Here is a 72,089-nt window from a genome sequence, read left to right as displayed (position 1 = left end):
TTTTTAGCTTTTCCTAATGAGTCCTTTGACTTCTTTTTTCGTATTTCTTCCTTTTATGACACTTCTATTTGCACATTTTTTAAGATATATACATACGTACATTTGTGTATATTCAAAAGCACATGGTAATCTAATGTTTAGTTGAGGCACATGATTTTTTGTAGACGTATACTCTTTTAATACCCACTTCTCTCACAACGAATACATTTGTATATCTCTACCGAATAAATATATATGTAGCTTCGTATATTTAAAATTAGCGGCTGCAGCTATAGCCGAAAGTACCAGAAATTGTTACACGGGAATGATTTCATTAAAACAATCATACATTCAGGCTATAAATAACTTTATGTTAATGCCTGGGAGGTTTCGCACTTTATTAAATTGTTGCTTTCTATAAATAATTACATTCTTAAGAAAGTTGAAAACCAGATTTAACTTTAAAAATAATTTTCCAACAGCAATTGCATAAATATTGGTTAAGGATTTTATTCAAACTGATTTTCTCATCCTACCAGCACTGCACCACATAAAATTCAAATTCACCACTTGTCGGGTCGGTTATTCTCTTAAGACTGAATATGGGAGTGCGCTACTGCTGTCGTTTCAAAATATTTCGTATGAAAACGCCAAACAAATAGCTGTCAACGGCGTGCTTTAAAAAGGAACTAAAATCAAACAAATGACACGCACTCCGGAACCTGTAACTCTGAACATATCTTAGAGCATTTATTAAAGATAATATTCGGGATAAAAATTTTTTCTAGATGAGACAAAGACCGAGTTATTTGGAAAATCCTTTTCGAGCATTCCACTTGCGATTAAGTTTTTATTTCCTTTATATTAGGTCGGTTGAATGTTTGTACGCATTTTCAATACAAATCTTGCAATCGATTTTGAAGTAACTTCTCATTAAGCTACAAACGTGAAAATTCATATATAGGTTAAGGCACCGAGACAAAGCAACAAAATGGGGAAAAATTCGTTAAGTGGCGCACGGATCGAAATAATTACATAAAAATTTGCAAACTTAGAATTTTGAAATCGATTTTTAAATAACTTCTCATTGAGCTACAAACGTGAAACTTCACATATAGGTTCAGACACCGAGACAATGCAACAAGAGGAAAAAATTCCGTTAGGTGGCGCACGGTTCGAAATATTTAGATGGGAATTTGATAATTTTGAATTTTGATATAGATTTTTAAGTAAATTCTCATTGAGCTACAAACGTGGAACTTCACAGGTAGATTAACACCCCGAGACAATGCAACAAAAGGTAAAAAACTCCGTTAGGTTGCGCACGAATCGAAATAATTAGATAAAAATTTGGAATTTTAAGATTGATTTTTAAGTAACGTCTAATTGAACTACAAACTTGAAACTTCACATATAGGTTAAGACACCGAGACAATGCAAGAAAAGGAAAAAAGTCCATTAGGTGCCGCACGGATAGAAATAATTGGATAAGAGTTTGCAAGTTGGGAAATTTGAGATCCATTTTTAAGTAACTTCTAATTGAGCTACAAACGTGAAACTTCACATATAGGTTAAGACATCGTGATAAAGGAACAAAAGGGGAAAAAATTAAGTTAAGTGGCGCACGGATCGAAATAATTAGATATGAATTTGGAAATTTGAAACCGGCTTTTAAGTAACTTCTCGATAAGCTAGCTTGAAATTTCAAACATAATTCAGAGGCCGAGGACAGCATAAAACATAATGCAAAAACTTTCGATAGAGGACGCACGAATTGGGATATTAAGAAAAATCGTGCGGAACGGGACGAATCTTGCGATCAATTTTCAAGACACTTCCCATTGAGCTACGATCTTGGAACTTCATGCACATACTCACTTGTAACAATTCAAACTTGGCATATACGAACAATTTGCAAGTAGCTTAAAAACTAATGTAGCTTGACATACTTTTATGATATGTACTATATTGTATACATACAAGTATTGTATGCATTCTGAATTAATAAAAGTAAGTTTTTCACCTTGTGATAAATAAGGCACTACTCTTTTCCACCTAGAACTAAAAAGTAGAGAATAGAAAGAAAAGAAAAAATGCTTAAGGATGTCCTTTATATAAATGGAGAAAATAAGCGAAAAATGTATCCTTATATAAAGATATATGCTTGTGGAACTTCGATTTTAAAATTTTGACATAGAAATTGTAAAAATATTTATGAGAAATAAAAATTGACTCCTTTTCTGCCAACTTTCCAATCCAAGTTATGTCCGCTCCACTTTTATATTTTTATTTCTCATAAATATTTTTACAGATTCTATGTCAAAATTTTAAAATAAAGTTCAGCAAGAATATGTTATTATATAAGAATAAATTTTTCGCTGATTCTGTCCATTTATATAAAGTAAATGCTAAAAATTTTATTATTTTCTTTTTTTCAATTGAGTTAGAAATATGATACCTTAACATAGGTCAGGTCACCGAGACAATTGAACAAAAGAAGAAAAAATTTCCGCCCGGTTGAGATAATTGAAAAGTTCATATGATATTTGTTTTCGCCAGTTCAAGGTTATTAGTTATAATATTCAGGATAAAAAGTTCTTCTAGATGCGGCAGGTACCGAGATATTTAGAAAATCCATGTAGGTAGAGCATATGGAATCTTGCGTTTGATTTTTAAGTAACTTCTCATTGAGCTAGAAACGTGAAACCTTAAACAAAGTTCAGGTCACTGTGATAATGCTGCAAAAGGAGAACAAGCTCCCGCTAGGAGACGCATGGGTCGCGATAATTGAAAAATTCATTCGAGATTTGGAATCTTGAGATCGGTTTTTAGGTGACTTCCGATTACCTCGGAATCTGAAACTTTACACATAGCTTAAGGCCTTAATAATACGCTTATATTAGCTTCACTTGTATGTATGCCTATTTGTAAGTCTCTAGGTTAGGCGCGCACAGGAGAGTTAGACCCATCTAGCAGAATCCCCCCCCCTCCCCCAGCGGGTTAAGGGGTTAGAATATACCCGCGGTAGGTATGCCTGTTATAAGAGGCGAATAAAATACCAAATAGATTCAAGGTATTGTATAGCCCAACACTTTCAAGGGGTTGCCAGCGCAACATATAGCTTCTCCAAGCCAATTGTCAACCTCACCTATCCGTGGCGAATCCTGTTTCATTAACAGACGAGGCTATGGCGACCCCGAACTCCTCATGGATCTAGGGGTGGGAGGTCGGTATGGCCTAGAAGGTCGCATGTGATCATACCAAATTGTTCCCGAGATGTCGGGCTTGGTACCGGAACGTACCTGACCAGCGTCCGGCAAATGACCATCAACTTCGATAGCACTCTCCAAGGCCTTCCTTTTAAACGATTGTTTTGTAGAGCGCTTGAAAACACGTCTGTTCACTACTAGTTTATCTTACTAAATAAAGTAACTTCCCGGAGAGCTAGAGTCTTGAAACTTGGAACACACATCGGATCCCGGTGACAGTTAAACGTGGGGTTAAAACAACTTTCCTAGGGGGTCCAGGGATCGCTAAAATTCTAAAAAACGTCCGAACTTGGAACATTTTTTTTCGAGTTGAATGAAACTTTCCCATAGCTCAGAAATCTGAACGAAGATTTGGGCAATTTCGTTTTCGAGTTTTAAGAAACTTCCATATAACCCAGAGACCAGAAAATTTGACAGAAGCTTTGGTCTTATGGTAATACTTAGGATAAAGAATTTTCCAAATGGCACAGGAAATCGAGATAGTTCGAAAGTCCATTTAGAAATTCCCGTAGAGCTAAAAACTTGAAACTAGGAACATAATTCGATAACCCATAATCCTGATACTTTGAACTTTGAGCTCTATTAGGTAGAAATATTTAGGACAAACGAGTTTTCTAGAGGAGACAGGGATATTCAGAGATATTTCGAATGTCCATTTACAACATGTGGAATCTTGCGAGAGCTATTTGAATAACTTCAAGTAGACCCAGATTCTTGAAACATATAAGAACATATTTCAGAACCCCATGACAGTTCAACACAAGGTAAAAAAATTTCGCTAGGTGGTGCATGGATCGTAAGAATTCAAAATATTATCCGAGCTTGGAAATTTTGCTTAAGATTTTCAAGAAATTTTCCGATAAACCAGAGACCTGAAACTTTGACTTTTGCTTTGGCTATTTGAGTAACCGTGACAACGCAACATGACACCAAAAAATTTTCGCTTGTCGATCCAGGGATCGTGAAAATTACAATAGTTTTCCGAACATGGACATTTTTCTTTCGAGCTTTCAGGAACTTCAATCTAAGAACTTACTTCAGAACCGCATGAAAACGCAGCATAAAGGAAATAAGTTTTCGCTAGAAGGTCTAGGGGCCGTGAAAATTCAAAAAAATTGTCTGAATTCGGAAATTTCATTTTGAGTTTAAGGAGCTTCCCAATAACCCAGAGACCTAAAAATTTGAAGGAAGCTTTGGACTCTATTAGGTTGTAATATTTAGGATAAAGCCTTTTGCCATATGGGACAGGGATCGAGATATTAAGAAAGTCCATTTACAACATGGGGAATCTTGCGACTGCTATTCGAGTAACTTCCCGTGGAAATTTTTAAACATATTTGAGAACCCCATGAAAGTACAACATAAGATAAAAATTTTTCGCTGGGTGGTCCCTGAATCGTGAGAATTCAAAAAATTATACGAACTTTGATATTTTGGTTTCGAGTTTCAAGAAATTACCCGATAGATCAGGGACCTGAAACTTTGACGCAACTTTGGGTTCTATTACGTAATAATGTTTAAGGCAAAAGAGTTTTCTAGATGGGACAGGGATCCAGATATTCAAGGCTATTTTGAAAGTCCATTTACAACATGCGGGATCTTGGGGCAGCTATTTGAGTAAACTCCCGAAGAGCTAGTTTCTTGAAACTTAAAACATACTTCAGAAACCTCTGACACCGCAACATGACACACAAAATTTTCGCTAGGCTATCCCGGGATAGTGAATATTCAAAGAGTTTTCGGAACTTGGACATTTTTCTTTCGAGCTTTCAGGAACTTGAAACTAAGAACTTACCTCAGAATCGCAGGACATAAAGGATAGAAGTTTTCGCAAGGTGGTCCAAGGACCGTGAAAATTCAAAAAAAAATTTCTGAATTCGGAAATTTTGATTTTTTGTGTTAAGGAACTTCCCGATAACCCAGACACCTGAAACTTTAAACGAAGTTTTGGGGTCTATTAGGTTGTTATATTTAGGGTACAGACTTTTCCATATGGGACAGAGCTCGAAATATTTAGAAAGTCCATTTACAACATGTGGAATCTTGCGACCTCTGTTTGAGTAACTTACGTAGAGCTAGTTTCGTGAAACTAAGGACATACTTCAGGACCACATGACAATACAACATATAGGAAAGAAGTTTTCGCTAGGCGGTCCAGGGACCATGGAAATTCAAAGAAATGATCCGAATTCGGAAATTTCGTTTTCGAGTTTTAAAAAAATTTCCGATAACCCAGAGACCCCAGAGACCTGAGACTTTGAGCGAAGCTTTGGACTCTATTAGATTGTGATATTTAGGATTATGAGTTCTCTATATGAACAGGGTTCGAGACACCACATATACAACATGTGGTAGTTTTTTGAAACTTAGAACATAACTCAGAACCCCACAGCAATGTGACATGATGGAAAAAGATTTTTTGCTGGGAGGTCCACGGATCGTGAAATTCAAAAATAGTCCGAGCTTGGAAATTTTGCTTTCCAGTGTTATGGAACTTACCGATAACACAGAGACGTGATACTTTGAAGTAAACTTTGAACTCTATTATTTAATTTATTTATTTAATGCACATGAAAGACATGGTCTTTTACAGTGTCATATTTGAAATTTTTACTTAATACTATTACAAATTTTTTGCTTATATATATATTTAATATTAGTTACTGACAGAGCGAGATTAAAAAAGTGAGATCAATTCAAAAAGTGAGTTGCAGTAAGACAAAAGCATAGATATTTTTCATAAGTTCATTAACAAAGGATCTGGTGTACAACTAACTTGAAGCGCTTAGGATTTCGTTCTGACTTTACTTTATTAGGCAACGCATTCCACAATTGCACAGCTCTAACGAAAAACATTCTGTATGTCACCGAGTACTTAAAGTGCGGTATAATAAGGTTGCAAGTACGAGTTGACCTAGCAAACGAAAACAGATATTCTGGGGAACGCGAGTAAATAATTTTATGTATAAAACATAGTCGACGGCGATCAAAGAACGAAGATAAACTACATTCAAGAATTGTTCTTGAGAAGCTGGAAATATGATCGTATTTCCTTTTAAGAAAAATATATCTGGCACTAATTACAAGTTGATACTTCCTCATGGAACCTTTATCAAGGCAACCATATATCAGCTCATGGTATGATATTATTGGCAGTAATAGAGTTTTAACAAGTTTAAGTTTGGTATCTTCCCTAATAAAATTGGCCGTTTTCCATAAATGTCTCAATATATAATATAACCTACTAAGTAAGATGCTTATTTAGTATGAATCCAAGCGTTTTAACAGTCTTCTCAAATTTCACAACATTCCCATTAAGTATTATTGGAGAAACGTCATCCAAATTATAAGAATAATGAGAAATGGCAATCGCCTGTGGTTTAGATGCATTAAGGCAGAGCTTATTATTGTTAGACCATTGATTTATAGCTTTTAGGTCTTCATTTATTCGACAAACAAGATCCTCCACTAACCCAAGAGATGCCGAGAGGTATACTTGCGCATCATCAGCATAAAGATGAATAGATACATTTTGACAACATTTCTCTATGTCATTTGTATACAAGCTAATTAAAATTGGACCAAGAATAGAGCCCTGAGGTACACCAGATTTCACCGGCAATGAGCTGGATTTACTATCTCTACACACTACCTTCTGATACCTGTTTGTCAAGTAGCTATTTATGAGCCTTACAGCATCCCTACTGAAACCAAAGTATGTTTGAAGCTTATGAATAAGAATTTTGTGGCAGACAGTGTCATAAGCCTTGGAGAAATCCAACAGTGCAAGAATTTTCAGGTCGCCGTTATCAAAGGAATGCCGCATATCTTCCATTACCTTCAGCATAGCGGTTGAACAGCTATGACCCCTACGATAACCTGATTGGTTTTGTGAAAGCAGATTTTCTTTTGTCAGATAGTTCATAATTTGGTTCAATAAAAGTTTTTCCAAAATCTTTGATAGACACGGAAGAATACTGATAGGCCGAAAATCAGATGATTGGGAGGCATTAACTTTTTTCGAAACAGGTACAATATTAGCTACTTTCCAAGCATCTGGAAAATTTAAGGTTAGTGAAAAGTTTAGAATATGCGTAAAAGGCGCAATAATATAAACTAAAATTAATTTAATGAATTTTAAACTGATCTTATCCTCTCCCGTAGCGTTCGATTTTATTGAAAAATTGCTTGTATTGTTTCAGCCTCAGTTATATTTGAAAAATTAAATATTCGACCAGGATCATTAGAAGAATCTTCACTCGAGTATATATATGGATTATCCCCTTCTGGTAACTTCACAGCAAAGAAGTCATACATAACATCAGCATCAACCAAGCATTCGGAGTTAAGATTGGGCTTAACACCAAGTTGTTTTAAGTTACTCCAGAGAATCTTGGGTTCTAGGCTTACATCAAGTTTGCGATGGAAATAACACCTCTTGGCCTCCCTGGTGATATTAGTAGTTCGATTTCGCAATACTTTGTAAGCCTGCCAATGTTCGACTTTAGAAGTTTTCTTCCAAAGCGAATGGTTTTTATTTCTTGCTTTTATAGCCTGAAGTACTACGCTATTGAACCATGACTGTTTATTATTCTTAACTTTAATTTTTCTAAGTGGAACATATTTATCGAACAAGAAATTTACTAAGAACGAAAAATATTCAACTTTATCATTAATATCTGCAGAAAACCAACAGTCGTTCCAAGGAAGTGCAGATGCTTCAGTGGCTAAGTCTCTGATATTTATTTTCTTAAAGTCTCGAAAATTTATGTAGTTTTCTGAAACACTAAATTCTGAGTGCATAACTAATTTATAGCTTAGAAAAATTAAGTCGTGGTCGCTAACACCACCAAGGAAAAGTTGGTCAAATTGTAAGACATTACTCATATCAGAAACGCAAAAGACGTCTAGTAAACTTGGTATACAATGGGGACCAAAACGAGTAGGAAGCTGGTTCACAACTTTAAGCCCTAAGCCTGAAATATCTTCAAGCATGTTTGTAGCGATCATTTTCAACAAGCAAATCTATATTTAAGTCTCCACACAGTAGTATATGTTCGTAAGTGGCACTATATTTATGTATAAATTATTTAAGTCGTACGACTTATTTGGATTATACATGCATGAAACAAGCCAACGCTCGTAATTATTGTAAAATTCCACCATCAAAAACTCTACAGGATCGGAATTATCTGATTTATTTATTATTTTACACTGCAACGTCCTCTTGTTGTATATCGCAATACCTCCACCTCGCTTACCTTGCTATCTGTCATTTCTAATCAGACAATAGTCAAGAAACTGGTTATCATTATCATTCATATCATTTTGAAACCAAGTTTCAGTGACACACAGAACATCAACACTCACAGAGCTAAATATGTGGTTCAAGTAATCAAGCTTATATTGATTCAGACTTTTAGAGTTGAAGCTGAAATCCAGGGTTACAATCACTCAAAATATGCAGTACTAATTTAGTGTTGAGTTCGTTAGAGCCGGCAAATGAATTATTTGAGTTCATAAACATATCTATGCACTTCAAATTGCCAACATAATATAATACATGCTAGAGCAAGAGCATTAAAAAATGAGTATGATGGCGAAAGAAAAAGAAAAAATGAAAAGTATACATTAAAAAACCTAAGAAAATAATAGTAAATGGTGACACATCTTAGACTAACGTTAAGTTCTAAACCAATAAAATAATATATATATTTCATTTTAATTATCAGCTTCTTAGTTTCTGGTGCTTAAAAGAGAATTTACTTCCACTATGGTGGTCACCAGTTTAGGCTCTTCATTTGGCTTCATTCGTACAAGCACTTTTCCACGTATTGAAAGCAGTGATGCCAAGTGCTTCTTTCTCTTTAAACAACGTGACATTAAATTTTCCCCAAATTATTAAATAAATTATAAAATTAAAAAAATTGTTTCAAATAAAATTTTTTCATACATTTAAAAAAAGCAATACGGGCAATCCCCAATTAAATCATACAAACAGACAAAATTGGTTAATTCGTTGTAGTTCTATAAATAGCACAAAAACAGCAACAATACCAAAAGTTTCTTTGAAAACCGCCGTACCAACAAGCACAGCTTTAACACATAATTGCATACGAAGTATGCAATGTGTAAAAGATGAAAATATGCAAAAGAAGGCAATTGGGAAACACTTTACAACAACTAAGATCTCTTCTTTTGTTTGCAAAATGCAGCAATAGAGGTAAAAAATTGGCTGAATGCGTTTGTAACCATTTCAACTATCGTAGGAGTGCGGGTTCGACTCCCACTCCCGGGAGAAAAGGCTTTGAAGATATTTACAAGGTATAATCGAAACAGCTGTCGCCTTGTCCGTCCTGATGTCACGTTGTTTAAATTTTTCCCAAATTATTAAATAAATTATAAAATTAAAAAAATTGCTTCAAATAAATGTTTTCATACATTCAAAAAAAGCAATACGGACAATCCCCGATTAAATCATACAAACAGACAAAATTGGTTGATTCGTTGTAGTCCTATAAATAGAAAAAAAACAGCAACAATACCAAAAGTTTCTTTGAAAACCGCCGTACCAACAAGCATAGATTTAACACATAATTGCATACGAAGTATGCAATGTGTAAAAGATTAAAACATGCAAAAGAAGGAAATTTGGAAAAACTTTACAACAACTAAGATCTCTGCTTTTGTTTGCAAAATGCAGCAATAGAGGTAAAAAATTGGCTTCGTTCACGCACAGAGTGTAGTTTTACAACAATAGGAATGTTGCTGTTTATATTATCTTGCATTCTGTTTTGCTTTTTCCGTAACTTAATGGCATCGCGCAATGGTGGTGGACTTAGATTTATTGCTTTGCATATCTTGGAAAATAAATCAGGCAAACTCCCTTCGCCAGCATACGGAATACCATTAATTATCATATCAGTGGCAACTGCATTGCTCTCAAGCTCGTTAAGTTGACTACGTGCAGCCACAATTTCACCGCGCAATGTCATAACCTCACTATTCATATTTTCTAGTGCAGTCACCCTTCCTTGAATTATCGTTATGCTCCGCTGAAGGTTTGCAGTCTCCGCAGTCAACTCACCTATTTTCTTCATTACCCTCTCTTCGAAATCGTTTACAAGCCAACCTCATATAAACGCACGCAAGTCATTTTCTGTCAAAAATGTCTCATGTGCATACAACTTGTATGAGAGCAACTCAAATTGAATTTGCTGCGTGAAAACCTAACTCGATTTCCAATTTTTGTTCTGCGTGACAATTAGATTTGACGTTTGCACACATGCTTTAAATTGTCGCAACGCATGCTTATTTGGGTTAGGGCAAAAAACGCCGGTTGTTTGCGTGCGCTAAAAAAACGCAGTGCGGTTTTATTAGGTTGGCTTGTTATTGTTTTTTAATTATTACCGTCAGCTCTTCAATTATTGCGACTCTTTGCTCATCCATTATGCGCTCAAATCTGCCATCCGCGAGTGGCGTTTTTGGTGTTTTTACCGGAGATGTTAGCTTACGAGCTGGATTTTTGCGTGAGTTGGACATGATGAAACTTGCTTACTTTTAATTTCACTTATATACTAGAATCGCTCGAAAGAAATGGGTGAGTCAGATACTGGCAACTGTATACAGGTGTAGCACCAATTTTTGGAAATTATTTGGATGTTTTTTAGTGGAAAAGCGAAAAAACTTTAAGAGCACCACACAAGCACGTCTTACTCTATCATTCGATCAACAATTAGGTTGAAATATTTAGGATAAACGAGTTTTCTAGACGAGACAGGGATCGAGATATACAGAGAAATTTAGAAAGTCCATTAACAACATGGGGAATGTTTCGACTGCTATTTCGGTAACTTCCCGTAGAGCTAGATTCTTGAAACTAAGAACGTACTTCAGAGCCCCATGACTACGTAACATAAGGGAAACAAATTTTGTGCCAGGTGGTCCACGGATCGTGAAAATTAAAAATTGTCCGAACTTGGAAATTTTGCTTTCGAGTTTTATGAAATTTCCCAATAACCCACAAATCTTACTTACTCAATTGGCGCTTAACCGTCTAAACGGTTATGGCCGTCCAACAAGGCGCGCCAGTCGCTCCTTCGCTCCGCCAACCGGCGCCAATTGGTCACACCAAGGGAGTTTAAATGGTTTTCCACCTGGTCCTTCCAACAGAGTGGGGGCCGCCGTCTACCTCTGCTTCCATAGGCGGGTTCCGATAGAAACACTTTCTTGGCCGGAGCGTCATCTTTCATTCGCATAACATGGCCTAACCTTGGACTATGTTGATGTCTGCGTATAGCTCGTACAGCTTATCGTTAAATCTTCTTCGGTACTCACCATCGCCAACGCGTAGAGGTCCATACATCTTTTTCAGGTCACATTGAAAATGCAATAAAAGGTGAGAATACATAAATGGACCAAAAGGAACGAAAAATTTGTCTTTAAACGAAGACAAAATCTTGCGGAACTTTGATATTGAAATTTTAACATAAGCACTGTAAACATTTTTATGAGCAATAAAAATGTTAAAGTGGAGCGCACATTGCCGGACTTAGGTAAAGATTGTATCGAAAGCCTATTTATTGCACTCCACCTTTATATTTTTATTTCTCATGAAAATGTTTACAGTTTTTATGTAAAAATTTGTTTAAACATTTTTTATTTCGTAATTTTTCCATTTTGTTACGAATATTCTTTGAAATTTTAAAAATTAATAAATATTATTATTATTTATTAGGATAATATAAAATATTACAGTAGTTTAACAGCACACTAGCTACATTGGCCTTCAGTGCTTGGTTTCTTAGTAGATGATACATATATTTTTATAAGGTACGAAATATTTAGTTATAAAAATTTACAGTTTTTCAATTAAACCAATATTTTTTATATAGTTAAGTATTTATACTCAGTTGAGCAGAGCTCACAGAGTATATTAAGTTTGATTGGATAACGGTTGGTTGTACATATATAAAGGAATCGAGATAGATATAGACTTCCATATATCAAAATAATCAGGATCCAAAAAAAATTTGATTGAGCCATGTCCGTCCGTCCGTCCGTCCGTTAACACGATAACTTGAGTAAATTTTGAGGTATCTTGATGAAATTTGGTATGTAGGTTCCTGAGCACTCATCTCAGATCGCTGTTTAAAATGAACGATATCGGACTATAACCACGCCCACTTTTTCGATATCGAAAATTTCGAAAAACGGAAAAAATGCGATAATTCATTGCCAAATGCGGTTAAAGCGATGAAACTTGGTAGATGGGTTGACGTTATGACGCAGAATAGAAAATTAGTAAGATTTTGGACAATGGGCGTGGCACCGCCCACTTTTACAAGAAGGTAATTTAAAAGTTTTGCAAGCTGTAATTTGGCAGTCGTTGAAGATATCATGATGAAATTTAGCAGGAACGTTACTACTATTACTATATATGTGCTAAATAAAAATTAGCAAAGTTGGATGAAGAACACGCCCACTTTTTAAAAAAAAATTTTTTTTAATTCAAATTTTAACAAAAAATGTAATATCTTTACTGTATATAAGTAAATTAAGTCAAAATTCAACTCCAGTAATGATATGATGCAACCAAATACAAAAATAAAAGAAAATTTCAAAATGGGCGTGGCTCCGCCCATTTTCATTTAGTGTGTCTATAACACTTTTAATGCCATAAGTCGAACAAAAATTTACCAATCCTTTTGAAATTTGGTAGGAGCATAGAATCTATGACGTTAACTGTTCTCTGGGAAAATGGTCAAAATCGGTGGAAGCCACGCCCAGTTTTTATACACAGTCCACCGTCTGTCCTTCCGCTCGGCCGTTAACACAATAACTTCAGCAAAAACCGATATATCTTTACTAAACTTAGCCCACGTACTTATCTGAACTCACTTTACCTTGGTATAAAAAATGGCCGAAATCCGACCATAACCACGCCCACTTTATCGATATCGAAAATTACGAAAAATTAAAAAAATGCCATAATTCTATACCTAATACGAAAAAAGGGATGAAACATGGTAACTGGATTGGTTTATTGACGCAAAATATAACTTTGGAAAAAACTTTGTAAAATGGGTGTGACATCTACCATATTAAGTAGAAGAAAATGAAAAAGTTCTACAAGGCGAAATCAACAGCCCTTGGAATCTTGGCAGGAATACTGTTAGTGTTATTGAATATACAAATAAATTAGCAGTACCCGACAGATGATTTTCTGGATCACCTGATCCACATTTGGTCGATATCGCGAGAACGCCTTCACATATACATCTAAGGGCCACTCGCTTTTAAAACCCTCATTAATACCTTTAATTTGATATCCATATCGTACAAACACATTCTAGAGTCAACCCTGGCCCACCCTAATGGCGATATCTCGAAAAGGCGTGCACCTATAGACCTAATGACCACTCCCTCTTAAAATGCTCAGTAACACCTTTCGTTTGATACCCATATCGTAAAAACATTCTAGAGTCACCCCTGGCCCACCCTAATGGCGATATATCGAAAAGGCGTCCACCTATAGACCTAATGCCCATTCCCTCTTAAAATGCTCAGTAACACCTTTCGTTTGATACCCATATCGTACAAACATTCTAGAGTCACCCTTGGTCAACCTTTATGGCGATATCTCGAAAAGGCGTCCACCTATAGACCTAATGTCCACTCCCTCTTAAAATGATCAGTAACACCTTTCCTTTGATACCCATATCGTACAAACATTCTAGAGTCACCCCTGGCCCACCCTAATGGCGATATCTCGAAAAGGCGTCCACCTATATACCTAATGTCCACTCCCTCTTAAAATGCTCAGTAACACCTTTCCTTTGATACCCATATCGTACAAACATTCTAGGGTCACCCCTGGCCCACCCTAATGGCGATATCTCGAAAAGGCGTCCACCTATAGACCTAATGTCCACTCCCTCTTAAAATGCTCAGTAACACCTTTCCTTTGATACCCATATCGTACAAACATTCTAGGGTCACCCCTGGCCCACCCTAATGGCGATATATCGAAAAGGCGTCCACCTATAGACCTAATGCCCATTCCCTCTTAAAATGCTCAGTAACACCTTTCGTTTGATACCCATATCGTACAAACATTCTAGAGTCACCCTTGGTCAACCTTTATGGCGATATCTCGAAAAGGCGTCCACCTATAGAACTGAGGATTACTCCCTTTTAAAATACTCATTACCACCTTTCATTTGATACCCATATCGTACAAACACATTCTAGAGTCACCCTGGCCCACCCTAATGGCGATATCTCGAAAAGGCGCCCACCTATAGACCTAATGCCCACTTTCTCTTAAAATGCTCAGTAACACCTTTCGTTTGATACCCATATCGTACAAACATTCTAGAGTCACCCCTGGCCCACCCTAATGGCGATATCTCGAAAAGGCGTCCACCTATAGACCTAGTGCCCACTTCCTCTTAAAATGCTCAGTAACACCTTTCGTTTGATACCCATATCGTACAAACATTCTATAGTCACCCTTAGTCCACCTTTATGGCGATATCTCGAAAACGCGTCCACCTATAGAACTAAGGATTACTCCCTTTTAAAATACTCATTACCACCTTTCATTTGATACCCATATCGTACAAACACATTCCAGAGTCACCCCTGGCCCACCCTAATGGCGATATCTCGAAAAGGCGTCCACCTATGGACCTAATGCCCACTCCCTCTTAAAATGCTCAGTAAAACCTTTCGTTTGATACCCATATCGTACAAACACATTCTAGAGTCACCCCTGGCCCACCCTAATGGCGACATTTCGAAAAGGCGTCCACCTATAGACCTAATGCCCACTCCCTCTTAAAACGCTCAGTAACACCTTTCATTTGATTCCCATATCGTACAACTAGAGACACCCCTGGTCCACCTTTATGGCGATATCTCGAAACGGCGTCCACCTAGGGAACTAAGGATCACTCCTTTTCAAAATACTCATTAACAGCTTTCATTTGATACCCATATCGTACAAACATATTCTAGAGTCACCCCTGGTCCACCTTTATGGGGATTTCTCGAAAAGGCGTTCACCTATAGAACTAAAGCCCATTCCCTTTTAAAATACTCATTATCACCTTTCATTTGATACCCATATCGTACAAACACATTCTAGAGTCAGCCCTGGTCCACCTTTATGGCGATATCCCTAAATGGCGTCCATCCATAGAACTATGGCCTACTCTATCTTAAAATACTCTTTAATACCTTCCATTTGATACACATGTCATACAACCACATTCCAGGGTTACCCTAGGTTCATTTTCCTACATGGTGATTTTCCTTATTTTGTCTCCATAGCTCTCAACTGAGTATGTAATGTTCGGTTACACCCGAACTTAGCCTTCCTTACTTGTTTTATAATTTATTTAATAATTTGGGAAAAAATTTAAACAACGTGACATCAGGACGGACAAGGCGACAGCTGTTTCGATTATACCTTGTAAATCTCTTCAAAGCCTTTTCTCCCGGGAGTGGGAGTCGAACTCGCACTCCTACGATAGTTGAAATGGTTGTAAACGCATTCAGCTACGTCATGCCTGTTGTAAAGTTCTTCCCAATTGCCTTCTTCTATAAAATTAAAAAATTGCTTCAAATAAATGTTTTCATACATTTAGAAAAGCAATATGGGCAATCCCCGATTATTAAAATCATACAAACAGACAAAATTGGTTAATACGTTGTAGTTCTATAAATAGAACGAAAACAGCAACAAAAACCAAAGTTTCTTTGAAAACCGCCGTACCATGCATAGCTTTAACACATAATTGCATACGAAGTATGCAATGTGTAAAAGATTAAAATATGCAAAAAAGAAGGCAATTGGGAAGAACTTTACAACAGGCATGACGTAGCTGAATGCGTTTACAACCATTTCAACTATCGTAGGAGTGCGAGTTCGACTCCCACTCCCGGGAGAAAAGGCTTTGAAGAGATTTACAAGGTATAATCGAAACAGCTGTCGCCTTGTCCGTCCTGATGTCATGTTGTTTAAATTTTTCCCAAATTATTAAATAAATTATAAAATTAAAAAATTGCTTCAAATAAATGTTTTCATACATTTAGAAAAGCAATATGGGCAATCCCCGATTATTAAAATCATACGTTAAATATTTTTATTACATTGTCTTCTGTGACAGTTTTCAAAAGTGTTGAAGGTTTTTAGGAACCAAATAAGGTAGTACGCTTAGCTTGTAAGATTGCACAGGTATCAAGAATGTGTAGAAGATTGAGATGGTTGTTGCAGAAAGGGCATTGGGAGGGAGATGTAGAAAGGAGGAGGTGTTCATGAGTTAGTTTTGAGTGACCTATCCTTAGGCGGACGGATGTAGAAATTTGTTGTCTGGACAGTGAGGATGGGAAAATTGACTTTTTGTCTTCAGGGTTATAGGTTTTGTAAGGGTGAGTGAATTGCGACCACGACTCATCATGTAGTTTCAAAAGATAGTTTTTAATACAAGTTTGAAGGTCTTTAGAGAGAGGGGGAGCAACAAGAGTTGTGGGAGACTGGTGCATATTTTTTGCCGCTAGATCGGCAAACTCGTTTCCCTGGATACCTTTATGACTGGGTATCCAAATGATACGTATTTTGCTTTGGGTTCTTATCGAACAATCTCTTATTTGGCAAAGAAGTTGATTACTGTTGTGGATATTTTTTAATCCTTGTATCACTGAAAAGCTGTCTGTTAATATAGCGAACTTGCCTTTGGACTTAGAGGCATATTCCACTGCTTTATGGATAGCGGTTGCCTCAGATGAGAATATTGAGCTGTAGCTAGGTATCAAGCCTCCTGCTAACAGTGTTCCATTGCTTTGTACAATAGCAAAACTTGTGCTGAAATCTGTATTAGATCCGTCAGTAAATATTTGGGTTCTATTGGCGAGATCTTTAGTGTTGATTAGCTCACAGTAGAGGCGTTTGAAGAGATCGGAACTTGTGTGACTTTTGGGGTAAGCGTGAAGGTCGGAGTTTATTGAAATGGAGGGTAAGGTCCAAGGGGCCTCTTGATCAAGCTTGAGACATGTTTTTGGTATTTGGATTCCCAGATCATGCAATTCTGCAGCACAACGGCGTATGGCGGACTTAATCTTGTATGCGCGTTTATGCTTTGAAACAGTCTTCAAAGTATTGTAAAGGGGTCTGTTTGTAGTAGTCAGCAACCTTGGGATTAATCTTAAAGTGGTAGATTTGTACCTATCAGGGATAGATGGTAGACCAGCTTCTGCAAGTACACACTTAATAGGAGATGTTGGGAAGGCATTTAGGCTTCTACGGACTGCGACGTGATAAGGCATGTTGAGTAATTTTAGGTTTGAAATTGCACATCCTCCATAAATAGGTAGACCATAGTCTATTTTAGATAAAATCAATGCTCGTGTTATGTTAATGAGTGTGTTGGTGTGAATGCATAAGTATTTTGATGAAATATATTTTATGATGTTGAGTCTGGTGATGAGACTATTTCTAAGAGAAAGGCAGTGATCTTTAAATGTATATTTAGCATCAAATATGACGCCAAGTATCTTAAGCTTTTGAACATTCTCTATATTTATATTCATTGTGTTTATTTGTAGTTGCGGCCAGTTTTTCTTCCGGCAGATATGTAATACTTTACATTTGCTGTAAGATAAAATTGCTCCTGAATACTTGCCCCAGGAGTTAATATCTAGGAGTAGCTTTGCGAATATTGTTTGGACTGAACTGATGTCTCTGGCTTTTGTGTAAAAGAAGGCATCGTCAGCGTATACACGGAAGTCCAAGCTTTTTTCTTTAGAGGCGATTTTATTTATCTGCTCAAAAGCTATAATAAAAAGTACTACAGAGAGTGGTGAACCCTGGGGTATGCCATTTTCTAGGGAAAATATGGAAGAAAGCTCACCATTGACTTTAACTTGAATTCTACGATTTGTTAAGAATGACCTTATTATCTGATATATTTTTGGGCCAACGTTCCAAGAAGATAATTGCTCAAGGACCACATGGACTCCTATGCGGTCGAAAGCTTTTTCGAAATCTGTTATAGTTACATGGCTTTTCGATGAGAGAGCATCACTAATGTAATGTTGTAGGGGAAGAAGACCTTCCAGAGTCCCGTGGTGTTTTTTGAAAGCAACTTGGTTAGAGCTAACTAAGCCATTTTTGTTTACAAACCACATTAGTCTTTTCGCTACCATTTTTTCGAATGTTTTACCCAGACAAGAAGGGGGGAGATCGGTTTGTAGCTGTGGACGTTATTAATTGGTTTGTTTGGCTTGGGTATTGGGAGGACTGTGGCTGTCAGCCAAGTGTGAGGATAGTGCCCGATTTGGAAAACTCTATTATAGAGGGATAAGAGTGTGTTTTACATGATGTAGGAAAGTTGCGTAGCATAGGATAGGATATTCTGTCACTACCTGGAGTTTTCCCTTTGGCATGCTGTAGAGAAGTTTCAAGTTCAATATAAGTAAAGTCCATTTCCAAGCTGAGGGCATCTTTTCTTAGTTGTGGTGGGAGATACGGGCGTTGCAATATTTCTCTTTTTTTTATTAATATACTCCGAAGGAAAATTGATGTCTTTCGAATACTCTGACCAGGTTCTGCAGATGGTATTAAATTAGGCCAGATGGTAGCTGAATAGATGTGATAGGGGCTGGCGGAAGACCCGTGAGAGATTTAATGGAAGACCAAATTTTTTTTGGAGTTGAGGATGGGTTAATTTTTTCGGTGAACTTTGCTATGGATACTCTCTTGGCTTCTTTGACTCGTTTTTTGAATAATGCATTGGCTTTCTTGTAGGCAATGAGATTAGAAATGGAAGGAGCGGATTTGTAGATATGCCAAAGATTTTGTTTATTCGTTCTAAGGATGTTAAGGTCCTGACTCCACCAAGGTGAATAGTTTTTTAGCTGGGAGGTATTGCTTTGAGGTATAGTTGTATTGGCTGCTGATTTGATGGCTTTAGTAATTTTGGCTGCAAACTGGTGGACATTGGTAATATTCCAGTCATTAAAGTTTCTTTCGCAGAGAGATTAATATTGACTCCAGTCTGCGAGATCAGTTTTGAATTTGGGAGATTTATTAAGATTACAGGTGACTCCATTCGTTTGTATTACAGTAATTATAGGATAGTGATCACTGCCGTGTAAATCGGCAAGAGTTTGCCAGGTGCATCTAGGAATTAACTGTGCTTCTACTAGTGTAAGATCGATATGTGAAAATGAGTTATGGGTTGAGAAGTGCGTTGGAGACCCACCATTCAGAACTACGAAGTTGTTTGTTATGATGAAATTTTCTATTGTGGTACCACGGGGGTTTGGTTTTAGCGATCCCCACAGCGGGCTCCAAGCATTGAAGTCGCCGAGGAGAATGCGTGGGCTTTGGGAATTAGATAGAAGGGAGGATATGTCATTTTCAGAAAATGTTTGGCTGGGAGGTATGTATGTATTTATTATAGTAAACTGAGGAGACATGCTGATTTTTATGGCTATGGATTGGGGAAAGCTATTTTGAAATGCTAAGTTATGTGGAATATTTTTTTTAACCAGAATGGATACTCCCTGTTTGGATGTGGTATTCCCATTGGAATTATGGAAGTATCCAAAGTAGTTTTTGGGAGTTATAACCTGTTTAGCATTATGCGGGATATGTGTTTCTTGTAAACATATTACATCCGGATTTGTATCTTTAATTAATAGGCCTAGCTCATTATAATTATTAAAGAATCCTTTTATGTTCCACTGTGCAATCGTAAAAGACATAGGAGATTAAAGAGAAAACAATGTAATATATATACATATGTAAGCATACTTAAATAATAATGTTTATATGAGTTTATGAGTAATTATTGCAAAAATTATGAGTATATACGTGCGTATATACAGGTTTAGAGGTCTTAGTGTTTCTTTTTTATGTGTTTTTTTTTTTTAATTTATGAATTAGGGTGTTGTTCGTAGGAATGGGACAATTTTGTCTGTAGGTAATCTTCAATAGAGAATGATTCAGTGAGAGCAAAGTTTATGTTGTTGGTGGCTGACGTGAAGGCATCTGTGGCGTAATGAGCTGCATTTATTTGTTCTTGCGAAAGAGTTCCAATATCCAAAGTATTTACAGTGGTAATGTCGCTATATGGTTGTTGTTGTGGGAGCGTTTCAATTTCCATGGTGTTTTCGGATATTGTATTGTTGGCGGTGTAGGTAGTGGAGCGAGTACACAGGTTACCGTTTACAATTTCTGCTGCCGAGAACGAGTTGTCGTTGTCCGTCGACTGAACATTTTTGAATGTAGTTTCTTGAATGGATAAATTGTTGGTGTTTTCTGTTACATTTATTTTTTCTGGAGTGATGGAATTTGTGATATTATTTTGGTTTGAATTGTTTTTATTTAATGTTGCGGTATCTTTAGTGGATTTTGTTGTTGTAGATTTTTCATTTGGTTTTGTTGCGTTGGCGAAGGAAATTATATTGGGTTGTATAGGATTGCGTGACTTGTAAATTTTATGGGCCTCACGCATTGTGCACTTTTCTTGCGTTTTTATTTTTAACACTTCTTTTGTCTGCTGGTATTTCGGACATACGTTGGAGGATGCTAAGTGTTCTCCAGCGCAGTTAGCGCAGTATGTTCTTATGCAAACTTCCGGAGCGTGTGGGGGGTAATTACAGGTGACACATGCCGGTGGGTTCTTACAGTGCTTCTGAGTATGGCCCAGCTTTTGGCAACTTTTGCACCTCATGGGACTGGGGTAATAGGGTCGTACAATGGTATTAATTCATGCTATATTAATTTTGTCTGGTAAGTTATAGCTGTCGAAAGTTAAAAGGACAACGTCAGTTGGCTTAGGTTTTCCTTCCACTAAGCGTTGGAATTTGTATGCATTTGTTACATTGTACTCATTTAGATCTTCAACGATTTCGACTTCAGAAACGTTGTTTAAAAAGGGTGAATATACTGTTCCCTTCACACTGTTCAGGCTTTCATGGTAACAGGCCGTGATATCGCATATTCCTGGTAGAGTTTTAGCATTTAAGAATTTTGTCGCTATTGTCTGGTTTTAAGGAGCAGTGTTAGATTTCCATCCGCATTAGGTATAATTTTGTTTATCTCCTTGCATATAAGAAGTAAAGCGTTGTGAACAGAGAAGATGGAGTAGTTTGACAAGGTTTTGTTCGAATCGGTGGCTTTGATTACTACGAATTTCGGATCATCTTTTTTGGTGACTGGAGGTTCTGGAAACTCCTCCAAAAGGCTTTTGGGTGGAATCTTTTTCCGTTTTGCACGAGGAGGAGATAGCAGGGCAAACCTGTTAAACCCAAGATTGGGCCCCGGGGGGCCATTATGCACAGAACAAATTGTTTTTTTTTTCACAAAGTTGATTTGGTAAATAGGTAAATTGGAAATTGAAAGTACTTGCACAACAATAACAATGCACTGAGAGTTCGCGTTATTGCTTACGTAAATGAGTGTACGAATATGGCAGAGAAAAAAAGCAATCGAAGAGCGTTTATAACCGATCGCGGTGAATGCTTGACGATGACTGAAATTAATAAATAACTTTTGTTGACCATTACATATTCCACACAATGATAAAAAATAAGGTAAATTATTGTTCTGGCCTTGAGCTCGAATCGAACCTTGAAAAAAGAAGGTAGTTCCACTCAAATCTTTTGACGTATTTAGGGATTTTTGAAGTTTCATAATATTTGTTGTTTTGTTAGAAGCATTGCCACACGAAATTGTGTTTTTTTCGGGATGAGAATCTCCTAGGATGAAAACGCAATGGTCATCTGAGACAATATTAATATGCTTTAGCACGATTTATGTGCATACATATCTATTCAAAATACAGTAAAACATGCAATTTTATTGAAAAATAGTGGATAATGTCGTTGGTTAATGACTCATATCTTTATGGCAGCTTAACCACTAGACAGAAAAAAATATACGAGAAATCTTGTTTTTCTAGCAAGGCCCTATTATCATGCCTCTACAGTGGATATTTCTCAAGGCATGTTGAGGAAAAGTGTACCTCCAAGGTCTGCAGTGAGTGGTAGGTGTTTGTGGGACGCTACATCCATGTCATTGCTAAAAGAGCACAGAATGTGTATAGGCGGGGCTTGCCCCAAAGTGACCACTGGTACAACGCGCGAAATAACTCTCATAACTAGTGCCTAATCTACAGAGCTTCTCCCTAAAAAATGGTTTAACAATTCCCTCATAAGGCGCTACTCTTGAATTATACAATAAATAAAATGTGGACTTGTAGCCAATTTATCACCATTCAATTTCAGAAAAATTGTGTTTAAGTATGCTAAACTCTTTAGACATTGCGGTGTCGGTTTTTAAGGGCCTCCTTTGGGCAATCAATTCACAAATGTGTATATTTTGTCAATATGTTCTGAGCAAACGTACGTACACTTAAACAGATTATATTCACCTGCTTTGTATACCTCAAACCATGTTTCTTCCACCAAAGCAATTTTGGGAGCTCGTAAACTTATTAAAAACCTCCTTTTCAAAAATAACTACGAAAGTAATTTAGTCGTATCCGCTAATATGAAATCCATCAAAATTAGAAAAATTCGTAAAATGTTTCAATCTGGTAGCTTGTTTTTGGTGAAATTGTATTTGTTCCCGCAAAAGTCAAGTGGCTAACGTCACACTAAATGGAACTACCACCATTTTATGTACCATGACCCAAGTGGTATATAGGCTGCTGAATTGTTATTTTTTTACAAAAATTGTATATGACAAACAACAACAAGACTCACATGACCGGTTTAAAATCATAGCACGTGCGCCGTATAGGAAACCTTGCAAATTCTTTAATTATTTTATATACATACTAGAAGACCCGGCAGACGTTGTCCTGCCATAAGTTTGGCCAATCTGCATACATTTTAATAAGCTTTTTCCGTCTGACTCTGCCCTCCCCCCCTCTTCACTTTTTCCTAATCCTTTTATTCACTCCTACCTCCGTCTTTTTCGCTTCATCTATCTCCATCTTCGTCTCATTCTATCTCTTTCTCAATCTGCTTCTCTCTTTTCTCTTCTCTCAATTTCTTCTCATTCTTCTGCATCCCTTATTGCCTGTCCAAGAAGGTGGTATGTATTTTATTCCAGTCCCAGTCCGACTCCGAGTCTCAGTCCCAGTCCTAGTCCTAATCCCAGTCCCAGTCCGTCTCTGGTTAATATATTACTCTGTACTAAAGCACTCATCAACAGCTTTCATTTGATATCCATATTGTATAAACACTGTCTAGGCATTCACTGGCCCACGTTTTGGCCTATATCTCGAGATCCTAGTCACCCAGGGGTATGAAAATTGCCCTCTGCTTCCACAGCTTTCATTTGATATCCATATTCTATAAACACATTCTAGGGGTACCCGGGTCCACGTTTTGGCCTATATCTCGGGACCCTAGTCACCCAGGGGTATGAAAATTGCCCTCTACTAAAGCACTAATCAACAACTTTCATTCGGTTTCAATATTCTATAAACACATTCTAGGGATACGCAGGTCCACTTTTTGGCCTATAGCTCGAGACCCTAGTCACTCAGGGGTATGAAAATTACCCTCTACTGAAGCACTCATCAACAGCTTTCATTTGATATCCACATTCTATAAACACATTCTAGGGGTACCCGGGTCCACGTTTTGGCCTTTATCACGAGACCATAGTCACCCAGGGGTATGAAAATTACTCTCTACTAAAGCACTCATCAACAGCTTTCATTATATATTAATATTCTATAAACACATTCTAGGGGTACCCGGGTCCACTTTTTGGCCTATATCTCGAGACTCGAGTCACCTAGGGGTATGAAAATTACCCTCTACTAAAGCACTCATCATATCCATATTCTATAAACACACTCTAGGGGTACCCGGGTCCACGTTTTGGCCTATATCTCGAGACCCTAGTCACCCAGGAGTATGAAGATTACCCTCTACTAAACCACTCATCAACAGCTTTCATTTGATATCCATATTCAATAAACACACTCTAGGGGTACCCGGGTCCACGTTTTGGCCTATATCCCGAGACCCTAGTCACATATTTCAAGTTAGATCAAACTACACACGGGGTGCAAAACAAATTCAAAATCGGTTCAGTAGTTTAGGAGTCCATTGGTCTTAATAGTGTGACACGTGTTTTTTATATATTAAGATATGCATGATAAAATTTTCAAGTTAAATATTTTTTTCGTTTGTCTTTCGAATCTTAAAAATTTAGAATTCAACTAAAATGTAGCATACAATTTTTTTTACCAAAAACGTCAGCTATTTATAAATTCACTAGCAGACACGGCAGACGTTTTTCTTTCCGTGCTACGGTCTAGCTGCAGGGATGATAAACCCACTCCCGCAATCGATGATGATGGAATTAATGTACACCCCACTCGATTATGATGAAGTCAGAATAGAAATAACCAGATTAAACAAGTAAGGAAGGCTAAGTTCGGGTGTAACCGAACATTACATACTCAGCAGAGAGCTTTGGAGACAAAATAAGAGAAAATCACCATGTAGGAAAATGAACCTAGGGAAAACCTGGAATGTGTTTGTATGACATGGGTATCAAATGGAAGGTATTAAAGAGTATTTTAAAAGGGAGTGGGCCATAGTTCTATAGGTGGGCGCCGTTTCGGGATGTCGCCATAAAGGTGGACCAGGGGTGACTCTAGAATGTGTTTGTACGATATGGGTATCAAATGAAAGGGGATAATGAGTATTTTAAAAGAGAGTGTTCCTTAGTTCATAAATGGACGCCTTTTCGAGATATCGCCATAAAGGTGGAGCAGGAGTGACTCTAGAATGTGTTTGTACAATATGGGTATCAAATGAAACGGGATAATGAGCATTTTAAAAGGGAGTGGGCCTTAGTTCTACAGGTGGACGCCTTTTCGAGATATTGCCATAAAGGTGGACCAGGAGTGACTCTAGAATGTGCTTGTACGATATGGGTATCAAATGGAAGGTATTAAAGAGTATTTTAAAAGGGAGTGGGCCATAGTTCTATAGGTGGGCGCCGTTTCGGGATGTCGCCATAAAGGTGGACCAGGGGGACTCTAGAATGTGTTTGTACAATATGGGTATCAAATGAAACGGGGTAATGAGCATTTTAAAAGGGAGTGGGCCTTAGTTCTATAGGTGGACGCCTTTTCGAGATATTGCCATAAAGGTGGACCAGGAGTGACTCTAGAATGTGCTTGTACGATATGGGTATCAAATGAAAGGTGTTAATAAGTATTTTAAAAGGGAGTGGGCCTTAGTTCTATAGATGGACGCCTTTTCGACATATCGCCATTAAGGTGGACCAGGGGTGACTCTAGAATGTGTTTGTACGATATGGGTATCAAATGAAAGGTGTTAATAATTATTTTAAAAGGGAGTGGGCCTTATTTCTATAGGTAGACGCCTTTTCGAGATATCGCCATAAAAGTGGACCAGGGGTGACTATAGAATGTGTTTGTACGATATGGGTATCTAATGAAAGGTGTTAATTAGTATTTTAAAAAGGAGTGGGCCTTAGTTCTATAGGTGGACGCCTTTTCGAGATATCGCCATAAATGTGGACCAGACCTGGAAAGGTACAGAGCCGTCAAAAGATGGAGTTTTTACCTTCGGATTGCTCGCTGGAACACCTGGGCGATTTAGTGCTAACTGCTGCATAAGATTTTTCAACGCTTCTATCTCGGCATCAATTTTGTCTTCGAATTGTAAAATTTTTGCATCCTGCTCTTCCAGTTTCGCAAAGAGCTGCGATGATACCTATTCCGAAATTTGTGTCGACATTTCAGATATACGTGCCTCTTGTGCTTCCAGTTGAGATGACATATATGTTGTAACGAAGCTTTTTAACTACCCCGGTGCTTCTTCAATAAGTGTTTGGGGTATACTCGCCGTGTCCACGGTTCACTTACAATAAATTTGTAATTCGGGACACCTTGCAAATCGTTTTCATTTAAAATTGACTTTATTTCTTTAACTCTATATATTTTATAACTATAATGAAAATAATGTAATAAAAGAAATATGTATTTGTATTCTTCACTTCGCTTTGTGCTTGCTCTATGGTTAGTGGTGGGCTAACGGTCCTCGTGTCCCGTTAGGATCGTCCCGTTAGAACGCCTTGCTGGTCGTTGCCTTGGTGTGTGTAAATGTATTTTTGTGACGTCCTGCGTAGGCGTGTCGTACGGTTAGAGATTGCGCTCTCTCTGCTGCGGCTTATGTCGGTGCGTCTGCGTGCATGTGTGTAACTCTAGTATGGTTGACGTTGTGTATTTGCGTAACTCTGCTGCGGTCAACGTAGTATGCCTGCGTAGCGCTGTTGCGGCCAGCGTCGTAGGTTAGCATGACTCTGCTGTGGCCCACGTGGTATGTTTGCGTAGTGCCGTGGCAGCTAGCGTAGTGTGTTTGCGTAGCGTTGTTGCGGCCAGCGTCGTATGTTAGCGTAGTGCGGTTGCGTAGCGCTGTTGTGGCCAGCGTCGTAGGTTATCGTGACTCTTCTGTGGCCAACGTAGTACGTTTGCGTAGTGCTGTTGAGGCCAGCGTAGTGTGTTTACGTAGCGCTGTTGTGGCCCGCGTCGTATGTTGGCGTAGTGCTGAACCCAACGTAGTGTGTTCGCTATTGCGGCCAGCGTCGTCGCAGGCGGGCGGACGTCGCCTGTTCGCGGGTGCGCGTTACTGCGGTGGGGCCTTTGTTTACGAAGTCTCAAGCGGTGTTTGGTGGTATAATCGACACATTCACCACTTGAGGCCACGATTCACTCCTATGAAACGACCTCTCCTGGTGGTATAACCGACACATTCGAGGGACGCTCCACTGATAGCTCCGGTCACGACACAGCTCCGTGCTAACTAACTGCTGTAATGCTGTGTCGCTCCTTTTATAGCTGTTGTGTTTGGTGTTGCTAGCTCAAATAGTTGCGTTTCCATGGTTACCGTGTTGCTATTACATGTTGCGAACGCTCGTTGTGTTGCTGAGACTTGTTAGTTTGTTGTGTTGCTAGGGCCTTTTGTGACTGGCTGTTGTGTTAAAGCTGTGTTGAATATGTTGTGGGGTCGTTTTGTGTGGGCCAAATTAATGGAAATGTTACGTTTTGGTGTGGGCCGCCGCAAATCACCTGGCAACACTTAGGACAACTGTGTTTCCAGCTATGTCCTTGTAATCCAGAAATAAAAGCTCGTGCGTGTGAATCGCATATAAATAGATGAACATCAAACCGTTTCAAATCGGGGAATGAGCCTACTTTCAAGCAATTTACCCTTAATTGATTAACTTCCTCCGCAAAGTCTTTCAAAAAGCCGTTTGCGTTTGTGGGTTTTTGTTTTCCTGATAAACACGCAATCAAAAAAGGACGCTCAATTGGATCACCGACAATTGATCCTAGAATCGGTCATAGCACTCTCTTCGAACTTTGAAATGGTTTGAGAGCATCACCACCCACATCTATTAATAGTTGGCAAAATAAACGACATATACGATCAGAAGTCACTCGAAGACGATGCCTCAAAACTAACAACCAAACGCTATAATTATCATTTCACTGACACAAATTTTATAGTTTTTTCTTCCGGAGTTAGACACAATCTTTTCATAATATTACTTAACAATTTAAGATTAGAAATTTTTTCCAATTTGTATTTGGACTTACAAGCAACAACAGAATCATGTTTAATTGTACGCCGCACAATCATTATATCATCATGTAACGAAGCTGTTTTTTCCAAAAATTGTTGGGAACTGCCACGTAAAATCAATATACATGTTCTAGCATTTACGCAACCTTTAAATAATTATAAACTATGAAAATAAAATGAATGCCAAACCTACTATCAAACCTTGGAAACTGCGGAAACGTTCACCACCAACTTGACGTTCTTCAAAGTAATCACATTGACCCAAAACACTTGAATTAATATCATTAGCTGCAGTCATAACAGCACCACCACAAGCTTTCATTGTACGTTTCAAATCTTCTTCTGGTACACGAAAAATACTGTCTAGCAACATCACCAATTGGTAGTTTAGATAACACAACATTGGCGCCTTACTTAGCTAGTTTATTGTACAAAATACGCCATTATGCATCAACAATTTTCTGATACTCTTGGACATTATCATCACGTACTTCAGCATTATCACGCTCAGCCTTCATTTCCAATTCTATATTTAATAATGCGATTTATATTTTTTGTATGACGTTGGGTCCATCAAAGGAAAGTACAGCGTCCACAATCATTTTAGAAAAGAAATCTTTTTGTTGATGAATAAGTTTGGAGGACAAATTTTCCAATAAAGTACGTTTTTGTTCCTTTGATTGGCGCTTCGGCATGTACAGCCATATCGTATTTTGGTCATGCATAATTATAATGCTTTACGTATAGCTTTAATGACGATACGTGCATACACGCCTTCGTCAACATATGGCTTAACTTGTTTTAAGATTTCACCTGCCTAAAGTACTACTGAAGTGGTGCCATCGCGAACCTGATAAGAGAAAAGTTTTGATTCTACACGTTTTAATATAACAAAAAACTTACCTCAGCATCTTGATAGTTGGCGATGTCGACTAGAGTTTTACGGCTGGATGCACAATATCTAATAGTTTCATAATGGTTGCACTATTTGAAATTTTGGCCTTACTACTGGAATCAACAATATGCTTGTCCATACTGCGTGGACCTAATGTAGTGCGTACAGCGTCCACAATTGATTGCGAGGCATTGATGTTGGATATGAGTTGAGGTTTACCTTGAGAGCTATCGATACCCAAACATTTTTTAAGCAAAAACACATATGTACCCAATACAAGTTTAGGACGTTCATATTTACCGACACGTTGTCCGGTGTGGCCCAAATGTTGGAAATATTCAGTTGGCACTGTTGAGGGGGTGGCAGTAAAAATTACCTTACTCCTTTTGATGGGACTGCTGCGGTGATGGTGATGTATGGTGGCGATATGGTTGACTTACAGTGACGGTGGCGGCGGCAATAGACCCTGTGCTGATCAACACACATTTTAATGGATTCTGCAACGATTTCTGTGAAGCGGCGATGGACGATTGTGGTCTTTAATTGGCTAAGAAATGCAGCACACCAAGTGTGGAAAACAATGGTTCACTGATGAGATCGGCAAAGATGCATTAACACCGGGAATGTAAGGCGAAATATATATAATATATATATGCGAAAATCGCACGTCACTGCTGACCCTGGAAAACAAGATTCTTCCGAACCGAACTATGAACTTTCGAAATAAGAAAAGGGCACCTTTTAACTTTTATAAAGCTATTTTATATTATACAGAGAGCTTTTCCAATTTTGTGTGTCACAACCGAGAGGATAAAAATATTCGAATGGTAAAAAATGAAATGTCAAAACATTGTATATACATATGTGCATATGTTTTGTCAACCAATGGTTGGGGTTGCCATAGGGGCGAAATATGCTCAAGGTTTCATTTTACAATTTTATGAGTGATAATCCGAGTTTAACGTGAGTATAACGGTTAAGAATTATACGTATTCTAACTAATTCATAAATATACGTTTAAATTCAAAATATGTTTAAATTCAATAGAAGATATGCAATAATATATATTGAAGCGTATAATAATTCAAAATTGTTTATAAATCCAATGTTCTTAAAATAAAAGGGTTGGTTGTTGGCGACTACGACAGTCGCTCAAACATCGTCCCCGCCCTAGGCGCGTTCAGAGGCTAGAGCCTCATGCAGCTCTTGAAGAGTCCGTAAAGCATCGCGTACGAGGAGGTCTGAAACCTTTCTCCTAAAAGTGGCAACCTGCAGCCCTTGAGCAGTGCACCAAACGGTGCGTCGGGCGGCAGTGGACGCCGACGGTGGTGCGACGATAGCTGGACGAGACCGAGAGGGAACTGGGCAAGAGCGGGGTCGCACGATGGGCGCAAAGGGTACCTGAGGTGGTACTACTTGGCGACCAGGCCGGGGTGCCTAGGTATGATGTAGGATGCTCGGGGTTGCATCCCGTCGATGCAGCATAGAGTGATGTCGTAAGCCGCAAGTTCGGCAGCGATCATGCGAGCTGCATTCATCTGTGGCGTGCGATAGAGCTAAGCAATTTATACAGAATTTATGCGCCCTCCATCGTCCATCGTTGTGGCGGTTTCATTTTCCTGAAGACGCTGCATTTGCGAAGAGCGTGGTTGCGTGTGCATATTCGGCATCGTCGGTAGTCCATTTGCAGCGGCGGGCTGCGCGCGACAACTTCTGACCGCAGAGAAAGTCGGGGTGCCGGTTGCGGGGCGCGATCCATGACAATCTGAAATGACAGATATTTTAGGCGAGAGCTGCTAGGCTTCGCTTTGAGGGAGGAAATACAACTTTACAAGTGGGCGCTTGAGGGTGCCGGTTTGAGTGCGAACGTCGACAACGTGTATGTGACCGTCTGACCCGGGATATATTTTTTCAATGCGTCCTAGACCCCACTCTGTCGGGGAGGGGGGGGGGGGGGGGGGGGGGAGTGAGTCGTCGTGAATACAAACGCATTCACCGACTTTGGGTAGAGTTTGTGGATTTTTCCACTTTTGCCGTTTCTGCAGATTCTTTATGTAATATTCTTTCCATCTTTTGCTGAATTGGTGATGGATGCTTTTTACTTTTTCCCCACGGTTCATAAGGGACAAATCTGCTTGATCCACTTGGCTGGGAGTAAGAGCAATGAAGTCGGAGGGGTCTTGAGATGGAGGCGAAATCGGACGAGGGTTTAAAACGGCTTCTTTTCTTACCAAGAGGGTGGCAAATTCTTCAAATGTGAAGGTATGAGTTCCTGCGGTCCTTTTAAAATGGAATTTGAAGCTTTTTACTGCGGCCCACCCATATGGGGAGCATCGGGGGGAATAAACTGCCAATTAATACCTTGAGGGGAGTATTTCTGGATGACTTCTTGGGAGGCAGTTTTCAGGAAGTCGACAAATTCCCTTTTGGTTGCCCTTTTGGCTCTTATACACGTTTTGCCATTATCGCTCATCATTTTCGCTGGGTATCCGCGACGTCCGACGAAGCGAGCGAACGCTGCGAGAAAAGCGTTAGTTGTTAGATCGGAGCACAACTCAAAGTGGACAACCTTTGTAGAGAAACAGACAAAACGTAACTTTTTAGTAGGGTGTGAGACCTTAGCATAGAGGCTTTTACGTGAAAAGGCCCCGCAAAGTCAACACCGGTAATAGTAAAAGGCGGAGCATAAGTGCACCGTTCAGGGGGCAACGCTGCCATGATTTGCGAGCGCATCTGCTACTTATGGAGGGTACAGGTCTTACATTGGAGTATGCATTTCTTTATAAGGGGTTTGAGCCGCGGGATATAGACTTCCTGCCTTAGGCATTGTTGCAAGAGACGTGCCTCGGCGTGGAGAAAAAGCTCATGCAGGAATCCGGGATGATGATAGGGTGTCGTTCATTAAACTTCATGGTCGAATGGGCTAATCTCCCATTCACCCGAAGCAGGCCATCTTTGTCGAGATATGGACTAAGTGCCAATAGGGGGCTTCGTTTGTCTATCACCTTGGAGTTTTCTAAACATGCCTTTTCACGGGGAAAGAAGCGGGTTTGTGTCAAGGCTTTTGTTTTACATTTTTCTGTATGGAGATCATCGTAAGAGAGAGTGAAGGACGCGGAACATGTACCTCCTGTTCGATGACTCAGGTTGCGAATGAATACTAATACATATGCCATTACCCTAAGGGCTAGTGGAAAAGAGGAGAATCGGTCGAGAGAATCTGGTTCATCTTCCGTGGCGAGTAGAGCTTCAACTCGGCGTACCTCCGGTGGGTTGGTATTTCGTAGAATGCGTTTTGGCCAGGCTTCCGAGGGCAAAGTCAGCCACTCAGGGCCATACCACCATAACGGAGAACTAGCCATGTCGATGGATTTACATCCTCTCGTGCCCAGTTCCGCTGGGTTGTCGCGCGTGCCGAAATGTTTCCAAGACGCATTTCCGACGAAGTCCATTAATTCAGCGGTGCGGTTAGAGACAAAGATCTTCCAAGTATGGGGGAGTTTTTCCAGCCATGGTAGAACTATTTCCGAGTCAGACCACAGTGTTACTTTTGTAATGAAGATGTTGAGGTTTGACTGGACTACAGCAACGAGACGTGCCAAAGAAGAGCCGCGCATAGTTCTAGCCTTGGCAGGCTGGAAGTGCGAAGGGGTGCAACGTTACCCTTGGAAACCAAGAGATGGGGAGGTATTGGTATCGTGAGTGGTCCGAACATATATATTGGCGCAGTATGCCTTTTCCGATGCGTCACAGAATCAATGCAGTTCTACTTGCTGGTTGGGGTTATATTTGACCCATCGGGCGATCTTAATGTTCGAGATACCGTATACATTTTTTGTGAATTGAGACCACTTTATGAGACGGAGGGGTTTGACTTCTTCATCCCAATCGGTTCCGTCTATCCACAACTCTTGAAGGAGAATCTTTGCCTGAATCATTATCGGCGTAAGCCACCCTGCGGGTCAAAAAGTTCAGCGACAGAGGAGAGGATCTGACGCTTTGTCCTAGCAGACGACAGGGGTATAGAGTCGACTGTGTACGAAAAGGTGTCGGTGAGGGCGTTCCATTGCATGCCGAGAGTTTTGCCGTTACTTGTTTTCTCGAACTCTAAGAGATTTGTGTCAAGCAAGTCCTCTTTGTCGATATCCTTCAGAACACTAGGGTGGCTGGCCGTTATTTTCCGTAGTTGGAATCCTGCTGAACCGAGCGCTTGGATGACTTGAGAGAGAGACTCTTCAGCCGACATAATATCATGGCTACCAGAGAGAATGTCATCTACATACGTTTCTTTGGTCAAGTTAGGGACGGCTTTGGGGAAAGTTTCTTCTACATCTTTGGCGAGTTGGTGAAGAGTGCATATAGCGAGGTAGGGGGCACAGTTCACACCAAATGTGACTGTTTTCAGACGATAGTCTTTTATGGGGTCGCTCGGGGCCGAGCGAAAGACGATCCTCTGTTAGTCTCTGTCGCCTTCGTGCATTATAATTTGACGATACATTTTTTCTACTCTCCGTTGAAAACAAACTGGTATGTCCTCCATTTGAGAATAAGGAGCATCAGATCCGGTTGGAGGGTAGATACGGTATAGAGAACATCATTAAGAGAATATCCTGATGCCAATGTTTTCGAGGCGTTAAATAAGACCCTTACCTTTGTGGTTTTTTTCTCGGGCTTTATAACCGCAAGATGAGGGGAGATAAAACGAGGCGCATTTGCCTTCGTTGAATTTTTCATGGGAACCCGTTTCTTCCATAAGATCGAGGGTGATGTATTCTTCTAATACATTATCATATAGTTCCTTGAGATTTCCTCTTCTGGGGAGGGTTTTTTCCATCCCTAAAAACTGTCTGAAGGCCGAGGGGCATGAATTGGATAAGGAAATCGCGTCAGGGAAGCTAGGCTTAAAGGGGAGCCTGACTACATAACGTCCATTATCCGCGCGGGTAGTTGTGCCTGTGTAATAATTTTCACAAAACTCATCTTCAGGTGTTTTGTCATTGAAGCTGGGTATTTCTTCCAATTCCCAAAGCTTCCGTAGTAGGGAGCTGAGTTCGCTATTAGTACCTCTGAGACTTGTATGAAGTAGGAGGTTACTTCCACGGGCGTCTTGCCGCTGATGATCCATCCAAAGATCGTGTTCTGAGCTAGCATATGGGGTGAGAGCTTTTCAACGCCTTCCTTAATTATCTGGGGGATTATGTCTCTACCTAGAACAAGATCTATTTGGGATGGAGATTGACAATTCGAATCCGCGAGGTTAAGGTGCGCCTATTTCGCTTTGAGTTCTTTGGTCATTTGGAAGTTGGGGAGCATTTTCGTCAGCCGATGTAATACTATCGCTTCTGCATTGATTTTTTTGCATATCGGCGGAAACAAGGGTCAGGGAACACAGTTTATTTGAGGTTTGCACTACTATCCCTTCCGTGCTAGAGATTTCAAACTTGGAGGGTTTATAAGGGAGTCTGATCCTGTCTTGGGCTCTTGTGGAAATGAAGGTTCTTTCAGATCCCTGATCTACGAGAGATCTAAGCTTGAATATCTCCCCTCTATGTTCTACCGGGACGATAGCCGTGGGAAAAATTACTTTACAATCAGTTTCTGCACAGAACGGTTGCACCTGGCTATTCTGAGAGCAGGAAGGCCCTTCATCTATAAGATCGGCTTCATCCGGGGTTGTATCGGATGAGTTAATGGGGTTTGTCGTAGTGGTTTGGGGGTTGTCCTTTGCGCTCGGGAGGGTTGTCTCTTCGGCGTGGGTGAAGTGTCTTCATGAAGCACTGAGTTGTGCCGATCCTGACATTGAATGCAGGTTTGAGTGCTAGGACAATATTTCAACATGTGTGACTGGGAGAGACAATTGAAACACATATTGTTTTCTTTGACAAACTTCCTGCGGTAAGAGCTAGACAATTTCTTAACTTTGAAACAATTTATCAAAGGATGAGAGGAGGTTTTGCACATTGAGCATTTGTACATTGTTCGATGCTCTGTCGTGTGAGACTGGGTGTGGGAGGTCGATTTACTTGGAAACGAGTGTGCCTGCTGGGGTTTAAATGGCGGCCTAGTTTGAGGGGAGCGAATTTGCTTTTACTTGGGCGCCATTGATCAACTCTTTCTACCACTTCGTATCGAGTTGTGAGAAACTGGCCCATTTGGAACCAGTTGGTAAATTCTCTTCTGGAGGTTAGAGATTTCTCCCACAACGTGACTGTATTTTCCGCGAGTTTAGAGGTAACGAGGTATATTAATATTGGATCTCAATTCTCCGTGGACATCTGTTGCGTGGCGAGAATCTGAAGACAATTATTGACTGAGGTTTGCAATTTTGGATGTCTTCACTGTTTTCCGTAGTGAAAGTTTTTAATTTCATCAGTGCCCGTATTTGGTTATCTACGAGAACTCGTCAGTTCTCGTATCGGGACTTTAGGGCTTCCCACGCTAAGGCGAAGTTTGCGTCAGTCAAGGGGAATTGATTGACTATTTGAGCTGCCTTTCCTTGGGTTTTGTATCTAAGGTGATACAATTTTTGTGCTTGGGAGAGTTTGGGGTGGGAAATTTAGACCGCTGTGAACATGTCACGAAATGAGGGCCATTTTTCATAACCACCATAAAATATTTCGGTATCGCAGGGAGGGATTTTTAGCGAAATATCGGAGTTGTCGGATTGACCTGAAGCTGGTCTTCGATCTGGGCTTTTGTCTCTTCATACGCTATGAGACAGGACCTGTATTTGCTATTAGCAGATGTTGAAAAATCTTTGCGCAGGTCCTGGTCTGAGGTTTCGACAATTTTATCGAAAGCGTGTTGGACTCTATTCCAGAATTTTTCGATGTTCGAATTTTTTATATTGAGGGAAGATCAGTGTTGTCTTGGAGGGACATCGATCTAAACCGAGCACAATAATCCATGAAATTGTCCGTTTCAGATATTTTGGGGGCAGACGAGAATTTAAATATTTTAATCGTTTTACTTTGTCTGGTTTCCTCGTCACTCATTTTTGAGCTTAGTTTTATGACGCTTAGAGTTGAGAATTAATAAAATTTAACTTAGAGAGAAAAACTTGTATATTTTTTTTGAAGAGAGAGTATTTGCTTTTAACAATGTGAGGGAGTCACGTTAAATTGCAAAGGAGAGGATAATTTTCAAAATCAAAAAAAAGTTTTTGAGTTAAATTTTATTTGAGGGGTGACCGATCGAGTTTGACCACTGTGCCGCGTTTGCACTGTATTTAATGCGTATATATGGGGGAGATATAAATATACGTGGGAAAAATGCAATATGTGTATATGTAAATATAATGAGTAATTATTTAATTTCACTATCGATATTTTTTGTGGACTGTATTAGAGGGATACAGAGTGAAAGTAATAATAACGACGTTTCGGGGAAAATATAGCTTTACAAGAGAGAGACTAAATTTGTTTTTATTTTTTTTAGACGCTGGTGTACGCACCGAACCACTCTTGTACCACTGTATGGGATTTTATATTACCGCTTATTTGTGTAATTAATTTTGTGTATGCGTTTGTATAAATGTGTGAACGCAAGACAAAATTTTTGCTCAATATTTATTCAAGTGGGGGAAAATGAGAAATCTGCAGAGGTTTTGCAGTATATTTAATTAGCGACTAGAGATATTTTAATTTAAAATGAGAAAATTATAAAATATTTAGAGGTTTGTCGCATTAAAATATAAGGTGTGCCTTTAGCAAGTGTGCCCACTGTAGCTAACTACTTAGTTTTTCGTAGTTTGCTTTGCACATATACTGTATTGAGTTTTGCAATATGGGGTTATTGCTGTATATATATATATATATGTATATATACGAATTGGTATGTGCAAGTTTTGGCGGGAAATTGAGAAAATTTGGCGGGAAATGAGGATTAATGACGGGAAATAATAATCCTCGAAAATGAAATTTTTCTTTAATTTTCTCTTTTATGTTCTTTTCCGTACTGGGAAGTGGGTATAAAAAATAAATGTAAGGCGCGATAACCTCCGAAGAGATCTAAGGCCGAGCTTCTCTTCCAATTTGCGTCGTGCTCCTCTTGATTTTTCCCTACAAATTGGCCGGACGGGACCTACATGTTTTATGCCGACTCCGAACGGCCTCTGCAAGGCAGATGAGTTTTCACTGAGAGCTTTTCATGGCAGAAATACAATCGGAGCGCTTGCCAGACACTACCGAGGGGCGACCCCGCTTAGAAAAATTTTCTTCTAATTGAAAAATCTTATTTCTAAAATTTTGATGTTGCTTTGGCCGGGAGTTGAACCCAGGGCATACGGTGTGATAGGCGGAGCACGCTATCATCACATCACGGTTTTTGGTAAATGGGTATTTATTGTGTCGCTGGCTGCTTGATGGCGTCGAACGACCACTGTTTAGGGGGTGGCAGTAAAAATTACCTTACTCCTTTTGATGGGGCTGCTGCGGATGCGACTGCTGCGGTGATGGTGATGTAAGGAGGCGATATGGTTGACTACGCTGACGGTGGCGGCGGCAATATCCCCTATGCTGATCAACACAAATTTTAATGGATTCTGCAATGATTTCTGTGAAGCGGCGATGGCCGATTGTGGTCTTTAATTGGCTAAGAAATGCAGCACACCAAGGGTGGAAAACAATGGTTCACTGATGAGATCGGCAAAGATGCATTAACACCAGGAATATAAGGCGAAATATATATATATATGTATATATATATATATGCGAAAATCGCACGTCACTGCTGACCGTGGAAAACGAGATTCTTTTATTATTAACTATTCCGAACCGAACTATGAACTTTCGAAATAAGAAAAGGGCACCTTTTAACTTTTATAAAGCTATTTTATATTATACAGAGAGCTTTTCCAATTTTGTGTGTCACAACCGAGAGGATACAAATTTTCGAATGGTAAAAAATGAAATGTCAAAACATTGTATATACATATGTGCATATGTTTTGTCAACCAATGGTTGGGGTTACCAGAGGGGCGAAATATGCTCAAGCATTCATTTTACAATTATATTTGTGATAATCCGAGTTTAAAGTGAGTATTACGGTTAAGAATTATACGTATTTCAACTAATTCATAAATATACGTTTAAATTCAATAGAACATATGCAATAATACATATTGAAGCGTATGATAATTCAAAATAGATTATAAATCCAATGTTCTTAAAATAAAAGGGTTGGTTGTTGGCGACCACGACAGTCGCTCAAACAAATATGGATCAATGAACACAAGTAAAAGTGAAATATTTTGTTTACCATCTGTTGTTACTTTACACATAAGACATTGGAAACGCGACCAGCATCTACAAATTGCACATTAGCCTTGCAACGACTACATCTAATTAGACCCAATTCACCAAAATTTACAATGGGTGGCTCATATTCACCCTCAACCATGCGTTCCATTGGTGAGATGGTAAGTGTAAAGGACAAAGCTGTTGTTTTTAATAAATAAGCTGTTGCAGGACGCAATACAAAAAGGCCTGCAAACGAGAAAGATCAATGTAATTACCAAACAAAACATTAATTTCAAATATCAATACATAACGTAACGTGGCGAGGAGTTACCCTGATCTTGTACCACATATTTTGTGGTCACCAATGGTGGCAATAAACCTTGTTGATGAGTAATAAAATCACCACCAGCGCTGATTTTCAATGATAACGCTTATCGTATTTGGCATTTGATCGGGATCTAAACAGCGTTGGGCTGCTGTTGTGGCTGTTGATATATACCAGTACCAGGTGCAGGTGATTGCTAAAGAAAATAATACAAAAATAATCATCAGCAAGATTTGAAATAAATTAGTTGTACTAGCATACATTATAATCAGGACGTCCGGGTATTAGGGGTTGACCCGGCATGGGTGGCTGACTGGGCATTGGCGCCTGTCCAGGTTGTGTTGGTGGCATCACATGACCCACATGCATCACATATAACCACATGGTTGTTGTAGAGGATAACCTGGCTGTTAAGGTTGTGGAGGACAACCAGGTGGACAAGGTTGTAGTGGATAGCCCGACTGTTGTGGCATTGGCAGATAGGTTGTTGCTGCTGCTGTCGTGACATTGCATAACCCGGTTGCTGTTGTTGTATATATCTTGGCATAACTGGATGTGGTGTTATTGCCCCACCTGGTCCAGTAGATGCGGGCGGCATACCTGGAGGACCATGTTGATAATGGCCACCAAATGGCTGGTGTGATGAGGTGGATCGGATTGTGACTGCATTAGACCAAACTGTCGTGGCATTGGACCCAGTTTCGGTGGCATTTTCTGTTCACCTGTTTGCTGGTATGGAGATGTAACACCGCCTGCAATTGATGTTGGTGGTGTAGCTGACCAGTTTGAGGAGGACCAGTCTAGAAAAATAACAAAATTTATTAGACAAAAAATTATTTAGAAATATATGTTTGCGTATACTGCTTATTTTGGTGGTGAAATATGAGGCAAGCCAGGTATATTTGTGCTATTTATAGACATCTGATTGGGACCACCAGGCACAGATTGCCCCCGCGGTGTCGTTGCTAGAGGCGCTCGAGAATACATGAAAGTTGGCGCATTGGCTCGAGGCTTCAAATTGGATTTGCGAAATATCTGTGCAATTATTACACCTATTCAGATTTGCATGAACGTTTTATATTTACCTGCAATAATTATATATACATATTCCATAATATTTAATGCTCCAAAATTAGCACAGGTCTGCAGCTAAATCCGCGGAAATAGGTTTAGGCCAGGGAATGAACACGATATACACTCAAAGTTTAGCAAATGAATGCCAACCACTTTAGAATTCCTTACAAGCAATTTAGCAGCACAATAAGTCGTAATTGTATCACAATCGCACAATATAAATTAAATTAAATCTCTTAACAACATTTTTGCATCGCCGATATGGAACGCTAAATTAGCAATGGCGGATTCGCAGACAATTTTTTTTGACGTCTTTGAAGGTACGTACCATGTAAGAAAAGGCAAGCATATATGAATGGGACATTGCAGTTAGGCCATCTAATTTTTTCATACCACCAATTGTGGAACAATGTTGGATTTTTTGTTGTTGGTCGCCATTTTCGGTCACTAGATTTTTTCTGGGAATAGCTATCACTATTGTTTAGGTCTGAACCTAAATATTTATATCTATTTTACACGGCCACCCCAATGCATAATTCATTTAGTTGCACATATGTATTTACATAAATACACTGTCATGTATTGCTAACACGCATGCATACAACCTCATATTGTCACTCACCTATATAAGTAGCATAACACGGGTAACTGAGTTTTCCATCGGATAACAAATATCCCTTGGAAAACCCCCGCAAGATATCCGGCCCGACACAATGGAGATCATTTTCTTGTTTGCTGTTCTATTTCAACCACGGAAGAAGAAAGTCGCTGCTGCTGTCACGCCACATATCGAAGGAAAAATATTGTACTAAATTAATACAAAATAAACTAATTATTGTCATTACTACAAATATTTGCCTTTTTATTCCTTTTTCCATATATATACATATATTCTCCGTACTACCACGCACCGTGCGAGAATATACATTGGTCCTGTCTCACCGAGAGACATTTTACAAGCGACCAGAGCAGATACAGTCCACATCACAGAAAAGGCATTCTACTATTATTAATTTTGGGCAATAACACTTCAACACAAGACCTTCGAGAATTTTTAACAACATTCCAACAAGAACCACCACCACAACAAAGAAAGCGGCAAAAACGACGCAACAACAAAACAAGGTACGTGGTTACATATTATAGCGCACCGTGACAAATATTTTTTTTAAGTGAATTGTGTTCATACGGCCTTTTGTCTATCAGCTATATCCCCCCCCCCCCCCCCCCCCCCCCCCACCCGCGGTAAGGTATAGCTGACACAGCTTAAGGTAACATAGTGCAGTTTTTTCAAGCAAATTTTCTTTTAAATTGAAACTGCACTATTTTCTGTTTCACATAACCATACTTCCATTTGGGAACTTCAGTTTTGTTAATTTTCAACAATAACAAAAACACACTGTTTTATGTGCATAAGTTTTTGCTTTGATTTTGATCATAAAAATAGAATAGCGATATATTTGTCACAATCACTCCGAAGTCTAGTTATTTTGTTGAAATACATATAAATACAAACAATTCATTTATTCCTGTCAAATTTGGGTGGCGAACCCGCGTACGTATTTAATTTACACTGAAACAAATATAAGAAAAATGTTTCTCATTTATTACGGTGTTAATTAATTTGCGTTGCTGGGTCATATAGGTGGTTGCTATTTTTTTTGCTAATTAAATTTAAATTACACATTAAATTGCCTTAATTTTTGTATTGTATTCATATACAAAAATGGAATCCTTCATACAAAAAGCAGAAGCGATCTTGGAATTCGAAACGGATTTCAACGATCAACCCACAGCTGACCACTCCATAATTTCCATAAGTATTCAGCAGGGTGAATTTAAAATTATGTGGGAAAAGCTAAGGGCTGCATATGAAGAATCTACCTCCTCAACTCAGGGGCTACAAGCAAAAGAACTTTCTTCAATTAAAAAGAAATATAAACTGTCTTACCAATCGTATGTACGAAGCTTGACTGCAATGGGTAAGTTGTCTGCCAATTATCCAAAGGCACCAAGGAGCCTGAAGCTCCAACCACCCGAACACACAATATACGTCTTCCTCCGTGCGATACAGCTGTGTTTAAGGGTGACTATTTGTCGTGGCCAACATTCCCCAAGGGGAGGCCAACGATATTGTAAGCAATGCACCTGTTACTAATGAAGGTTTTGATATTGCCTGGAAGAGTTTAACTGAAAGGTATGAAAATAAGCGTAGTTTAGTGAAGGCTCAACTCGACACCGTCTTCGGCATAAAGCCCATAGAGTCTGATTGTGGTAAATCAATAAAGGATTTACAATTAAAATTGAATAATTCTATGACATCATTAAAAGGTCATAAAATAGATCTGTGGGACGCCCTCTTTGTATACCTCTGTGCTGAAAAATTGCCCGAAAGCAGCCTATCGCTTTGGGAACATTTTTTGGGGAACAAGACAGAGATAGATAAATGGGAGGACATGAATAAATTTCTTTCTGACCGATTTCTTGCGTTGGAAAACATGTCTGGCCATAGAGGCAATAAGACTTCAAAAAGTTTTAAGCCTCATATTACAAAACCAACTTCTGAACCCCAACAAAAAAGGTTGGCAGCTTCCAAACAAGCGTAAAGAAATTTAATTGTAAAATGTGTCACACAAATGAGCATAAACTACGCAACTGCACGAAATTCCTTAAATTTTCACCTGCTCGTAGAGTCGATTTTATTAAGAGCAATAATAGCTGTCTGAATTGTTTATCGTCTGGACATACTGTGTTGAAATGTACAAGCTCATACAACTGCAGCACTTGTCATTCTCGACACAATACGCTCCTACATATACAAAAAATTCAACAAAAGACAGCAGCGCATGCAAAGCATTCGGATGATGATGCCCCATCAACATCAAAACAGGCTAGGGAGAGACAAAATTCAAAGTCCCATGAGAAGCAAGTCTCGAATGTGCAATCTTGTCATGCGCATACAACCACAGGTGTACTGCTAGACACTGCTCGTGTCAACATTAATTACAATAATACCAATTTTTCAGCTAGAGGCCTAATTGACTCTGGTTCTGAGTGCTCGTTCATAACCGAAAGTCTTAAACGTCGAATTAACCTGCCATCCAAGAAAATTCGCGCTCAAGTTTCCGGTATTACCAACGCATTCTCTGCACAGATCAAGGAATCTTGTTCAATATAGTTGCGGTCCCTAGTTGACCCCTTATTCTCTTTGAACGCAACGGTCCTTGTCCTGCCTCAACTAACAGGGAATCTTCCAACGTGCCAGATCAGCGCGATGACAAAGCAATCATTCCCAGATCTCGAGTTGGCAGATAAAAGATTCTTTGTAAATGAGCAAGTGGATCTAATTCTCAGAGGGGACATTTACCCTCAAATAATTCTGAACGGATTGCAGAAGGATGTGCTTGGTACACTCTTAGCACATGAAACTTCGGCTGGATTCTTACAGGCCGTGCAGATGCTCAAGAGCAAACAAACCGAATAGTCTCTTACTACAGTGACTTAGCATTGGATAAACAACTATCCGCCTTCTGGGAGCTCGAAGAACTCCCAAAAAACAAACGTCTAAATCCAGACGAACAATACTGCGAGGAATTGTATAGAAATACAGCCACAAGGGATAATACATATACAGGGAAATATACTGTCTCACTACCATTTAAACGGGAATTTCCATCAAACATCTCTCTAGGACCATCTCTTAAAAGAGCCTGCTCTCAGTTCTTCCGGAGCGAGACACGCCTCACAAAAAATCCTACCCTACAAACGGAGTACAATCGAGTTGTGACCGAATACGAGGAATTAGGACATATGTCAAGGATCAAAAGCATCGTGCCACCAGACTCCTCTGACCATTATTTCCTACCTCATCACGCCGTCATCAAGGAAGAAAGTACCTCCACGAAAGTTCGCGTTGTTTTTAATGCATCTAGTCCGACTGCAAACGGAGTAAGCCTGAAGGACGTTTTTATACGGCCCTACCCTACGAGCGGACTTGACGATTCTCATTCTTCACTGGAGACTATACAAATACGTCTTCAACAGCGATATTGAGAAAATGTACCGACAAATTATGGTACATCCGAACCAAACCAAATACCAGCGCATAATATTCCGTACTAGCTCTGAAAGCCCTATCAGTCTTTACGAACTAAAGACTGTGACATTCGGAGTTAACTGTGCTCCTTATCTAGCAAGGACACTTTTACAATTGGCAGAGGACGTCGAAGACGTCTTTCCAATTGCATCCACAATACTAAGAGAATACATGTATGTGGATGATATTCTTGCTGGTGGACACTGCATCCAATCAGCAATTTCTGCCAGAGATCAAATATCTCAAGCATTGCAATCAGCCGGCTTTCCATTAAGATATCCCTAAACAACATCTCCTTAACAAAGATTTCCTGGAATTCGAAGACGCAAATTCAGTAAAGGCACTGGGAATCAGGTGGAATGTATATAATGATGAGTTTTACTTCATCGCAAAACCAATGGAAAATTGCGACACTTTAACCAAGAGAGCGATCTTATCGGCAATCGCTAAACTGTTCGACCCATTAGGATGGTTCGTGGTCAGCTTTCTTAGCACACCGTATCACGAAATTCGTCGAAAAGGCCGGAAAGGATAATTGGAGTCATGTGGATTCGGGATCAAATCCAGCCGATATGGCTAGCAGAGGACTCCCAGCACATGAACTGGTCAATAATTCCTTGTGGTGGCAGGGACCTTCTTGGTTACAAGAAAACATTTCAAAATGGACTACACAAGATATATCTTACAATACAACCATAGAGGAGAAACGAGTGCAAGCACATACAGTAATGACCAAAACGGATTTTGATATTCTGGATAGATTTTCGAACCTACCCATCCAAAGACAAAAGATAATTTTAATAAAACGTCGTATCTGGTTTCATCAGATGAAATCGAAATCGCTACGCAACGCTTAGTTAAGATGTCACAACAACAGTTTTATCCCACAGAATACAAAAATCTGAAGTCAGGCAAGCTAGTAGATTGTAAAAGCGAAGTGCTTCCTCTTGACCATTTCTTAGGCAAGTATGGCATTATAAGGACTGGTGGTCGCTTCCGCGCGCCTCTAGACCTACCATACAATGAACGCCATCCAATAATCCTACCTTACACATGCAAATTTTCTCGCCTTTAAGTTCAGTTTATCCATGAAATCTCTTTACATGGAGAAAATCAACTAATGTTTAGGCTTGTTAGGATCCAATACTTGATTCCTTGGGTTAAAAATATTATAAAATCCATCATTCACAATTGTAAGGTCTGCACAATCTATAAAAAACGTGTACAAACCCAACTTATGGGTAACATTCCCAAGGAACGTACCACATTTTCCCGACCATTTACTAATTCAGGGGTAGATTTTGCAGGACCATTCGACATAAAAAGTTATAGAGGCAGAGGGTGTCGAATTTCGAAAGGTTATGTCTGTCTGTTTGTCTGCTTTACTACGAAAGCCATACATTTGGAAGCCACAACCGACCTTAGCACCCAATCCTTTCTCGCGGCATTTTCCAGATTTATCGCCAGGCGAGGATGGCCGAAAAATATATATTCCGACAATGGGACTAACTTTATCGGAGCCTCACGATCACTTAGATCTGAGTTTAGGGCATTTATAGCTGTTTCGCGTGAGAACGTATTGTCTAATTATGCTCATCAACTTCTGCAATGGCATTTCATCCCTACTGCCTCTCCTCATATGGGAGGTCTGTGGGAAGCAGGAGTAAAAAGTTTCAAAAGCCACTTTCGAAAAGAGGCATGTAGGGATAAATATACCTTTGAGGAATTCACAACCCTACTTTTTCGAATAGAGGCTTGCCTCAACTCGTGACCATTAAGTCCAGCGTCGAACGAATCGACCGACTTAGAACCCTTAACCCCTGGTCATTTCCTGGTAGGCGGACATCTTCTCGCTCCTCCAGAAATAGATTCCAATGAGAATCCTACCTCCATAGTCAATAGGTGGCATTAATTAAAAGTTTTGCATCAAACCTTTTGCAAAAGATGGAAAAGAGAATACCTCTTAGAAATGCGAAAGCGAGTTAAATAGAAACACCCGAAAGCAAACAATGTGAAAGACAACAATGTAGCTCCAAACGAATGGAGACTTAGAAGAGTGGTCAAACTCCACCCGGGAGCAGACGACCTTGTACGAGTTGTCGACATCACGACTGAAAAAGATCAAATTACAAGGCCCTTGGCGAAACTGGTTCTACTTCCACCAGCCAATGAACAAGTGGAGAGGCAACCACCGATGACCAAACCGATCCTTAAATCAGGACATTCCACTTCTTTGGTAATGCCACTTCTAAATATCGGCGTACAAAATAAAAATTTGTATTTCAAAATTAAAAAGCAAAAGTCAACAGGGTGCAGATACCAAATCTATGAAAACTAAAAACGAAATCCGTAAAAAATAACCTATATCCCCAGCGAAAACATATATAAAATACATAGCCTAACTACCAAACTAACTACAAGCACATTACCACGTACAAAGGTTCAGTAGCCGCAGGAAAATGCATTCATTTAGTCATTTGGGTTATTTTTCTTCCGTTTAAAAATCCTTTTCAGCCATCTGTTCCTAAATATAAAAGGGTTTAATATTGTTTCAGACAAATAACAGGCCAACTACAATAACTTGACAAAGCTTTGGTTAACACAACCTGCATAATTCGTCACCACGTTAATTTATCATGTTAAGTCAAGTTAATGTAATTGGCCTAACTACATAAGAAATCTAAACCGCAAAAAGAATTCATATTATACCCATCCGCATGCGGGTATAATTAGTGTTCGAGCGGGGATAAATGAAGCCGGAATTCCTCGTGAATTCCGGAAACGGGGAACCTATGGGGAGCCGGTTCTTGAAACTCGCGATAATGAAACGGAAAACTTACCAGCTGTGCCTAGCTGTCCAACAACAAACAGATAAGTTAAATATCCAAAGATATGAAGTATATATGTATATATATATGATAGCCTGTCGCACAGGCCTTTATTAAAAATATAGAAGGATGAAATACAAATGTATTGGCAAACACTCACCTGATGGATCGCTGGTAAAAGAATAAGGGCGAGTCTATCGCTGTTCGTCCCTTTTGTAGGCTCTAAGGAACTGATGCCATTTAACGGATCCGTATGATGGAACAAAGTCCAAGAAAGGAAAAAAAAAACACAACGAGTGCTTGCAGCGAGTCTTCTACCAGCGACCCTTCAGGTGAGGTTTGTAGTTGATAATGCAGACTTTAACAATTAGTAGATATCAAACGATATCATTAAAACTACTCAATCAAGAGTATAAATAATGCCTTGCATTGCGTTTTATACAATGGTTCTTAACCATTGCATTAAAAAATTAGTGTAATTTTACAACACACTAACGAAAAAATACAGATTTTCATTTACTACGTTAATGGAAATAAATAAAATCCATATTTGTAATCAGTACATTTCTTTTTTCCAATAATAACATTTTTTTTTTAGTTTAAGTGCTTTCTCTTATTTCTCATAATAACTCAACATTTTTTGTGAGGTATTTGAGACAAGCAAAAGCACAACAAAATTGCAATTAGCTTCGCATAAAACCAACTTATCGCTTTTGCGATCATTTCAGGCTTTTTTAGCCCCAAAAACTATAAAAAGGAACACTTAAATGCATCTTACTCTAGTCCGGGACGTAATTGGCATGTCTTCTATTTTGATGGTCACCTTCTTCGTTGATTGGCAAAACCTCTAAAACCATTATTTTTGGGGTGCACCAATACTCCGGCGTGCAGTTATGTGTACTGCACAAGGACTTCATATTAATTTGCATAATCTGGAATGAAAAGAAGACAAGAAGTTATTAAATTGATTAATTTAACACAAATTATACAATTTTACAACTTTTTTACTTACCATCATCATGTTTATTATGTAATGACATTCTTTTTCTTCCATTTGTCATTCTTTCATTCTCTTTCACTTAACACTTCAATTTCGCCGTGTGGTGATGCCATATCAACAAAACAAATGAACACCAATTTTCAGTATGCGTGTTCCCGAGGCGCATCACAGGAACCAATTGTTTTTCTTTCATCAATATTCAAAATCAAATGTTTCATGAATATTTTACTGAATCTTTTTTGAAAAATACCCACGAATGGCAAAAGGAATAGGAAAAAACGCGAAAAGTTAAGACTGACTTGCAATTAAAAATTATCTAGCAAGAGTTTTTGTCGAATACTACAAAAACTAGCCTGAAATTCAAAACTTTTCTTGGGTGGCAGGAATCTTGTGACAAAAGTAGTCACAAAAATCTTGTGACAAAAGTAGTCACAAAATAAAAATAAAGCACAAACTTTCTATCATATTCGAAATAACAAATTTTTCGGTCGTAGTCCAAATTACAAGTTTTCGGCCTTAGCACAGAAAGTGGAGTTGCCAGCCACATATAGGCATGTTAGAGGGTCAATATAATTTGACGAAATAACTGAAAAGTATTGAAGCGTTCGCCACCCAACCAATATTAATTTTAAAATAAACATTTTATTAAAATTAAAACCAAAAATAACAAAATAAATCCAATCTGGCACGGAGACCCGTCCTTTCCGTCTGGATATAACCTTAAATCTCATAAAGTTAAAATCTGAAACGGAGACTTGGCCTCTTTGTCCAGATGGAAAATAATCTTACAATAGTCGAAATCTGGAACGGAGACATGTCCTCTTCGTCCAGACTACGAAAAACTCGAAATCCAAGGGAGGTTTATACTAATAAAGTGCGTTGAATTGTAACCCGTTCTTGTTTTCAGCTTAATATATTGCTTCTTTTCTTCCCACAGCGGCCTCTATTATCGATCAAGTACGGGCGCGATCAGCTAGCACATATTGTTCAAAATAAACAAAAAATTAAATCTAGTTTTTAAGTACTTCTGTGCGTGACAGCTGAAGCATGAATTCCTCCCACAGATGTTGCTTACCGCAAGGGGGCCGGCATGTTTAGGTCAGAACCCAAATATTTATATCTATTTTACACGGCCACCCCAATGCATAATTCGTCTAGTTGCACATATGTATTTACATAAATACACTGTCATGTATTGCTAACACGCATGCATACAACCTCATATTGTCGCTCACACATATAAGCAGCATAACACGGGTAACTGAGTTTTCCATCGGATAACAAATATCCCTTGGAAAACCGCGGCACGATCTCCGGTCCGACACAATGGAGATTATTTTCTTGTTTGCTGTTCTTTTTCAACCACGGAGGAAGAAAGTCGCTGCTGCTGTCACGCCACATACCAAAGGTAAAATATTGTACTAAATTAATACAAAATAAACTAATTATTGTAATTATTACTTATATAAATATTTTCCTTTTTATTCCTTTTTCCATATATATACATATATTCTCCGTGCTACCACGCACCGTGCGAGAATATACAGCTATAGATATTTTTCATTCGTGGCGATGCAATTACTGATAGTGAAATATCGTACCATCACTAATAGCTATTGCTATCGACTGTGATCATTGCGCTATGACAACATCACAAGCGCCACACTTATTTTCATAATGTTTAGACGCATCAGCAAAAGCACCTATTACAATATCATCAGGTAAACTTCGTTAGCGCGACGATTGTGTCAACGTCGCTAGCCGCCAGCAGAGCAGAAGCGCCGTTACGCGATGTCGTGGGCTATGTGGAGAGTAAGGGTACCTAGTAAGATTCAGTTCTAAATGTAGCTCAATAAAGCACACAAATGCATTAAAAACTTACTGGTGCCCAACGTGGGGCTGGAAAACTTTAATCATTTTGATCCTAATGGACAAATAGTAAATAACAAATTACGCTTGATAAGCAGAAATTGAAACAACCAACCTGGTGAATAAGAAGTCAATGAAGCAGACTGAAGAGTAGCAAGCAACACCGGAAGCAGTAGAAAACAAGAATCGTTACAAAGCAAAGAGGAAAGTCAAGAATTAACATAGGCTAAGATAACACCTAAGTATGAGGAGGTAAGTGAAGTGCCCTTAAAGAATTTAGTGAAAGTGCAAAACCGAAATTGAGAAAAGAATAATAAATAAATAATAAACAAAAGATGCTAAACAAACCCATGTGTCCTTTGTGGAAATTTTATAAGAAAATTTTGAATGTTAGATGACTAAGGTGTTAGAGGACCTCTTTAAGTATTTAAATTTAGCAGCAAACAGACAGAATACAATGAATACAGAACAAGTTAGCGAGATAGAGAGCAGAAATCAGGAGAGCTTTAGCCGAACAGAAAACGGAGTTTGACAGGAAGGTACTTGCTTTGCAGAATAAGGTAGCAATAAACAAACCTAAGGTAGATAAATATAGTAGGGTAACAATTAACCCCCTAACTACTTGCGACATTGCACTAAACGCAATAAAATCCCTTCCGGAATTTTTTGAGCATCAAAGCACGTACGTGTCTTGGCGGGAAGCCACCCAGAATGCCTACGAATTATTTAGTAGGTACGATGGCATTGAACGCCACTCCCAAGCTGTTACTATTATTAGGAACAAAGTGAGAGGTGCTGCCGACGCAGTACTTTCTTCTTTTAACACAGTGCTTAAGTTTAGCGCTATAATCTCCCAAATGGACTTTACTTACGCGGACAAACGGCCGATATACTCAATCGAGCAGGAATTATCCACCCTGAGACAGGGATCAATGACATGCCTAGAATTCTATGATAAAGTAAAAAAGAAGCTAACTTTGTTAGCAAATAAGACAATAATGTCTTGTAGTGTAAACAGCCAACAATTTAATGCCAAATATTTACATTAGTCTAATATGCTACCCTGATACAAAAATAGTGTAAATGTTCATCAAATATGCGTTTGATAATTATTGCTGATAAAGCCAGTCACACGATTTAATATACAAATTTGAATTCCAGCAAATTTTGCAAAACATTGCATTTCCCACAGAAGTCACAGCTCAACACAGATGTGTACATATTTTGTATCGAATTGTATGTAGGTATGTAAGTATGTATGCTTAAGGTAGATATGCATGTAAGTATGTATGCTTAAATGTAAATATGTATGTAAGAATATGTTTAGAATAATTTAATATAAATAAGCTGAAATATTTCAATAAAGAGACATTCAGAATTCGCTCACTGATGTCAAAACTCATTTACCTGCATTTAATCTTTTATATGGCGATCCTGCCTATGATTCTACTGGCTGAATTTTCAGCCTAATTTCATATCTGGCAAGGATTTTACTGGCTAATTACAGCCTAAGCCTTGTAAAGGAAGCAAATGATGTTTTCGATGAATTAAATTTGGGGAACTCAAAAATGACGCCATTTAGCAAATTTTATAATCGAACTGATGCAGGAGCAGTGGATTTGACCAATTTGGAGCACTCAAAAATGATGCCATTTAGCAATTTTTATGATAATTTACGGGCTTTATTATCGAAATGATGCAGGAGCAGTGGATATGACCAGTAAAAATATTGATATTACCTTGGAAGGAACAAATGAACCACATTCGGAATAAACAACCAGCCAGACAACGGTGATAAGGTGGTATAACAACAGGCCTGGCAGCATAAGTATAAGTATGCATAATAAGTATAATCAGCTTAATTTTAAATAGTTTTAACAATTTAGATATTATTTTTAAGCAGGAAAAATATTCGGGCGACCTAACGGCTGCATATTGACAAGCAAAAATTTAAATTTCTGCTATAAAAACTTTTTTTTACTAATTTTTGAGCTATGTTCCCAGAAGAGGACATACAAAATCAAAGCCAATTTGACCAAACTTTCCACAAATTAGTTAAACTAAATTTAAATTTCCAGCAATGTAAACATTAGGGTGTTTTACCAAAATACAAAAAGAGAAAATAAAATGAAAAAAAAAGAAAATAGCATAAGAATTAATTTTTAATGGTTAAACAAAAAAAAAAATTAACTGTATTTAACTGAAGATGAATCTGAAAAAAAAAATTCAGAAGATTTTGTAAGAAAATTTAAAAATGTCAAAAATGTTAAATTAAACAAATTTTCCCTTAAGAACACAAATTTTTTAGAAATAAACCTTTTAAATAATAACTTTTATAATGCTAACTAATTAAGGAAAAAATAATAAAAGTAATAAGGAATGCTTAATATAATAAACATAAAAAACAAAGAAATAAGCATAGATTAGCATTTGTCCCCACCCCCAAAGAAACAGGAATACATTTCTAAGTTCTCTTTAATTTTCTCTTTCAATCATATCATCTCTTTAAAATGTTTTCGTGGACAAAAATTAACCCCATAGCTGGTTACGAGGTAGGAAAAAGAAACTCTGAAATATCAGAGAATAGAATATTAAAATATAAACCACCAGCTGAACCAGAGCCAAAAATTAACCCAAACATTTCAGATGTTTGGCTAGCAGTTTCATCCTGCGGAATCGTGCCATTGATATAATATTCAAATTTAGCACCCTAAATCCAATAAATTCAACCCAATTTCGATAAGAACAGGAAATATTACAAATGAATCACTGCAAAATACCTCACTCAATAGAAGAATTTATTAAGACAGCTTCATTAGCACTGTCTAAGTTCAAGAATTTGCTAATTCACAGTAGTAGCTGTCAAAGTAGAGGATTTATACCACAAACCTTTCGCAACATAATGCTTGACTAAAAACCTTACGTAATTGGAAATATGCAAAATACCTAAAGTTACCACAAGATCAGAAACTTCAAAACCAGCCAGAATGAAGAAAATAAAAAGTCACAAAGAGAAACTTATTATATATAAAGCGCTTAATAAATAAATTTGCAATTAGACATGTCACGCTCGCTTTCATCTAAAAGGATAGAAAAATTGTAGCGTAATAAAAGCAACCACATTGTTGAGGAAGTTACTGACTTAGGACAATATTCAACCAGGCTTAAAAATGCCGGCAATCTAGGACTTGTAAGAGAAAAAGACAGTTGTCCCTTAGGAGACAAATTGGTCAAGAATAATGAATACTCGAGTAAGCATATTTAAAAATAAAAAAATAAGTACCCAAGTTCTCAAAGATCTAATATTTGCATTAACCCCAGAAGTTATGCATGTGACAAATGTCGACAGAAATTAAAGAAATTCTTCATAAATATCATGACGATCCCATCTGGGAAGGCCACCCAGAAAATCGCATGACACATAAGATCTAATAAAAATATTGCTGGAGAATATGAAAAATGGTATAAGAAAAGATATGAAAAATGTTTGCATCCACTGTGCCCATTGGTTTAAGCACTTATCACTATATAACTACTTCTTGCTCTAGCACAGGCATCGGCAAATTAGAAATTAGAATTGGCGCATAATCATAGTCAAAATAAAATAGATTTTAAATTTAGTTGCAGCTTTTTGACATAATTTTCTATGAGCTATCTGTCAAAAAAGCTGAAACTAAATTTAAAACCTATTTTATTTTGACTATGATTATGCGCCATTGTATTTGCGCAAAAGGGTTGGTCAACATTAAATATTTTTCGCTTGTGCGCATTGAAAAAATTAAAAAAACGGTCTTTGCTTGTTGCTTGCTAATAACATTCGTCAACATTGCGAGCGACGCACACAATCTATGTTGCTGCGCCAAATGCTCAGTGACTACTAAACTAAAGAGAATAAGAATACGTGTGAATTGAGTGTGGACAATTGTGCCACTAAATGCCGATGCCTGCTCTAGCAGCAACTGAATCTACCCAATCTACTGTATATCATACGCTCAAAGATAACACTTTTAGATCAATGTCAATTTTCACCCAATGATGACTGTAACCATCATGCTGTCCTATACGTTTTTATAACAATGCAAAAGATTTGTTTAATAGAAATAGTCAGAGTAAGGAAAACTAAATCTCCTATATTTAGTCGATCATACGTTAGATAGCATATATATAGGGCCCTGTGGAGTAGAGAGTAAGGAAATCTAAATCATTAATCTTCATTATTTTTTTAGAAATATAAATATAAGTTTGGCCTGCCTCATCTAGGAAAATCTCGCCTTTTAGAGAGGTTAAAGGTAGATAGTAGACATACATATAGGGCCCTGTAGAATATAAAATACCAATAGGAAAATAATTTTATTAATAACCTGTAGACAAAACAAAAAAAAAAAAAAACAAAAAAAAAAACAAGATCAATAGGAAAAATTATTTTAATTTTACCCTATAAAGTAGAAGAAATCGATGAAAATAATAGTTTTACTCTAATATCCTATAAAGAGAAAATATTGATAGTAAAAATAATGACACTTAAATCCCATCTAGAATAGGAAATGAGGATAAGCAAAAATTTCTCAGTAACATAGAGAATGGCAATATCATAAATAATAAGAAAATTTTAATACACAAAAATAGACTTAAATTAGTAGAATAAGAAAATTTTCAACCTACAAACACAAAATACAAAAGTAGAATTAATTCATACTTAACTAAATAAAAATAGAATGCTCATGCATTCTCCAAATGCATAAGCATTCTGAAAAAAGGGAGATGTAGTGTAAATAGCCAACAATTTAATGCCAAATATTTAAATCAGTCTAATATACTACCCTAATACAAAAATTGTCTAAATGTTCATCAAATGTGCATTTGATAATTATTGCTGACACAGCCAGTCCCACGATTTAATACAGGTGTGTGCACAACACACAACCAAACAAATTTGAATTCCAGCAAATTTGCAAACATTGCATTTCCCACAGAAGTCACAGCTTAACACAGATGTGTAGGTACATATTTTGTATCGAGTTGTATGTAGGTATGTAAGTATGTATGTTTAAGGTAGATATGCATGTTAGTATGTTACCTGCATTTAATATTTTATAGTCTAATGAGAGTGGTGTAAATAAAGGTGCATTGAGCCTATGGAGGTAGATCCCTCCATATCCCAATTTAAAAACCAAGCAAGTAACCCTAACCAGGAACAATACGGTAGGCAACAAGGAAACGTGCAGCGAACTCAGGATAGTACACAGGACCCAAAATGCAAAGCGTAAACCATCTTAACGACGAGCGGGAGTCGCAAAATGAAGAAACAAACAATAACGAAGCGGAGCAGGCATCCGACAGCATCGAATCCCATGAGGTTAATTTTTAAGGGCAAAGGCCCTCCTTCCTTGGATTTCAAGCTCAATATGAGGGAAAGAAGTCAAGCTCCTTGTCGACACAGGGACGTCAAGGTCCTATATCAGGCCCCTTCCACGACTGAAAGGAATAAAAGCAGTAGAAAACTAATTTTTAGTAAATTCTATTCATGGCGTTAATCCCATTAAACATAAATGCAAGGTTAAAATTTTTGGGATACCTAATCTTACTTCATTTGACGGTGTAATTGGTCTTGACTTATTGAGCAAGGTGCATGCGTCTATTAATTTAAAAACAAACACAATAACACATGATTTTGGTAAGGAAATTATACTATTTGTATCTAGCGAAGATGTTTTTCACTTACGACTGCAAGCGAAAAACGTCCCACAAAATCTAGAAGAAGCATTCTCAAAAATTATTGGTAGCATAAATGGAGTATTTGCAGACGCTAACGAAGCACTACCATGCAACACAAACCTAGTGGCAACGATTCGCACTACAAACGAAGGCCCCGTGTATTCAAGGCTATACCCGTACCCATTAGGCGTCTCGCATTTCGTATACAAGGAAATTCAAGAACTGCTAGCAAACGGCATCATTCGGCCATACAGGCCACCATATAATAATCCCATATGGGTGGTTAAAAAAAAGGCCTTGACGAAACTGGACAAGAAAAAGAGCGGATGGTTATAGATTTTCGAAAACTTAACGAAAAAAATATCAGCGATAAAAATCCAGGATATCACGGGAATTTTATGAAATCTAGGTGGAAGTAAATTTTTTACTACCCTTGATTTGAAATCAGGTTTCCATCAGATAAACCTGCTGGAAAGGGACAGAGAAAAAACAGAATTCTCCGTAAAAAATGGAAAATATGAATTTTGTAGGTTGCCATACGGTCTATAGAATGCTCCCAGCATTTTCTAGAGGGCAATAGACGATGTGTTGAGAGAACACATAGGAAGCAAATGTTTTGTCTATATGGACGATGTCATTATATTTTCCAAGGAGGAAGAACAACATATGGATAATGTGGAAGTGATTTTAAGAAGTTTATACAAAACCAACATGAGAATGTCTGCGGAAAAATCAAAATTTTGCAGAGCCGAAGTAGAATTCCTGGGTTTTTAGTTTCACAGGCCGGAATCAAGACGTGCCCGGATAAAGTGGATGCCATTAGAAATTTCCAGGAGCCCACTACTCTGAGGGGGCTAAGATCATTTTTGGATTGAGCGGGGTACTACCGCTGTTTCATTAGGGATTTCGCTAAAATAGCGAAGCCAATTTCAAGTATAATGAGTAGTAAATATGGCCGAGTTACTGAGTCAAAGTCGAAAAAATCAAAATTGATTTGACTGAGGAACAGAAAAAAGCCTTCACTACCTTAACGGAAATACTAACAACTAACCTAACCTGATTTTAATAAACCGTTCGATTTAACCACGGACGCGTCGTCGCACGCAATAGGTGCTGTCCTGTCACAAGAGGGAAAACCAATAACAATGATATCCCATACTTTGACCAGTAGTGAGGAACATTTTGCCTTAAACGAAAGAGAGCTGTTGTCCATCGTTTGGGCACTTAAAACCCTTAGAAACTACCTGTAAGGCGTAACAGATCTTAGGGTTCATACAGATCACCAACCGCTTTCTTTTGCGGTTTCAGACAGAAACCCAAACTCAAAAATTTAAAGATGGAAAGCCTTCATAGACGAATGTAACGCAAAACTCATTTAGAAACCGGATAAAGAGAATGTAGTCGCGGATGCATTGTCTAGGCAACACATTAACGCCCTAAATAACATGAGTACCGAAACAATTCATAGCGAAGTTTTGTCAACTAATACGATTGAAAGAACTCATAAACCAGTGAACTGCTTTCGTAATCAGATACTAGTAGAAGAAGGTATAGAGCAGGAAAAAAGAAAGTTTATAATTTTTGATAAAAAACCAGGCACCAAATCTCGTTCAAAAGTAAGGAGGATTTAATAACCCTCCTACAAGAAGCGGTAAAAGTAGATGTTGTTAATGCAATATATTGCGACTTACATACACTAGCACAATTTCAGGACAAACTGGTTGAACTTTTTCCAACAGTCAAATTCAGACATACGGAAAAATTTGTCAACGACATAACAGACCCGACCGAGCAGCAATAAATTGTCGCTGCCGAACGTAATTGGGCACATCGAGCGGCCCAAGAGAATGTAAAACAAATATTAGAGGACTACTTTTTCCCCAAAATGGAGAGAAAAGCCAAACAATTGGTCTCTAACTGCCACATATCGTCGCTGCGCTCACAAAAACAGTTATGTTTTTTTCAGAAAAAATCATGTATTTTAACCCATTACGACGCACTATGGCGCCTCTGTCCGAAAAGCCTGGCAAAAATCAAAAATTTCATGAAGGTGTTCGATAAACCTAATACATGTATTTAATATAGAATTTTCCAGGGATTACGAATATATAACCCTTATTAAACAGGAGGTAGAGCCGCTCAAAATTGACTAATTAACACTTAGACAAATTTGTGGTTTTTGTTCATTTTTGTTGTATTAAAAATTGGTTTGTCTCTAAATAAAACGACCTTCTACTGTTTTCTTGTATTATAACGAAAGGATATTTAATTCTAGATTGAAGCAATTTGTTTTTTTTTTTTATAAAAGTTGTCAGATCTACCTGTTTTTCGAGAAGCCTATTTTTAGGACCTTTTTCGAACTTTAATGGAAAATAAAAAAAGTACAAAAAAGATCTTCGTGAAATTTACAGTAGGTATTTGCTGAATATTCAGTTACCTGAATTCATAAGGTCTACCTGCGTCCAGCTGTGATTTCTCTTTTTAAATCAAATAAAGTGAAGCAACATTGGGTATAAATACGAGCCTGGGCAGGTATAGGTAAGAAGGAGGCGAATTTAGTACGGTACTTTTGTTGTTGGAATTTGTTGATAAAATCAAATTTTTCGGTTACAAGCTAAATAATATCCCTGCGACTCATTTCCATAATTTGAGTATATAAAGCAATGTTTAATACAACGCCCAAAATCAGTCGTTTTTTGGAATCTATAGAATAAAGTATTCTGTTTATTTAAATAAACATAAAAATAGCTCACATATTATTATAGTAAGATATACTCGATGGAAAAGTTTAAAATGTCTCTAGAAAACTCCAAACTATTTGAGGTGTTCAAACATTCAAAGACAAAAGCGGAGTTCGTTGAGGCTATTATGACAGAATTACCAAATGAAGCATGCAACAAAGAAAACGAAGACTTGAAGGAAAAAATTGGCTTCCTCTACATTCCAATACAAAGAAAATGGCAAGCAGTCGGTCGTTTTACTTCAAGGTTTTTAAGTAAGCATGAAAGCTGGCTAGCTGGTAAATGTTTTTTGGGCGAAGAAATGCCTAGCACATCAACCAATCGAGCTAGAAGAAGACCAACAAAACCCATAGAAGAATGTTCGACCTACACAAGGAAAAGGAAGCTGTCAGATTATACTAGAACTATCGCCACGACTCATCTTTCAGAAGCATTTGCTGTTAAATATAAAAAGGACAAAGAAAACAGCAAGTCTCATATCATAGGAGCAGTTGCGTCAGCAAGTCCAGTGCGACTGAGAAGGATCAAAAACAGCATTCCCACATCCCCAAAAGCGCTACCTAGGAGATACACTCCTGAAGAGTCTTTGGCGCTGTTTATAGATCTCGGGTTATCGAAGGATAAATATAATATATTGCGTGAGTCATTATTGCAACATAATGCCGATCTTTTCCTTGGATACAAACAAATTACTCAAGCTAAGAAAGAAGCAGTTCCTCCAAGAGCCAAAATAACCGAAGTATTAGCTGAAGTTGAGCTCCAAAGCTTATTGGATCATACGTCTATGCGACTCTTGAAAAGTTTTTCTGAGGAAAAGTTGAGATCACTGCCAAAAAGCATAGCATTGATAAATAAATGGGTCTGTGATGGATCATCAGGACAAAGCGTATATAAACAAAGAATAAATGTAGACGATGGAACAATTACAGATGGTAATATGTTTATGGCTTCTATTGTTCTCCTCCGTTTAAAAGATGAAACTTCAGAATATTGGAAAAATCCACGGCCGTCATCAGTTAAATTGTGCCGGCCGATATTACTTAAATATGAGAAGGAGTTTTCGGAACTCATAAAAGCTACAGTGAGTGATATAAAAAATCAAATCGCAAAATTAGAACCAATGAAGAAGCTCAAGAATCGAAAAAAAGACTACAAAAGATTAGAAGTACTAACGCTTGCAAAATCTCAAGAGTTAGACAAAACGAGAACCTTTTGAACATGTTGGCCATCTCCTTTTTATCCAGTCATATCATCCACGAGGCATGTAAGATCAAAAAAAGATCTTACAGACACCTATAGCTCAGAAATAGTTTCCTTGTTAGATATATTTTCAAGTGACGAAGACTACGTTAAGATTAAATAAATGATCCACCTTTTTCTATCACAACAAAAAAATTATTTAGTACTTAGTTTTGTTATTTTATTGAAAAAAAAATATATATATATGTATCAATAAATACAAGCTTATTATTTATTATAAATAATACAGTTATTTCATTTAGTAATTATAATCATATAATTTTCGTTTTTACATCTTTTTAAAATGTATCAAATTTTAAGAGGAGTTTCGAAGCACACTTTATGTATATTTAGTTTAAAGCTTAAGCTTTGGCTATCAGAAGAGTAATAAATTTTTAAAGAAATCAATAAAATTTGTAAAGCGGTTATTAAGATAAAACTGTTTATCATAAGTCGGCAGGGCTCAAAAAATTATTAGTTGTTCATCTTTGGCTCAAATACGATAATATTGAACAACTTTTAATAATTTTTCTTAGTTAAGTATTAATAAAATAATTGGTTTTTGAATTTTTCAAAAATATGTAAGTAAATTTATACAATGAATTTTCAAGCAACGTTTATATACTTATCCCCTAGCGTACACATTTCACTTTTATAAGAGTATAACATCTTAAAAGAAGTAATGCGTCCATCAAGTTTGGTGGAGATGGATAACCTTGCTACTAAGACAAAACTTTTAATCGTAAGTGGGTAGAGACACACGCCTTCATACAAATCATAAGTTTTTCTGATTTCATGTTCAAATACATCGTCATAAAAAAATCTCAAGGTTTATCCTTCAGTTTTTAGCAAACAATTTTTTTTTGTATTTTTCAAATTTGACGATTTATTGTGAAGAACCCTGTTACTCTGGCACCCGGTGTTTTAAACTGTCCAAAGCTTAAATAATTAGCTATCAGGTACAGTATAAATCTTTAAAATATCTTCACTAGTTCAATAGTTATGATTTTTGCTAAGAAAAAACTTAAAAGGCGCCATAGTGCGACGTGATAAATATTTGCGCCGTTTTTTAGCACATAGCTGCTTTCAAACATGATTCAAATTTGCTTTTGGCGGCAGGGAAATGTATGAAATTTTTGCCGTATTTCCTCATAATTCTTACGGAGATTAAGCTGCCCAAGTTTCTGGGTATTCAACAGAAACTGTTTGTTTAGGATTTCATTTCTCTCCCTAATAGGGAGTAATCTCGCCTCATTGTGTAGGTGGTGTTCTGGGGACATAAGAAGACAGTCAGTAGCGGTTCTGAGGGCAGTATTTTGGCCGGCCTGTATTTTCTTCCGTGAGTAACCTTTAGGCTCGGTGACCATATCGGGGACGCGCAGCATACAATCGGAAGGCCAATTGCTTTGTAAGCAGTAATAAGCGTTTCTTTGTCTTTACCCCAAGTGTTGCCGGCAAGAGATTTGAGGGTTTTCTTACGGCTCTTGATTTTCGTTACAATTGCGGTTGAATGCTCTCCAAATTTTAGATCCTGATCGAACGTCACACCCAAGATTTTAGGGTGTAAGGCAATCGGTAGCGTGATGCCGATGTCGGGATCAAATAGATTATATTGCACTGAGTGGTGATTGATAAACGCGAGACCGCCCCCATTTCCGCTCTCGCGATCTTTTCTGTGGACGTTATGTCCAGAGCAGGTCTGCAGAACAGATCTTGCTGTGTGTTTGGTCCCTTGGATCGCTGAAATGCGGATGTTATGCCGCTTCATGAAATCAACTATCTCCGTGATCTTCCCACTTAACCCATTACAGTTTAACTGCCTGATTTCATGTTCAAATACATCGTCATAAAAAAATGTCAAGGTTTATCCTTCAGTTTTTAACAAAAACATTTTTTTTTTATTTTTCTACAATTTTTCAAATTTGACGAATTATTCTGAAGCACCCTGTTACTCTGGCACCCTGTGTTTTAAACTGTCCAAAGTTTAAATAATTAGCTTTCAGGTGCTATAAATAAATCTTTAAAATATCTTCATTAGTTCAAAAGTTATGATTTTTGCAAAGAAAAAACTCAAAAGGCGCCATCGTGCGACGTGATAAATATTTCCGCCGTTTTATAGCACATAGCTGCTTTCAAATATGATTCAAATTTGCTTTTGGCGGCAGGGAAATGTATGAAACTTGGGGTGGGGGCTGATGCTCGGAATTGCTACGGACTCTACTACGGAGATTGTAGTTATGAGTAGGAGCGGTCGTATGAGCTGGTGGCTCCTTGGGGCGTGAGCAGCAGCGGGTACTTGTTGTGGCTCGCTGAGCAGTGGGGCTGCTACAAGGTAGTGGGGTGCTCTAAGGCGCAGACTACGGAACGCCCTTGGGCGTGAACCAAGGAGCCACAAAATATTTATAAAAGTTACGAGGACGTCGGGTTTTGAGATCTAGCCTAGAACATCCTGCCCGATCCAACCGTCCCTTGCACGTGACACACTGACAAGAGTGTCACCATCCTAAAAAGATTTTTTTCGGCAAACGCAGCAAAACCATTTCTCTGAACCGGGGTCAGGTACAGGTCCCGGATTGGGTTCGATGCCCTCCCGGAGCAGTAGGATATGGCGCAGTTCCGTTGCGAGGATCTGCTGGGAGGATGACAATTTGTGGTAGGGACGCAACAAATTAAATGGGGTTACGCTGAAATCACAGCCCTTGGTCAGGAAAAATCTTGAGTTGCTCCGGTTCATAGAAGCGGCTGCCTTAGGAAGCGAGATGGTTTGTAATTATTTTTACATTGAAAACAAAGCACTTTCGCCAGCGATTAAAAATATTTAAATAAGTTAGTACATAACCGTTTCCAGATTACTTCTACTACTGTGAGCACATAGCTGTTTTCAATCACTTCTAAAGCAAAAGAGATATAAAAAACGGCATATGCAGAAATGTGGGCTCTATATAGTCATAATAAAATATGTAATAAAAAAAATTTAAAATAAGCACATAACTGTTTTCGTTAGCGCAGCAACGATATGCTCTCAGGTGAAGTATGATCGCCATCCAAAAAAGCAACTTATTGCTCAGACACCCATTCCCACATATTATGGAGAGATCCTCCGCATCGACATATTTTCAACGGGCTCCAAGTATTTCTTAACTTGCATTGACAAGTTTTCAAAATTTGCTATAGTACAGTCCTTAGGGTTTAGGAAAATAATCGACGTAAAGCCACAGCTTCTCCAGCTACTCAACATGGTTTCAGGTACAAAATTAATTTACTGTGACAATGAAAAGTCACTGAATTCTCATAGTATCAAATCTATGCTAAATAATCATTTTAATATTGACATCGCGAATGCCCTACCCCTTCACAGTACATCAAATGGCCAGGTAGAGCGATTCCGTTGCACATTGATGGAAATATCGCGATGCCTCAAACTCGATACAAATATGCATTGAAGAAATAATCCTTTTGGCCACAATCAAATGCAACAGGTCCATTCATACCGTAACGAAAATGAAACCTATTACAATTTTCAGTCAGGCAAAGAGGATGAACTGATAACATCTCGCCTAAAGAACGCACAAGATAAGGAGCTCGAAATACATAATAAAAATCGGCAAGATAGGGAGTTTGCGGTGGGCGAGAAAGTACAATAGGAGACTAGGAAATAAAATGAAGCCTCTCTACACTGAAGAGGAGGTCGAAAAAGATATCGGCACTGCGATGCTTAACAGAGGGAGGAGGGTCCATAAAGACAACCTTCTCACAAGCTAAGTAACCTATGCCGTTACTAATAGAAATTTATTTGTTTTAGGATTTTGTTGATATTTTTTATAATGGTATCGGCATCGTTAACGACAGGATGGATAATGGATTACACTAACGCCAAGTACATCCCAGTGGTCAGTTCCTACGGCAGCGCGATCTTCGTACCGGAGCGACTCGGGATTTTTTTCCTGACCAAGGGCTGTCATTTCAGTGTAACCCCATTTAATTTGTTGCGTCCCTCCCACAAATTGTCATCCTCGGAGCAACTCCTTGCAGTTGGACTGCTCAATACCCTCCTGCTCCGGGAAGATATTGAACCTAACCCCGGTTTAAGGCTGTGGTTCTGCTGCATATGTCGGAAAAGGATTTATCTTAGGCGGTCATACTCTTGCCAGTGTGTCACGTGTAAAAGATGGCTGTATCGTTCGGGCTGTTCTGGCTTAGAACCGAACGTTCGTCGCCCACGAAATTTCTATAAAACCTTTGTGGCTCCCTGCTGTTCACCTCTAAGGATGTCTCGCGGTTCACTCTCAAACGCACTTCCGCTACCTTCTAGCAGCGACGCTGCTCAGCAGTCCACATCAACAGTCCGCTGTTGCTCACGCATAATGGCGCTTCCACCTAACGCGGCCGCTACAACCCATCACTAAAATCTACGTAGCATGGATAGTAGCAATGCCGAGCATCAGCTCTTACCCCAGTCTCTCCCCTCCCTTTCCGACACTCGTACTCGCGTAAGAAGGAGTCATCAACTCCTTGTCCCCCACACCGTGTGTTCCGTATGTCAGCCCAGAGTGTTTACGATCCCGGCGTCGGTCCAATGCAGTTCATGCCTTGGCCTATGCCACCTTCATAGATGCTCTGGGCTCACAAACGGAAATCGTTCGGCCGGCACATTCGTTGCACCTTGCTGTCAAAACACTAGTACCAACCCATTGACACCAGGTACAGCACACTCGACAAAGCCTATATCCTTCTAGGTGGCTTCATCCATCTCTAACCCAGAGTGCCGACTCCCCGACCTTGAGCTCAATAAAATTTTAAAATATTGTTACGAATATAAGCAAAACTAAGGAGTGCTGCCATTTCCAGGCCGATGCTAAGCAGTGACGTGAATTCACATCAATAATTCAATCATTATGTATCTACATAAACGAATCAATAATTGCGTCTACACATATGTACACATTCCGACGAGCAACATTTACATACAAGGCAGCGAGAGATGAGATGTCACACACAGATGAATTTACTTATACGCTTATGTGTATGCGGGAGACTGTAAACTACAAACTCACATATGTACATCTGAGAAGCGCTAAAAAGTAGACAATTGTAAACAAGTAGAAACTATATGAGAACTATACACACACGAATATAGTTGGTAAGTTCTGGAAGTGGAAGAGCCTAGAAGTATGCAGCGTAAACTATAAAAGCGGGCCAGGCGAGTAAGAAGGAATTCAGTTTGATTTGAGTTGTCAAGCAGTTGCAATTAAAATGATATCTAGCGAGCAATAGCAGTATTATTTTGAATAGTAGAGTTTCATTGAGCTATCAATCAGTGTGGTTATTAAGCAAGCTATTCGTTGCACAGTTTGAGTGTTATTGTGAAGTACTTTAATAAAGGCCATTTTTCCATTATTCAATATTCGAGTTATTTATTCAACAGTTTAGTGATTTGAACTTAGCAGAGGATTGCAAATAAGAGGATTTGCAAGCAAATTCGTTACAATTGGTGTCAGAAGAGGAATTGTTGAATAAATTCTAGAGGACAACAAGGACATGGCAAAGTTAAGTGAATTGAAGATCCCGCAACTGAAGAAGGAGTTGGAGAGCCGTGGATTGAATACAAGCGGCGTTAAACTCGAACTTCAGGCACGGCTACGAGAAGCAATGGAAGCAGAAGGAATTGATGTGGAAGAGCATGTCTTTCATGTTGATGGCGAGGAGACAACAAAAATTGAAGAGAAAAATGAAACACCGCAGACAATGGCGAACACAGACCTGAACATGATATTGGCTGCAATATCGGCACAAATGTCCAAAATGTCATCACGAATATCTACCAACATGTCGTCACAATTGGAAGAACAGAAGACACGTATAACAGAAATGTCATCACAAATATCCACAAATATGTCATCACAGCTGGAAGAACAAAAGACATATATGGCAACCCAACTGAAAGAACAAGAGACACGAATAACAGTACAACTAGAAGCACAAGAGGCGCGTATATCATCAAAACTCGAAGCGCGCATGGACGAAAAAATAATGCAGTTTGACGAAAAATTCGAGGCAGAGGTGGATGCGTTGAGAGGTCGTATACAGGAATTGCAACTTAATCGGCCGGCTGCTTCAGCGAGTAATACAAATGTAAAAACTCCATCTTTTGACGGTTCTGTTCCTTTCCAGGTCTTCAAGCTTCAGTTTGAGAAGACCGCAGCAGTGAACAACTGGAATGCGGAAGATAAAGTTGTTGCATTGTTCGTGGCATTGAAGGGGCCAGCAGCGGAAATCCTACAGACGATTCCCGAAGGAGAGCGGAACAATTATGAAGCATTGATAGCTGCTGTAGAACGACGTTATGGAAGCGAGCATAAGAAACAGATATTCCAAATTGAGTTGCAAAACCGTCACCAAAGAGCGAATGAGACTTTGCAGGAGTTTGCTTCAGATGTTGAAAGGTTGGCTCATCTCGCAAATGCGGACGCACCCGTGGAATACACCGAAAGGGTAAAAATCCAGAGTTTTATAAATGGCATACGAGACGTGGAAACGAAGCGAGCTACATACGCGAACCCAAAACTGACATTTGCTGAAACGGTATCACATGCATTGACTCAGGAAACTGCCTCCCTATTAAGTAAACCAGCATATAAAGCTCATCGTGTGGAAGTAGAAAGGCCGGAGTGGGTAGAAAGAATTTTGGAAGCACTGAAGGGATCTCAACAGAAGAATGCTGGAGTTATTAAATGTTTCAAGTGCGGCAACCCAGGTCACATTGCACGTTATTGCGATCTTGGTCCTAATAGTTCCAACAATGTGGGTGGCCATAAACGCAAAGCTAGAGGAGATGAGCAAGAGCGAGTAAGAGGCAGAGAGCTAGATCCAGCTATTGAATGCCCTGTGATATCTGTGTCGCAAATTGGTAGAAAATCGAGCAGTCTTTCCGTCAGAGGGAATGTGGATGGCAAAGAACGAGTACTGACTGTAGATACGGGCGCATCTCATTCCTTGATCCGATCTGACTTGGTCAACAGGAGAGTAAAACCGTTACCTGGAGCAAGGTTGCGTACGGTCACAGGCGAGTATAATCAAGTCCAAGGCGAAGTGGTATGTGAGGTATTAATTGGAAAAGTCATGGTTCTACACAAATTCGTAGTGGCGGAGATCGTTGATGAAGTCATATTGGGAGTGGACTTCTTGGTTGACCATGACGTCAGGATCGATATGCTGAGAAAAATTGTGCGCTATAAGAACCAGGACATACCACTTAACTTTAGTTTGGAAAAAGGTTTCAGCAGTAATCGAGTACTGGTGGAGAAAAGCCGACAAAGGCCACGAAAGTCAAAGGTAAAGGTTGATGAAACGAATGGGCCAAACAAAGCGAAATCAAAAGTACCTGCGAGAAAAACACCGGCATTGACAAACCCTAATGGACGCACTAAAACGACTGCAAGAATTTTGCAGGAAGCATGCAAGGGTGGTTTCAAGCCATCGCGCACTTCTGTTGGGAAACGGCGGAACGATACTGTCAAGCCAATCCGTCAAGCGCAAGCTCTGCGAAGTAGTTCATTGGTCAAACAACAGAGTGTGAGGAAACGACTAAGGATAATGAGTAGTAAGATCAAACGCAGGTACAATGAGAACAATAATTCGGAAGGGTTCTTGGAGGGAGATTTGGTACTGTTAAACAACCCTCACCGGCGGAAAGGTGTTCCAGCCAAAATTCGGTGCATTTGGGAAGGCACGTACAAGGTTGTGAAGAAGATCAGTAATTCCATCTACCGCATACAAACCATTGGGAAACCACGAAATAGAAGGGTGGTACATTTGGAGATGCTAGCGGCGTTTAGATTGGGAGATTTGTCTGATCGGGACGATCAGACTTAGGTGGAGGGCAGTGTTACGAATATTAGCAAAACTAAGGAGTGCTGCCATTTCCAGGCCGATGCTAAGCAGTGACGTGAATTCACATCAATAATTCAATCATTATGTATCTACATAAACGAATCAATAATTGCGTCTACACATATGTGCACATTCCGACGAGCAACATTTACATACAAGGCAGCGAGAGATGAGATGTCACACACAGATGAATTTACTTATACGCTTATGTGTATGCGGGAGACTGTAAACTACAAACTCACATATGTACATCTGAGAAGCGCTAAAAAGTAGACAATTGTAAACAAGTAGAAACTATATGAGAACTATACACACACGAATATAGTTGGTAAGTTCTGGAAGTGGAAGAGCCTAGAAGTATGCAGCGTAAACTATAAAAGCGGGGCAGGCGAGTAAGAAGGAATTCAGTTTGATTTGAGTTGTCAAGCAGTTGCAATTAAGACGATATCTAGCGAGCAATAGCAGTATTATTTTGAATAGTAGAGTTTCATTGAGCTATCAATCAGTGTGGTTATTAAGCAAGCTATTCGTTGCACAGTTTGAGTGTTATTGTGAAGTACTTTAATAAAGGCCATTTTTCCATTATTCAATATTCGAGTTATTTATTCAACAGTTTAGTGATTCGAACTTAGCAGAGGATTGCAAATAAGAGGATTTGCAAGCAAATTCGTTACAATTGGTGTCAGAAGAGGAATTGTTGAATAAATTCTAGAGGACAACAAGGACATGGCAAAGTTAAGTGAATTGAAGATCCCGCAACTGAAGAAGGAGTTGGAGAGCCGTGGATTGAATACAAGCGACGTTAAACTCGAACTTCAGGCACGGCTACGAGAAGCAATGGAAGCAGAAGGAATTGATGTGGAAGAGCATGTCTTTCATGTTGATGGCGAGGAGACAACAAAAATTGAAGAGAAAAATGAAACACCGCAGACAATGGCGAACACAGACCTGAACATGATATTGGCTGCAATATCGGCACAAATGTCCGAAATGTCATCACAAATATCTACCAACATGTCGTCACAATTGGAAGAACAGAAGACACGTATAACAGAAATGTCATCACAAATATCCACAAATATGTCATCACAGCTGGAGGAACAAAAGACATATATGGCAACCCAACTGAAAGAACAAGAGACACGAATAACAGTACAACTAGAAGCACAAGAGGCGCGTATATCATCAAAACTCGAAGAGCGCATGGACGAAAAAATAATGCAGTTTGACGAAAAATTCGAGGCAGAGGTGGATGCGTTGAGAGGTCGTATACAGGAATTGCAACTTAATCGGCCGGCTGCTTCAGCGAGTAATACAAATGTAAAAACTCCATCTTTTGACGGTTCTGTTCCTTTCCAGGTCTTCAAGCTTCAGTTTGAGAAGACCGCAGCAGTGAACAACTGGAATGCGGAAGATAAAGTTGTTGCATTGTTCGTGGCATTGAAGGGGCCAGCAGCGGAAATCCTACAGACGATTCCCGAAGGAGAGCGGAACAATTATGAAGCATTGATAGCTGCTGTAGAACGACGTTATGGAAGCGAGCATAAGAAACAGATATTCCAAATTGAGTTGCAAAACCGTCACCAAAGAGCGAATGAGACTTTGCAGGAGTTTGCTTCAGATGTTGAAAGGTTGGCTCATCTCGCAAATGCGGACGCACCCGTGGAATACACCGAAAGGGTAAAAATCCAGAGTTTTATAAATGGCATACGAGACGTGGAAACGAAGCGAGCTACATACGCGAACCCAAAACTGACATTTGCTGAAACGGTATCACATGCATTGACTCAGGAAACTGCCTCCCTATTAAGTAAACCAGCATATAAAGCTCATCGTGTGGAAGTAGAAAGGCCGGAGTGGGTAGAAAGAATTTTGGAAGCACTGAAGGGATCTCAACAGAAGAATGCTGGAGTTATTAAATGTTTCAAGTGCGGCAACCCAGGTCACATTGCACGTTATTGCGATCTTGGTCCTAATAGTTCCAACAATGTGGGTGGCCATAAACGCAAAGCTAGAGGAGATGAGCAAGAGCGAGTAAGAGGCAGAGAGCTAGATCCAGCTATTGAATGCCCTGTGATATCTGTGTCGCAAATTGGTAGAAAATCGAGCAGTCTTTCCGTCAGAGGGAATGTGGATGGCAAAGAACGAGTACTGACTGTAGATACGGGCGCATCTCATTCCTTGATCCGATCTGACTTGGTCAACAGGAGAGTAAAACCGTTACCTGGAGCAAGGTTGCGTACGGTCACAGGCGAGTATAATCAAGTCCAAGGCGAAGTGGTATGTGAGGTATTAATTGGAAAAGTCATGGTTCTACACAAATTCGTAGTGGCGGAGATCGTTGATGAAGTCATATTGGGAGTGGACTTCTTGGTTGACCATGACGTCAGGATCGATATGCTGAGAAAAATTGTGCGCTATAAGAACCAGGACATACCACTTAACTTTAGTTTGGAAAAAGGTTTCAGCAGTAATCGAGTACTGGTGGAGAAAAGCCGACAAAGGCCACGAAAGTCAAAGGTAAAGGTTGATGAAACGAATGGGCCAAACAAAGCGAAATCAAAAGTACCTGCGAGAAAAACACCGGCATTGACAAACCCTAATGGACGCACTAAAACGACTGCAAGAATTTTGCAGGAAGCATGCAAGGGTGGTTTCAAGCCATCGCGCACTTCTGTTGGGAAACGGCGGAACGATACTGTCAAGCCAATCCGTCAAGCGCAAGCTCTGCGAAGTAGTTCATTGGTCAAACAACAGAGTGTGAGGAAACGACTAAGGATAATGAGTAGTAAGATCAAACGCAGGTACAATGAGAACAATAATTCGGAAGGGTTCTTGGAGGGAGATTTGGTACTGTTAAACAACCCTCACCGGCGGAAAGGTGTTCCAGCCAAAATTCGGTGCATTTGGGAAGGCACGTACAAGGTTGTGAAGAAGATCAGTAATTCCATCTACCGCATACAAACCATTGGGAAACCACGAAATAGAAGGGTGGTACATTTGGAGATGCTAGCGGTGTTTAGATTGGGAGATTTGTCTGATCGGGACGATCAGACTTAGGTGGAGGGCAGTGTTACGAATATTAGCAAAACTAAGGAGTGCTGCCATTTCCAGGCCGATGCTAAGCAGTGACGTGAATTCACATCAATAATTCAATCATTATGTATCTACATAAACGAATCAATAATTGCGTCTACACATATGTGCACATTCCGACGAGCAACATTTACATACAAGGCAGCGAGAGATGAGATGTCACACACAGATGAATTTACTTATACGCTTATGTGTATGCGGGAGACTGTAAACTACAAACTCACATATGTACATCTGAGAAGCGCTAAAAAGTAGACAATTGTAAACAAGTAGAAACTATATGAGAACTATACACACACGAATATAGTTGGTAAGTTCTGGAAGTGGAAGAGCCTAGAAGTATGCAGCGTAAACTATAAAAGCGGGGCAGGCGAGTAAGAAGGAATTCAGTTTGATTTGAGTTGTCAAGCAGTTGCAATTAAGACGATATCTAGCGAGCAATAGCAGTATTATTTTGAATAGTAGAGTTTCATTGAGCTATCAATCAGTGTGGTTATTAAGCAAGCTATTCGTTGCACAGTTTGAGTGTTATTGTGAAGTACTTTAATAAAGGCCATTTTTCCATTATTCAATATTGGAGTTATTTATTCCACAGTTTAGTGATTCGAACTTAGCAGATGATTGCAAATAAGAGGATTTGCAAGCAAATTCGTTACAATATTTTATATTAACGGCCAAAAACATTCTACATTTTGTCATTAAAGCAATAAAAATAGTTGTAAAAAAAATTAAAAACATAAATCATACCAATATACTCAGTACCATCTGACTATCTTGTAGCTTTGTCAATATTAAAAATTTTGATTTTGTAAGTCTTCTAATCACAGTTGAAGGACTCCTGGTGATGAATTCAGACTGAATTCGAAATATTGAGTGAAAATAAATTAAAACAATAACATATTTATTTGTTTTATTTAAAACCGGGGTTGAGCTCAATAAAATGCTAAAATATTTAAAATGCTTTAATGACAAAATAACGTAAGTTTATCTTGTTAAATGTTGAACTATTTACCAAATTCTTTTCTTTGTTGTTTTCATGTCTATTTTGTGAAACTAATTGATAATTTTTATATATTGTTTGTAACAGATAAATTAATAAATATTCCCCTGATGATGCTAAAAATAAAAATATTAGCGAAACGTTGGGAAAACAGTGGAATAATTTAGTTTTATTCGCACATAAAAAATATAGATTGAAAAGCCTACTTACATATTGTAACGAATTTACTTGCAATTCCCCTTATTTGCAATCTTCTGCTGAGTTCGAATCACTAAACTGTTGAATACATAGCTCCAATATTTAATAATGCAAAATGACCTTTATTAAAGTACTTCACAATAACACTCAACGAATAGCTTGCTTAATAACCAAACTGATTGATAGCTCAAGTGAAACTTTACTATCCAAAATAATACTGCTATTGCTCGCTAGATAGCGTCTGAATCGAAACTTCAAATCAAACTGAATTTCAGCGCCTCTACACTTGCCGCCTTTTATACTCTTTGATTTCAACGTTCGCATCTTCTAGGCGCTTCCTGAATCTACTGGTCCAGCAGCTCTCAAACTTCTCAGCTGTAACTACAATTGCACAATTTTATAGTTTTTCTCATTGCATACTTATAGGAGTATCTCAGATATATGCATGTGTTTGTGCATTGACTCTCCGCTGCTCGTATACGTACATGGTACATATGTGTAGACGCAATTATTGTTTCGTTTATTTAGATATATAATGATTGATCTATGGATGTGAATTCACGTCACTGCTTAGCATCGGCTTAGAGACGATAGCATCGCTCGGTGCTGCTAACATTCGTTACAATATATATTTAATATCAAAGAAGAACCAAACGGAATATATATAAAATGTTAATGAGTATTTTAAAAGGGGATTGGGCCTTAGTTCTATAGGTGGACGCCTTCTCGGGATATCGCAGGGGTGACTGTAGAATGTGTTTGTACGATATGGGAATCAAACGAAAGGTGTTAATGAGTATTTTAAAAGGGAATGGGTCTTAGTTCTATAGGTGGACGCCTTTTCGAGATATCGCCATAAAGGTGGACCAAGTGTGACTCTAGAATTTGTTTGTACGATATGGATATCAAATGAAAGGTGTTAAAGAGTATTTTAAAACGAAGTGAGCCTTAGTTCTATAGGTGGACGCCTTTCCGAGAT

General features: G+C 38.6%; 1 protein-coding gene and 1 pseudogene across 22 annotated transcripts in view; both read right to left on the bottom strand.

Annotated features, from left to right (window-relative positions):
* Positions 1–644, bottom strand: part of RyR (Ryanodine receptor) — a 1,962,175-nt gene extending 1,961,531 nt beyond the window's left edge. For 17 of the 22 annotated variants that reach the window (XM_067773075.1, XM_067773079.1, XM_067773080.1 and 14 more), the window contains exon 1: positions 101–557. The gene's annotated coding sequence lies outside the window, so the exon portion shown is untranslated. Of the gene's footprint in view, positions 1–100 lie in introns of all 22 variants that reach the window. The other 5 variants (XM_067773071.1, XM_067773070.1, XM_067773089.1 and 2 more) reach the window with 5 other exon arrangements.
* Positions 645–27,844: 27,200 nt separating this feature from the next.
* LOC137246001 (T-complex protein 1 subunit eta-like) lies at positions 27,845–40,390 on the bottom strand (annotated as a pseudogene).
* Positions 40,391–72,089: the final 31,699 nt, after the last annotated feature.

Source organism: Eurosta solidaginis, chromosome 3, assembly GCF_040869045.1.
Source record: "Eurosta solidaginis isolate ZX-2024a chromosome 3, ASM4086904v1, whole genome shotgun sequence".
NCBI classification, from domain to species: Eukaryota; Metazoa; Arthropoda; class Insecta; order Diptera; family Tephritidae; genus Eurosta; species Eurosta solidaginis.
The sequence above is the reverse complement of the archived record's forward strand: the minus strand, read 5'-3'. Positions and strand labels throughout refer to the sequence as shown.